This window comes from Dendrobates tinctorius, unplaced genomic scaffold (assembly GCF_039654945.1).
Source record: "Dendrobates tinctorius isolate UK_male_01 unplaced genomic scaffold, ASM3965494v1 ptg000074l, whole genome shotgun sequence".
NCBI lineage: Eukaryota > Metazoa > Chordata > Amphibia > Anura > Dendrobatidae > Dendrobates > Dendrobates tinctorius.
The window spans coordinates 12886215-12958303 of record NW_027361742.1 but is presented as its reverse complement, the minus strand read 5'-3'; positions in this window follow the sequence as shown (position 1 = coordinate 12958303).

The window sequence follows — 72089 nt, the reverse complement described above, 5'->3', positions numbered from 1 at the left end:
TATGGCCTGCCTCTGCTCGCACAGCCGCTCCACCATGTGCAGGGTGGAGTTCCACCTTGTTGCAATGTCGATAATGAGGCGGTGGTTGGGAAGGTGGAGCAATCGCTGCAGCTTCTGCATACGAACGGAGTGTACAGGCGACCGGCGGATGTGCGCGCACAGTCTTCGCACCTTATGGAGCAGGGCTGTTAACTCCGGATAATTTTTGAGGAAGCACTGCACCACCAGGTTCAAGGTTTGAGCCAAGCAAGGTATGTGGCTGAGTTTTGAAAGGGCTATGGCTGCCACAAAATTACGGCCGTTATCACTAACTACCTTGCCTGCCTCAAGATGTACACTGCCCAGCCATGACTCAGTTTGTCGCTTCAAGTACTCGGCCAGCACCTCGGCGGTGTGTCTGTCGCCCAAACACATCATCTGCAACACAGCCTGCTGACGCTTTCCACTAGCTGCTCGATAGGGGGACACCTCGTGTGCAACAGTGGCAGATGGAGTGCTCGTACGACTGCGCTCTGTGGACGAGCTTTCGCTTCTGGAGGAGGAGGGGGAGGGTGGAACGCCTACAGCCAACTGTTTCCTATACCGTGGGCTAGGCAGCACTGTCCCACCACCGCTGTCCCCTGTGAACCCTGCATCCACCACATTAACCCAGTGCGCAGTGATGGACACGTAACGGCCCTGGCCATGCCGACTGGACCATGCATCAGTTGTGAGGTGCACCTTTCCACTCACTGACTGCTTGAGTGCTTGGACAATGCGGTCTTTCACATGATGGTGGAGGGCTGGGATGGCTTTGCGAGAGAAGAAGTGGCGACTGGGTAGGTCATAGCGTGGTACTGCATAGGCCATGAGTTCGCGGAAAGCTGCGCTTTCCACCAACCGAAAGGGCATCATCTCAAACGAGATTAGTTTGGCAATGTGGGCGTTCAAACCCAGTGTACGCGGATGAGAGACTGAGTACTTTCTTGACCTACTCATAGTGTCTGGGAGGGTGAGCTGGACTTGAGAGCTGCATATGGTGGAAGTAGCGGTGGACAGGGCGGACTGAGAGAGGGTTGATGATGATGATGGAGTTGGTGTTCTTTCTGATGGCCTAGATTCAGTATTTCGTTGATATAACAGTGGGATTCCCTGACTGCTGTGGCCTTGCAACGACACCTCAACATTTGCTGCTGTGCTAACCGGTGGGCTTACAGTGGGAGAAACAATGTAGCGTTGTTGACTACCTTCATTGTGATCAGTTGCACATGTGGCACTTGAGGTTTGGTGTTGTGTCCACGCTTGCAAGTGCATGCTGGTTAAATGTCTAAGCATGCAACTGGTATTCAAATTTTTCAGATTTTTCCCTCGGCTAAAGGTCTTTGCGCACTTCTTACAGATAACCTTGGCCCGATCATGAGGATTTTGTTCAAAAAAGTGCCACACTGCACTCTTCCTACTTTGGCAGACATTTTGCGGCCTAGCACGCTGTGATGTTTTGACCCTCTGGACAAGCTGTCCAGCAACTCTTTTGATTTTTGGAACCTGTCTTTGGAGTGCTCCGGGCCTGCCAGATAACAGCTGCTGCGATGTTGATGTCTGCTGTGGATGCTCCTCATCTGAGCTATTGGAAGCAGCACCCTCTTCCCCCAATGGATGCCAATCTGGGTCAACAACTGGGTCATCCATCACCTCCTCTTCAATGTCATGTGCACCTTCCTCTGTGTCACCGTGTATGGTGGTATAGTGTGCGGGAAGGGGCACCTGAGTCTCATCAGGGTCAGAATCTGGCTCTGTACACTGCGAGGACAATGTAGTGCTCTAAGTGAATGTACCAGCAGAATCATCTATCAGCGGCTGTGCATCAGTGCACTCCATGTCAGATTCATCTTGGCCTGGGTAATTCACCATTTCACTTGATAATCCAGGCATGGTATGTGAAAACAGCTCCATGGAGTAATCAGTAGTATGGCCTGCGTCATCCTTCAATCTTGGTTGGGGTGAAGGACACAAGGAAAGGTGTGGTTCATGAACATGAGCCTCCAATGACGACTCAGTGCTTTTACTTTTTACAACTTCAGAAGAGGAGGCGATAGAGCTGGAGGCTGAGTCAGCAATGTAAGACAAAACTTTTTCCTGATGCTCTGACGTTAAAAGCGGTTTGTCATCTCCTAGAAAACTAAGCCTTCGAAGCCTTATGGAGCCAGATGATGACGCAGGCTCAACACCTCCTGCATTCGGTCCTATTTTGCTTTTGCCACTACCATCAGATCCACCACCAACACCATCATTACCAGCTGCCAACCCCCGCCCAATTCCACCGCCTCTTCCACCAGCCTTCCTCATTTTTGGTAGAAATGTAGACAAAATCCTACAAACTATATAGTAATGTAAAACAAGGTACAAGGTGTCTATAGGACAGGGGAGATTTAGATTTTCTGCAGACACTTGTGGACACTGGACACTTGGATTGTGTGAGGCCCGCTGAATATCACAGCGCTATGTCACCGGCTCGATGGCACAGGTGTGAAAAAAGTGACTACAGGATAAGGGAGATTTTGAATTTCTGCAGACACTTGTGGACACTGGACACTTGGATTGTGTGAGGCCCACTGAATATCACAGTGCTATGTCACAGGCTCAATGGCACAGGTGTGAAAAAAGTGACTACAGGATAAGGGAGATTTTGAATTTCTGCAGACACTTGTGGACACTGGACACTTGGATTGTGTGAGGCCCACGGAATATCACAGCGCTATGTCACAGGCTCGATGGCACAGGTATGAAAAAAGTGACTACAGGATAAGGGAGATTTTGAATTTCTGCAGACACTTGTGGACACTGGACACTTGGATTGTGTGAGGCCCACTGAATATCACAGCGCTATGTCACAGGCTCGATGGCACAGGTGTGAAAAAAGTGACTACAGGATAAGGGAGATTTTGAATTTCTGCAGACACTTGTGGACACTGGACACTTGGATTATGTGAGGCCCACTGAATATCACAGTGCTATGTCACAGGCTCAATGGCACAGGTGTGAAAAAAGTGACTACAGGATAAGGGAGATTTTGAATTTCTGGGAGATTTGGAATTTCTGCAGACACTTGTGGACACTGGACACTTGGATTGTGTGAGGCCCACTGAATATCACAGCGCTATGTCACAGGCTCGATGGCACAGGTGTGAAAAAAGTGACTACAGGATAAGGGAGATTTTGAATTTCTGCAGACACTTGTGGACACTGGACACTTGGATTGTGTGAGGCCCACTGAATATCACAGTGCTATGTCACAGGCTCGATGACACAGGTATGAAAAAAGTGACTACAGGATAAGGGAGATTTTGAATTTCTGGGAGATTTTGAATTTCTGCAGACACTTGTGGACACTGGACACTTGGATTGTGTGAGGCCCACTGAATATCACAGCGCTATGTCACAGGCTCGATGGCACAGGTGTGAAAAAAGTGACTACAGGATAAGGGAGATTTTGAATTTCTGCAGACACTTGTGGACACTGGACACTTGGATTGTGTGAGGCCCACTGAATATCACAGCGCTATGTCACAGGCTCGATGGCACAGGTGTGAAAAAAGTGACTACAGGATAAGGGAGATTTTGAATTTCTGCAGACATTTGTGGACACTGGACACTTGGATTGTGTGAGGCCCACTGAATATCACAGTGCTATGTCACAGGCTCGATGGCACAGGTGTGAAAAAAGTGACTACAGGATAAGGGAGATTTTGAATTTCTGCAGACACTTGTGGACACTGGACACTTGGATTGTGTGAGGCCCACTGAATATCACAGTGCTATGTCACAGTCTCGATGGCACAGGTGTGAAAAAAGTGACTACAGGATAAGGGAGATTTTGAATTTCTGCAGACACTTGTGGACACTGGACACTTGGATTGTGTGAGGCCCACTGAATATCACAGCGCTATGTCACAGGCTCGATGGCACAGGTGTGAAAAAAGTGACTACAGGATAAGGGAGATTTTGAATTTCTGGGAGATTTTGAATTTCTGCAGACACTTGTGGACACTGGACTCTTGGATTGTGTGAGGCCCACTGAATATCACAGCGCTATGTCACAGGCTCGATGGCACAGGTGTGAAAAAAGTGACTACAGGATAAGGGAGATTTTGAATTTCTGCAGACACTTGTGGACACTGGACACTTGGATTGTGTGAGGCCCACTGAATATCACAGTGCTATGTCACAGGCTCGATGGCACAGGTGTGAAAAAAGTGACTACAGGATAAGGGAGATTTTGAATTTCTGGGAGATTTTGAATTTCTGCAGACACTTGTGGACACTGGACACTTGGATTGTGTGAGGCCCACTGAATATCACAGCGCTATGTCACATGCTCGATGGCACAGGTGTGAAAAAAGTGACTACAGGATAAGGGAGATTTTGAATTTCTGCAGACACTTGTGGACACTGGACACTTGGATTGTGTGAGGCCCACTGAATATCACAGTGCTATGTCACAGGCTCGATGGCACAGGTGTGAAAAAAGTGACTACAGGATAAGGGAGATTTTGAATTTCTGGGAGATTTTGAATTTCTGCAGACACTTGTGGACACTGGACACTTGGATTGTGTGAGGCCCACTGAATATCACAGCGCTATGTCACATGCTCGATGGCACAGGTGTGAAAAAAGTGACTACAGGATAAGGGAGATTTTGAATTTCTGCAGACACTTGTGGACACTGGACACTTGGATTGTGTGAGGCCCACTGAATATCACAGCGCTATGTCACATGCTCGATGGCACAGGTGTGAAAAAAGTGACTACAGGATAAGGGAGATTTTGAATTTCTGCAGACACTTGTGGACACTGGACACTTTTGGATTGTGTGAGGCCCAATGAATATCAGAGCGCTATGTCACAGGCTCGATGCAGCAGGTGTGAAAAAAGTGACTACAGGATAATTGAGATTTTGAATTTCTGCAGACACTGGACACTTTTGGATTGTGTGAGGCCCAATGAATATCAGAGCGCTATGTCACAGGCTCGATGCAGCAGGTGTGAAAAAAGTGACTACAGGATAAGGGAGATTTTGAATTTCTGCAGACACTTGTGGACACTGGACACTTTTGGATTGTGTGAGGCCCACTGAATATCAGAGCGCTATGTCACAGGCTCGATGGCACAGGTGTGAAAAAAGTGAATTGTAGAATTGGGCAGAATAGGAATCTCCCTAGAGTGTAGGTCTGTAAGAACGGAACAAGTCCTCCACTTATCCTTCCACAGTGACACACAGATAGCTTCACTGTGGCTGTGATAACAGCCGTTACACGGTACTGTGTGAGGAGCGTACACCGCTGTATGGTGTGAATAAATGCACGCTCAGTACCTTAGCAGGACAAAAAAAAAATTGGGATTGCTTTTAAAAAAGCAGTTTGCAGAGCAGTGGGGAAACAGCAATGCAGCTGTCAGGAAGCCTTAGAAGGCAGCCTAACAACCAACACCGCTGATCCACCACAATATAGCCTCCCCTTGCACTGCACACACAGTGACTGGTGTGTTGCACAGGCAAAATCGCTAGCAGCAGAAGCAGTTTTTTTGTCTTCTTCCCTGCCTAACGCTCTCCCTACAGAATCAGCAACCTCTCCCTATGCTAAGATCGGCAGAAGTAATATGGCGGTCGGCGTGCACGCCCTTTTATAACCCCTGTGACGCGCACCAAAGCAAGCCAATCACTTGCATGCCCTTCTGAAAGATGGTGGCGACCCCTGCCTATGTCATCACGTTGCCCACAGTGTCCGTGGATCCTGATTGGCTGAAAAAGAACGCTAAACAAACTTTTGAAACGCGACTTTGGCGCGTAAGTCGCCGACCTCGTGGCCGACATCATCCTAGGGTCGGGTTTCGTTTCATGAAACCCGACTTTGCCAAAAGTCGGCGACTTTTGAAATTGTTCGACCCATTTCGCTCAACTCTATTATTGATGTATGAGATAAAAATATAAATTACGGTTACTTTTTACGCATACTTTTCTAATGTTTCATGATTGCTTCTCTTTGCAAATTTAAGGAGCACAAATTGGATGATTTTTTTTTACTTTGGCAAATTTGCTTATATCCTAGTGCGAGCAGGAGCTTATTTTTACAGAGAGGATGTCCTTCCTGGATGACTAAATTTGATATGAATATATATCAATCGATTTTATTGCATACTTAATTAAAAAATAGCTATTTTCAGACCTTCAGTGGAGGATGATGATCAAAACTCTAACATTGTAGTCTAACTTTATACAAAACAATGGGTAAAGAACAGTATTCTGATAAGAAAAGCTAGCTGTCATCACATCTATAATAATAAATGCCCTAAGCAGCTTCCGGTTGTAACAACTTCCGTCCAGTTGTAACCGGTGACGTCATCAGACGCTTGAAATTGTGCTTGGTTATTCAACATTTGAATGCTGCTGCTTTACTATAAAACCCCAATCCATGAAGCTCCCTCTGCACAGTTTTTGTGCTTTTGTTAATGTCAGAGAAAATGTGGAACTCTGTCTGCAAAAGTCGTCAAAAGTCTTCTAGCTCAGTATCTGAAAGGTGCAGCAGTGCTTGGCGACCATGCTCAGTAACTACCCGGTCTGCCACTTTGAGGCTGAATTGCTGTGGTTTCTTAATGCTTCCACATGAAAGATATGTTCCAACATATTTGTGCATATATAGTATGTGTCCTCCCTGCAGGCAAAAGCATTCTGCAATAAGCATCTGGTAGAGTATGTGATGCAAATTTAAGCGTTCTATAGATAATATGTGTAGGAGGAGGAGTCCCCGCTGTGTATCCGGGCCAGAACCAAGGGTGCCATCACTAAGGTTCCTAGGGAGACTGTTTCCGAGGGACACAATTGGGGGATGAACCACAGAGACTTCTAGAAAGGTGGGGGGAGGAGCTACTATAAAAGGGGCTGAGGACGCCAGCAGGAGTCAGTCGACGCAGCAGGAGAGGAGAAGAGATGAAGCTAGAGGGTGCCAGAGAGCCAGAGCGAGAGCCAGAACCAGAGCAAGGAGAGCAGAGCAGCGATGGGAGAGACTGAAGGGAGACTCACCGCTAACAGAAGGGAGATGGCACCGAGCTGTCCACCGGAGAGACACCACCCGGCTCCGCCCACAGGTGTGGCCTGTCCGCTGACTCCTGCGGCTGCCACTGCCCGACTCCACCCCACGGGTGCGATCCGACCACTCCCACCCGCCGCAGCCGCCCGACTCCAGCCTGCGGGTGCGGCCCAACCGCTCCCGCCCGTGGCAGCCGACGCCCGACTCCACCCCGTTGATGCGGCCCCTCCGCTGCCGCCCGCGGCCGCCACTCCACTACAGCCCGCTGGTGCGGCCTGTCTGCTGCCGCCTGCAGCCCCTGCAGCTCGGCTACGGCCCGAGGCAGCCTCCTACGCCATCCAGACCCTGGGCAATGCAGTCCCACCTCCGCCGGGAGGTGCGACGCTGAGGAACTCTTCAGGGGCCTGCTGTGCCCCCACTTCGCCAGCGCGTAAGAACACCAGAAGTCTTCGCCAAATCCTCATCGGCTGGGCCCAGCGGCTGATACACCGAAGCATCATCGATCATCGCTCTGCCGGACGTCAGAGAGGATAAGTGACACATTGTAGTTAACATTCTGGACCCGTAGTCGGCCATACCGCAGCCCTATAGTGACCGGTCTTTGCCGGGTTAGTCGTGTTTGTGTTACCAGTGTATTCTTGTGTTGATTCCTGCGAGGATAACTGCTGTTAACTTGTTTGATTGCTCGAGATAGCACCTATAGGCATATATATATATATATATATATAGAGAGAGAGATAGATATATAAAAGTTACATCTTAAAGTTCCTCCCGTCTCCCGCCTCGTCACTGCATTCTGCATCCATGCGATTGCTACATTTGTACAATATGAGTTTAAGAAAGAAAGGTCAATCTCCAGCTTAATTCTCCTAATTAATGCTGCTATTCAGACATAATATCATACAGAGGTTATTAATTAAAAAAAGTACATTACTACTGCGTATGTGTCTCAAAAATGTTATAATTAGAGTTGAGCGAAACGGGTCGAAAAAATTCAAAAGTCGCCGACTTTTGGCAAAGTCGGGTTTCATGAAACGAAACCCGACCCTAGGATGAGGTCGGCCACGAGGTCGGCGACTTACGCGCCAAAGTCGCGTTTCAAAAGTTTGTTTTGCGCTCTTTTTCAGCCAATCAGGATCCACGGACACTGTGGGCAACGTGATGACATAGGCACGGGTCACCACCATCTTTCAGAAGGGCATGCAAGTGATTGGCTTGCTTTGGTGGGCGTCACAGGGGGTATAAAAGGGCGTGCACGCCGACCGCCATCTTACTTCTGCCGATCTTAGTATAGGGAGAGGTTGCTGCTGATTCTGTAGGGAGAGCGTTAGGCAGGGAAGAAGACAAAAAATCTGCTTCTGCTGCTAGCGATTTTGCCTGTACAACACATCAGTCACTGTGTGTGCAGTGCAAGGGGAGGCTATATAGTGGTGTATCAGTGGTGTTGGTTGTTGGGCTGCCTTCTAAGGCTTCCTGACATTCCTGCATTGCTGTTTACCCACTGCTCCGCAAACTGCTTTTTAAAAGCAATCCCAATTTTTTTTTTTGTCCTGCTGAGAAGAAAAAAAAACTGCTTCTGCTGCTAGCAATTTGGCCTGCACAACACACCAGTCACTGTGTGTGCAGTGCAAGGGGAGGCTATATAGTGGTGTATCAGTGGTGTTGGTTGTCGGGCTGCCTTCTAAGGCTTCCTGACATTCCTGCATTGCTGTTTACCCACTGCTCCACAAACTGCTTTTTTAAAAGCAATCCAATCTCCCTTATCCTCTAGTCACTTTTGTCACAGCTGTGCCATCGAGCCTGTCACATAGCGCTCAGATATTCATTGGGCCTCACACAATCCAAAAGTGTCCAGTGTCCAAAAGTGTGTGAAGAGATTCAAAATCTCCCTTATCCTCTAGTCACTTTGGTCACAGCTGTGCCATCGAGCCTGTCACATAGCGCTCAGATGTCAGTGGGCCTCACACAATCCAAAAGTGTCCAGTGTCCAAAAGTGTGTGCAGAGATTCAAAATCTCCCTTATCCTCTAGTCACTTTGGTCACAGCTGTGCCATCGAGCCTGTCACATAGCGCTCAGATATCAGTGGGCATCACACAATCCAAAAGTGTCCATCCAGTGTCCAAAAGTGTGTGCAGAGATTCAAAATCTCCCTTATCCTCTAGTCACTTTGGTCACAGCTGTGCCATCGAGCCTGTCACATAGCGCTCAGATATCAGTGGGCCTCACACAATCCAAAAGTGTCCATCCAGTGTCCAAAAGTGTGTGCAGAGATTCAAAATCTCCCTTATCCTCTAGTCACTTTGGTCACAGCTGTGCCATCGAGCCTGTCACATAGCGCTCAGATATCAGTGGGCCTCACACAATCGAAAAGTGTCCAGTGTCCAAAAGTGTGTGCAGAGATTCAAAATCTCCCTTATCCTCTAGTCACTTTGGTCACAGCTGTGCCATCGAGCCTGTCACATAGCGCTCAGATATCAGTGGGCCTCACACAATCCAAAAGTGTCCAGTGTCCAAAAGTGTGTGCAGAGATTCAAAATCTCCCTTATCCTCTAGTCACTTTGGTCACAGCTGTGCCATCGAGCCTGTCACATAGTGCTCAGATATCAGTGGGCCTCACACAGTCCAAAAGTGTCCATCCAGTGTCCAAAAGTGTGCAGAGATTCAAAATCTCCCTTATCCTCTAGTCACTTTGGTCACAGCTGTGCCATCGAGCCTGTCACATAGCGCTCAGATATCAGTGGGCCTAACACAATCCAAAAGTGTCCAGTGTCCACAAGTGTCTGCAGAAATTCAAAATCTCCCCTGTCCTATAGACACCTTGTACCTTGTTTTACATTACTATATAGTTTGTTGGATTTTGTCTACATTTCTACCAAAAATGAGGAAGGCCGGTGGAAGAGGCCGTGGAATTGGGCGGGGGTTGGCAGCTGGTAATGATGGTGTTGGTGGTGGATCTGATGGTAGTGGCAAGAGCAAAATAGGACCGAATGCAGGAGGTGCTGACCCTGCGTCATCGTCTGGCTACATAAGGCCTCAAACGCTTAGTTTTCTAGGAGTTGGCAAACCGCTTTTAAAGCCAGAGCATCAGGAAAAAGTTTTGTCTTACATTGCTGACTCAGCCTCCAGCTCTATCGCCTCCTCTTCTTCAGTTGTAAAAAGTAAAAGCACTGAGTCGTCATTGGAGGCTCATGTTCATGAACCACACCTTTCCTTGTGTCCTTCACCCCAACCAAGATTGAAGGATGACGCAGGCCATACTACTGATTACTCCATGGAGCTGTTTTCACATACCATGCCTGGATTATCAAGTGAAATGGTGAATTACCCAGGCCAAGATGAATCTGACATGGAGTGCACTGATGCACAGCCGCTGATGGATGATTCTGCTGGTACATTCACTCAGAGCACTACATTGTCCTCGCAGTGTACAGAGCCAGATTCTGACCCTGATGAGACTCAGGTGCCCCTTCCCGCACACTATACCACCATACACGGTGACACAGAGGAAGGTGCACATGACATAGAAGAGGAGGTGATGGATGACCCAGTTGTTGACCCAGATTGGCATCCATTGGGGGAAGAGGGTGCTGCTTCCAATAGTTCAGATGAGGAGCATCCACAGCAGACATCGACATCGCAACAGCTGTTATCTGGCAGGCCCGAAGCACTCCAAAGACAGGTTCCAAACATCAAAAGAGTTGCTGGACAGCTTGTCCAGAGGGTCAAAAGATCACAGCGTGCTAGGCCGCAAAATGTCTGCCAAAGTAGGAAGAGTGCAGTGTGGCACTTTTTTGAACAAAATCCTCATGATCAGGCCAAGGTTATCTGTAAGAAGTGCGCAAAGACCTTTAGCCGAGGGAAAAATCTGAAAAATTTGAATACCAGTTGCATGCTTAGACATTTAACCAGCATGCACTTGCAAGCGTGGACACAACACCAAACCTCAAGTGCCACATGTGCAACTGATCACAACGAAGGTAGTCAGCAACGCTACATTGTTTCCCCCACTGTAAGCCCACCGGTTAGCACAGCAGCAAATGTTGAGGTGTCGTTGCAAGACCACAGTAGTCAGGGAATCCCACTGTTATATCAACGAAAGACTGATTCTAGGCCATCAGAAAGAACACCAACTCCATCACCATCATCAACCGTCTCTCAGTTCGCCCTGTCCACCGCTACTTCCACCATATGCAGCTCTCAAGTCCAGCTCACCCTCCCAGACACTATGAGTAGGTCAAGAAAGTACTCAGTCTCTCATCCGCGTACACTGGGTTTGAACACCCACATTGCCAAACTAATCTCGTTTGAGATGATGCCCTTTCGGTTGGTGGAAAGCACAGCTTTCCGCGAACTCATGGCCTATGCAGTACCACGCTATGACCTACCCAGTCACCACTTCTTCTCTCGCAAAGCCATCCCAGCCCTCCACCATCATGTGAAAGACCGCATTGTCCATGCACTCAAGCAGTCAGTGGGCGGAAAGGTGCACCTCACAACTGATGCATGGTCCAGTCGGCATGGCCAGGGCCGCTACGTGTCTATCACTGCGTACTGGGTTAATGTGGTGGATGCAGGGTCCACAGGGGACAGCGGTGGTGGGACAGTGCTGCCTAGCCCACGGTATAGGAAACAGTTGGCTGTAGGCGTTCGACCCTCCTCCTCCTCCTCCAGAAGCGAAAGCTCGTCCACAGAGCACAGTCGTACGAGCACTCCATCTGCAGCTGCCACTGTTGCACACGATGTGTCCCCCTATCGAGCAGCTAGTGGAAAGCGTCAGCAGGTTGTGTTGCAGATGATGTGTTTGGGTGACAGACACACCGCCGAGGTGCTGGCCGAGTACTTGAAGCGACAAACTGAGTCATGGCTGGGCAGTGTACATCTTGAGGCAGGCAAGGTAGTTAGTGATAACGGCCGTAATTTTGTGGCAGCCATAGCCCTTTCACAACTCAGCCACATACCTTGCTTGGCTCACACCTTGAACCTGGTGGTGCAGTGCTTCCTCAAAAATTATCCGGAGTTAACAGCCCTGCTCCAGAAGGTGCGAAGACTGTGCGGGCACATCCGCCGGTCGCCTGTACACTCCGTTCATATGCAGAAGCTGCAGCGATTGCTCCACCTTCCCAACCACCGCCTCATTATCGACATTGCAACAAGGTGGAACTCCACCCTGCACATGGTGGAGCGGCCGTGCGAGCAGAGGCAGGCCATAATGCATTTGTGGGAGGATACACGGCCAGGCACTTTGAGAGCAGACATGGAGTTGACAGGTGTGCAGTGGTCGAAGCTGAAAGACCTTTGTAAAGTCCTTCAGTGTTTTGAGGAATGCACACGGCTGGTAAGCGCAGACGACGCCATCCTAAGCATGAACATACCACTTATGCGTCTGCTCATGCAAACTTTGACGCACCTTAAGGAGCAGGCGTCTGCAGCCAATGTTGATGAGGAGGAAGAGGAGGAGGGAATCCTTGATGACATTCAGCCATTGTCTGCTCAGGGACCTCTCCTGGACGAGGTGGAGGAAGAAGAGGAGGAGGATGATGATGGGGATGATTACTTAGGGGAGGAGGATGCATCTCGTGGGGCAAGTGAAAATGTTGGAGTGGCAAGGTCTGGTACAGGGTTTGTGCGTGACTGGAGGGATGTGGATTTGCCAGAAAGTGCTCCTCCACCCAGCACTCGCAGTGCATCATTGACACCGGGAACATTGGCCCACATGTCAGATTATGCCTTGCGGATCCTAAAAAGGGACCCCCGCATTGCCAAAATGATGAACGATGACGACTACTGGTTGGCCAGCATCCTGGATCCACGCTATAAAGGCAAATTACAAAACATCATGCCACAGGAGAACCATGACCTAATATTGGCTAATAAACAAGCAACTCTGGTAAATCGGTTGCTTGAGGCATTCCCAGCACACAGCAGCGGTGATGGTTCTCACACGAGCCGTACGGGCCGGGGGCAGCTTGGCAGAGGTGTTCGTGGTGCACACAGCAGAAGTGGCGTTGGAGACAGGGGTTTCATGACAATGTTGTGGACTGATTTTTCAAATACCGCTCACACAACTGGTAATACTGCATCGATGGAAAGTGACAGGAGACAGCAGTTGTCAACTATGGTTACAAACTACTTTTCCTCCCATATCGATGTTCTCCCACACAGGTCATTCCCCTTTGACTATTGGGCCGCTAAACTGGACACCTGGCCTGAATTGGCCCAATATGCCTTACAGGAGCTCGCTTGCCCAGCTGCAAGTGTGCTATCGGAAAGAGTCTTCAGTGCAGCTGGATCAATCCTGACAGAAAAAAGGACACGTCTGTCAACCAAAAATGTGGATGATCTAACCTTCATTAAAATGAACCACGCATGGGTTTCCAAGGATTTTGTCCCACCTTCCCCTGATGACACATAGGGTGACAGAAAAATGGCTTGCTTTGGTCCACCTCTTCCTGGTACTTCACCTATTTCGCCTTTTGCATCAGCTGAATGTCCAACATCAACATATGCCACTTTCTAAAACTCCCTAACTGTGCTGCCCCCCCCCCCATGGCCGGGGTCACCACCTAGTGCACGACACCGTGCGAGTGCCGTTGCCCTGGAGAGGTGGGTAGGCCGACTCTTGGGCGCGGGCACTGGCACAGGGTCCCTCATAGTGCAATCAAGTGTCTCTGACGGTGGTGGTGCACACCCGCCGTCAGACACACCGCTGTACTATGAGGGGCCCAGTGCCAGTACCGACGCCCACGAGTGGGCCCCCCTTGCTTGGGCAGGGCCCCAGCATTTGCAATCTTTACCTCTCCCTGCTCCTCCGCTGTGTAATCTGGGCCGTCAAATCCATTCTGTGCCTGACACCGTCTGAGCCTGCCTCCTGATGTATAGACATATATTTTGAATGTGTACTCTATCCATACATGTTATCTGGGGATACGGTACCCTTTCTAACCTTTGTGCAATCACGTGCAATCCATACTGGGCCTATCACCGTCTGAGCCTGCCTCCTGAGACATATATTTTGAATGTGTACGCTATCCATACATGTTATCCGGGGATACGGTACCCTTTCTAACCTTTGTGCAATCAAGCGCAATCCATACTGGGCCTAACACCGTCTGAGCCTGCCTCCTGAGACATATATTTTGAATGCGTATGCTATCCATACATGTTATCTGGGGATACGGTACCCTTTCTAACCTTTGTGCAATTACGTGCAATCCATACTGGGCCTAACACCGTCTGAGCCTGCCTCCTGAGACATATATTTTGAATGTGTACGCTATCCATACATGTTATCCGGGGATACGGTACCCTTTCTAACCTTTGTGCAATCACGTGCAATCCATACTGGGCCTAACACCGTCTGAGCCTGCCTCCTGAGACATATATTTTGAATGTGTACGCTATCCATACATGTTATCCGGGGATACGGTACCCTTCCTAACCTTTGTGCAATCACGTGCAATCCATACTGGGCCTAACACCGTCTGAGCCTGCCTCCTGAGACATATATTTTGAATGTGTACGCTATCCATACATGTTATCTGGGGATACGGTACCCTTTCTAACCTTTGTGCAATCACGTGCAATCCATACTGGGCCTAACACCGTCTGAGCCTGCCTCCTGAGACATATATTTTGAATGTGTACGCTATCCATACATGTTATCTGGGGATACGGTACCCTTTCTAACCTTTGTGCAATCACGTGCAATCCATACTGGGCCTAACACCGTCTGAGCCTGCCTCCTGAGACATATATTTTGAATGTGTACGCTATCCATACATGTTATCTGGGGATACGGTACCCTTTCTAACCTTTGTGCAGTCACGTGCAATCCATACTGGGCCTAACACCGTCTGAGCCTGCCTCCTGAGACATATATTTTGAATGTGTACGCTATCCATACATGTTATCTGGGGATACGGTACCCTTTCTAACCTTTGTGCAATCACGTGCAATCCATACTGGGCCTAACACCGTCTGAGCCTGCCTCCTGAGACATATATTTTGAATGTGTACGCTATCCATACATGTTATCTGGGGATACGGTACCCTTTCTAACCTTTGTGCAATCACGTGCAATCCATACTGGGCCTAACACCGTCTGAGCCTGCCTCCTGAGACATATATTTTGAATGTGTACGCTATCCATACATGTTATCCGGGGATACGGTACCCTTTCTAACCTTTGTGCAATCGCGTGCAATCCATACTGGGCCTAACACCGTCTGAGCCTGCCTCCTGAGACATATATTTTGAATGTGTACGCTATCCATACATGTTATCCGGGGATACGGTACCCTTTCTAACCTTTGTGCAATCACGTGCAATCCATACTGGGCCTAACACCGTCTGAGCCTGCCTCCTGAGACATATATTTTGAATGTGTACGCTATCCATACATGTTATCTGGGGATACGGTACCCTTTCTAACCTTTGTGCAATCACGTGCAATCCATACTGGGCCTAACACCGTCTGAGCCTGCCTCCTGAGACATATATTTTGAATGTGTACGCTATCCATACATGTTATCTGGGGATACGGTACCCTTTCTAACCTTTGTGCAATCACGTGCAATCCATACTGGGCCTAACACCGTCTGAGCCTGCCTCCTGAGACATATATTTTGAATGTGTACGCTATCCATACATGTTATCTGGGGATACGGTACCCTTTCTAACCTTTGTGCAATCACGTGCAATCCATACTGGGCCTAACACCGTCTGAGCCTGCCTCCTGAGACATATATTTTGAATGTGTACGCTATCCATACATGTTATCCGGGGATACGGTACCCTTTCTAACCTTTGTGCAATCACGTGCAATCCATACTGGGCCTAACACCGTCTGAGCCTGCCTCCTGAGACATATATTTTGAATGTGTACGCTATCCATACATGTTATCTGGGGATACGGTACCCTTTCTAACCTTTGTGCAATCACGTGCAATCTATACTGGGCCTAACACCGTCTGAGCCTGCCTCCTGAGTCATATATTTTGAATGTGTACGCTATCCATACATGTTATCTGGGGATACGGTACCCTTTCTAACCTTTGTGCAATCACGTGCAATCCATACTGGGCCTAACACCGTCTGAGCCTGCCTCCTGATGTATAGACATATATTTTGAATGTGTACGCTATCCATACATGTTATCCGGGGATACGGTACCCTTTCTAACCTTTGTGCAATCACGTGCAATCCATACTGGGCCTAACACCGTCTGAGCCTGCCTCCTGAGACATATATTTTGAATGTGTACGCTATCCATACATGTTATCCGGGGATACGGTACCCTTTCTAACCTTTGTGCAATCACGTGCAATCCATACTGGGCCTAACACCGTCTGAGCCTGCCTCCTGAGACATATATTTTGAATGTGTACGCTATCCATACATGTTATCTGGGGATACGGTACTCTTTTTAACCTTTGTGCAATCACGTGTAATCCATACTGGGCGTGAGAACGGCTGGCGAGCTGTTAAGCAAGCTACAGCACCTGTGGTTTGCATACGTAAGTTTTTCATTTTTTCAGGAATGACGGTTAGGCCTAATTCCGGAACTGCGGTTGACCTGCACTTACTGGGAAATCATTGTTCGCGGGTAATAATTGTAATCAGTGATCCCCATCACTAACATTGTTCAGCGGGTTATCTGCACCTGTAAGCGACAAACGCTGGCCTTTTCAGTGTAGCGCACATGCAGCCACGGACATGTAAGGGCATGACACACCAGTTACTGGCCAATCTCATGTGCCAGAGCCTCACGTGTCCCTCTAGTAAGCCGGACTCGGACCGCGGGGCATGACGGAGTCTCGTTCGTTAACGAAATTAAGCTTGCAATGTGTGCATCTGTTCTGTAGCTGGCATGGTTGAGGTTTCCCAGGTGGAGTCGAATTTAACCGTAGGCTCCACTCCTGGTGGTGCCCTTCTGGACATTCCTTTAAGGTTCAGCTTTGCAACCATACTGCCCACGTAAAACAAACACTTTGCCTTCATGAACGCTGTTTGGAGGGTCATGACTCGTGGGAATAACGCCGCCCAATCAGTTAACCTGCTTGAGAGATCGTTCGTTGCTCCCAAGCATGACATCACACTCCCTAGGAAGAAGGTAATGCCACTGTGGCGACCGTACTCCTGGGGCCGACACAAGTGCAGTGATGCCCAGCCACTGCTCGATGAATCTGCTGGTACATTGACCCAGACCACTACATTCCCCTCGCACGCTACACGACCTGAATCTGACCCTGATGAAACTCAGGTTACCCTTCCCATATACAGTTCCATCTTACACGGTGACAAAGAGGAAGCTGCAGATGAAAGTGCAGGTTTGGCCCACCCACCATCAGACACACTACCATACTATCAGGGGCCCTGTGCCAGTGCCGTCGCCAACGAGTGGGCCCCCCCTGCTTGCCCAGGATCACAGCACTTGCAAAGTTGAAATACTGTGCAGTTAGATGGAAGATGGGGACGACGAGGAGTCCAGACAAGTACAGGGATTCCCTAGCGAGGAGACTTATTTGATTGTTTTCAATGTTGGGACAGCAATTTTTGGGGAGCACTATACTCTGGAGAATGATAGATGGGGCCCACCATACACTGGAACATTCCAAAGGTGGACATCAGACACTGGAGCAGCATTTACAGGGCCCATTATACACTAGAGCATTAGAAATGGGGCCCATTATGTTTGGAGCATTATTTGGGCCCATAAGACAGTGGAGCTTCATCCATGGGGACCAACATATACTGTAGCATTATGTGGAGCTCATCATATACTGTTTCAAACATTATATGGGACCAATGATTCTGTATGGAGAAATAGATGGGCCTCGTCATGAGATGTAAAAAGTGAGGTATTTTTCATTGTACTATACCGCTATTTCTCTGCCGTATCGGAGCATGATGAGTTGTGGTATGTGTTAAAGGGGCGCTCTTTCGCCCAGGGCACATGAAAACCTGGAGCCAGCCCTCCCCCCACAGTCTGTAGCCAAATAACCCCCATTTTTCAGTGCGTAACTTGTATTATGAAGTTAATTAAGGTTGACAAGCTTAAGTAAGAAGAATTGATGCTTTTGGCATTCAAATGGGCACTGTTGGTGTGTTTCCTGTCCTCCTCTCACTGCCGACTTTTATTCCCCATTGACTTACATTGGGTTTCGTGTTTCGGGACGACCCCGACTTTTCCCTATAATCGGACGATCTTGCTCGACCCGACTTTTGGAAAAGTCGGGTTTCACGAAACGAAACGCGACCCTAAAAAACCAAAAGTCGCTCAACTCTAGTTATAATGAACCAGAACACAGCATTTCCATAATATGAACATTGTCACACATCATTCAAAGTATCAGTTCAATATAAACATAATTTAAGCTTAGAATGAAGATATAGCCAAAGAGACCTTTGGGGGTCCTCCATACCTAGCTACAGGAGCAAATAGACTTCATGACTTCACTGAATATGACATTTACCAATTGCTTCACAGTTATTGCAGGAACTAAGGCTGTGTGCACCTTTCTTTACTGCATTGCAAAACAATGCAGTTTTCGTGGCTTATTTACACACATGTGTGTGTTAGGCATCGGGTTTCTCCCTCTGCACAGGAGAAATCCCGAGTCTTGCCTTCTGCGGTTTCCCATTCAGTCCCAGCCACAGAGGAGCCTGCTCAGCAAAGGTGTCGTTCCCAGTGCCTTGCTCAAGCTACTGCTGTCAGGTTGGTTGCTGCTGCCATCTCTGGCTCAGCTATAGCAGCCTGTACTAGCCAGCGGCGAGCAGCTCCTGGGGCTAAGCACCTTTTCCGCTCCACTGAGCATGCCCATGGCTCAACCTCCCATTGGATTTCAGGGGTCACATGCTCAAGTCCCATGCCTGTTCCGATTGGACCATCAGGAAGGTCCCGGAAAGACGCTGCTATAAAAGGTTTGCATGGCCGCTAGGCCATGCACTAGTATTGACTTTAATGGCTAAATCTGTGTGTGATGATGAATGCTTGTGACAGGTGAATAACTCATTATGACTCCCTCCATTGGTTGTGCATGAGATAGGGTTTGTAGAGTCAGAGTCAGCACCGAGTTGTGGCACTGCCTAGCGCTGCAGTGTTTCCAGCTCCTCACACATGCTAGCACCAGAGTGTGCCATTCAGCACAAGGCACCAGGCTATCGCATATACTGCAGTGTCTGTCAGAGTGGTGCCGTGCGCAGATAGTGCACTTTCCTGCTCTAAGCTAGGCTGGTTAGTGGCCGCCGCCAGGGCGGCGCTGTTTTCTCCAGTAACGGTTTACTTTAGTTCCGTTCTCCTGGCATCGCAGTTGCGGTGTTGCGTGCTAGTGAGTCAAGAAGGACTCTAACCCTTTGTCCTTGAGGCAGAGTCCTGAGACTCTACACTACCGCTCCCTTTGCCAAGTCCTATGGAGTTAAGAGGCTCCGGCATTTGTGCCAGCAACTCTGTGAAGTAACAGAGTTCGCTCCTGTTCACACTGGGTCAGTGGTTAACCCGCCGGTGTTCAGTTAGCACTCTGCCATTACTGAGCAGCAGTTTACCATCTCTGCATGGTGGACTCTGGCTTGCAATCGCACTTACTTATATTTTATATTTAGTGCGATCCGCAACCATAACAGTGTGTCTCACAAAATTAGTATATCATCAAAAAGCTAATTTATTTCAGTTCTTCAAAGTAAAAAGTGAAACTCATATTGTATAGATTCATTACAAACAGAGTGATCTATTTCAAGTGTTTATTCTGTTAATGTTGAGGATTATGGCTTACAGCCATTGAAAGCCCAAATGTCATTATCTCAGTAAATTAGAATACTTTATAACTAGAGTTGAGCGATACCAGCCGATACTTGAAAATATCGGATCGGAATGGATCGGCCGATCTTAAAAAAAAGTATCGGTATCGCCGATTCCGATACCGGGAACCAATGCAAGTCAATGGGGCCAAAATATCGGAATTAAAAAAAACCCTTTCTTTCCTTGTAGGTTAATTCTACATGAAGAAAAACAACTAAGAATAATGTAGAATGTATTGTGGGAGGTGGAGGAGACATTAAAGCCATAGAGGTTTAGCCCAATCAAATGGAATAGCAGGAATTAAACTTTTTTTTTAAAGATGTTAGGAGTTACAAAGATATTGACTATGTTAGCCTCATTTATATTTTGCCAGACATGTATGTCTTCTTCTTCTTTCTTCTTTCTTCTTCTTTCTTATTTTTCTTCCTTTTTTTACCTTCTTCTTCTTCTTCTTCTTATTCCTTTTTTTACATTCTTCTTCTTCCTTTTTTTACATTCTTCTTCTTATTCCTTTTTTTACATTCTTCTTCTTCTTCCTTTTTTAAATTCTTCTACTTCCTTTTTTTACATTCTTCTTCTTCTTCTTCCTTTTCTTACATTCTTCATATTCTTCTTATTCAACAATTATTATTCTACATATTCAACTTCTTCATCTTCTTCCTATTCTTCTTCATCATATTCTTGTTTGTGTCAGGCATTCCTGTAGTTGTTATCTAGAAAAGTTAGAAGTTTACACCTTCCGTTCTGCCGGTCACAAAAGATTTACAACAGGATTTGTCCGCGTTCAGTTTGGCCTGCAGCAGCAGGCCTTTTCCAGGGGCACCACAAGGAGGAACGGACTCACCCCCATACACTGCTTAGTCTTCTTCTGCTTATAAATAAGATAATATCATTTGCTCAGAGTATTAATCTTATGCTTAATGTTCTTCTGCTTTGTTTTTTTTATGCTTCTTTGTCTTCTCTCTCTTGTTGTTCTGCATCTTGGTGGTTGTCTTCCTGTTCTTTGTCCTCTTGAACCAGCTGACGGTACTGGCACCCGGAGGGGCAGCAGAAGGAACAAGAGCCAATGGCACTACCGAGGACCAGCTGACGGTGCTGGAACCCGGTTACTAAGCAGGAGGTACCTGTGCTACAAAGCACTACCAAGGACCAGCAGACGTTGCCGGAACTCGGATACCGAGATGGAGGCACCTAGGCCAAAGGCTCTGACGAGAACCAGCTGACGGTGCTGGAACCCGGAGGGGTAGCATAAGCTGCAAGAGCAAATGGAAATAGCGAGGACCAGCTGACAGTGCTGGCACCCGGAGGGGCAGCAGAAGGAATAAGAGCCAATGGCACAACCGAGGACCAGCTGACGGTGCTGGAACCCGGTTACTAAGCAGGAGGTACCTGTGCTACAAAGCACTACCAAGGACCAGCAGACGTTGCCGGAACTCGGATACCGAGATGGAGGCACCTAGGCCAAAGGCTCTGACAAGAACCAGCTGATGGTGCTGGAACCCGGAGGGGTAGCATAAGCTGCAAGAGCAAATGGAAATAGCGAGGACCAGGTGACAGTGCTGGCACCCGGAGGGGCAGCAGAAGGAATAAGAGCCAATGGCACAACCGAGGACCAGCTGACGGTGCTGGAACCCGGTTACTAAGCAGGAGGTACCTGTGCTACAAAGCACTACCAAGGACCAGCAGACGTTGCCGGAACTCGGATACCGAGATGGAGGCACCTAGGCCAAAGGCTCTGACGAGAACCAGCTGACGGTGCTGGAACCCGGAGGGGTATCAGAAGTTACCCCTGAAAAGCAAAGTTGGCATGCTGCAAGCTGGCCGCAGTTACCGAATCACACAGTCCTACGGTGGGTGCTTGTCCTACTGGCACTATGGAACAAGCCTTTCTTACCAGAACCCGCAGTCCACATAGGAAGCACCTAAACTGCTGGCACCCTAGCCTTGGCTAACCCAACCGCAACACGACATGGCAACTTGGGGTGGCAAACTGACATTGGCACTTCCCGGAAACAGCAGGCAGGGCTGGAACCAAGCTGGGCAGGAGGGAGTACCCATGCCAAAGTCAGTTATGAGCAGCAACTGGCGATGTTGGAGCCCAGGACAAGCACTTAGCAGGCTGAGGCCTGATGTGCTGTCAATTGGGAGGCAGCAGGACAGATTGCCATCAAAACAGCAGGGGAACAGCTGACGTTACTGAACCCCACAAACACAGGAGCTAGTGTTTTACTCTGTGAAGACGGCACTTCCGAGCAACAACTGGCTGTGTTGAAGCCCAGGGACAAGCACGGAGCAGGCTGAGGCTGCATTGAAGAAATTTTAAGATCGGTTGTAGACTACTAATTTGAACCAAGCTCCACTTAGGCCTGTGGCTTCACTGATTTTCGTATTTCCCCTGTCCTCCAACCCCGCCAGTTACAGCTCCGAAGTGGCGTCGGCACAATCCACACTTGTTCCTGTGTTACAGGTGTTCAGTCCGGTCAGTTAATCCCCTGATGTGTGTCCGGCAATGTCGCCTGCTCTGTCCACATTCCCATTATGGGAATGTGGACAGAGCAGGCGACATTGCCGGACACACATCAGGGGATTAACTGACCGGACTGAACACCTGTAACACAGGAACAAGTGTGGATTGTGCCGACGCCACTTCGGAGCTGTAACTGGCGGGGTTGGAGGACAGGGGAAATACGAGAGACAGTGGAGCCACAGGCCTAATTGGAGCACGGTTAAAAATCAGTAGTGGTACGACTGTGTAGGCAGCAGGAGACTTTGCCATCCACACAGCAGGGGATCAGCTGACATTACTGAACCCCACTGAGACACGGAGCAAGTATCTCTTTCCGTGTGGACGGCACTTCCGAACTACAACTGGCTGTGTTGAAGCCCAGGAAATAGGAGGGTGTAGGCAGAGGCCTACTGTATTTTGAATGAGGTGACAGCAGGAGAGACTGCCATCCACACAGCAGGGGATCAGCTGACATTACTGAACCCCACTGAGACACGGGAGCAAGTATCTCTTTCCGTGTGGACGGCACTTCCGAACTACAACTGGCTGTGTTGAAGCCCAGGAAATAGGAGGGTGTAGGCAGAGGCCTACTGTATTTTGAATGAGGTGACAGCAGGAGAGACTGCCATCCACACAGCAGGGGATCAGCTGACGTTACTGAACCCCACTGAGACACGGGAGCAAGTATCTCTTTCCGTGTGGACGGCACTTCCGAACTACAACTGGCTGTGTTGAAGCCCAGGAAATAGGAGGGTGTAGGCAGAGGCCTACTGTATTTTGAATGAGGTGACAGCAGGAGAGACTGCCATCCACACAGCAGGGGATCAGCTGACGTTACTGAACCCCACTGAGACACGGGAGCAAGTATCTCTTTCCGTGTGGACGGCACTTCCGAACTACAACTGGCTGTGTTGAAGCCCAGGAAATAGGAGGGTGTAGGCAGAGGCCTACTGTCTTTGTAATGCGGAGACAGCAGGAGAGACTGCCATCTCCACAGCAGGGGATCAGCTGGCAATGATGAACCCCACTAACACTTGAACAAATGTGTTTGGCTCTGTGGAGACGACACTTCTGAACACCAACTGACGCTGTTGGAGCCCAGGATTAGGCGAGGAGCAGGCTGGGGCCTACTGGATTTTGGCAGGTGAAGGCAGCAGGAGACTTGCCATCTCCACAGCAGGGGATCAGCTGGCAATGATGAACCCCACTAACACTTGAACAAATGTGTTTGGCTCTGTGGAGACGACACTTCTGAACACCAACTGACGCTGTTGGAGCCCAGGATTAGGCGAGGAGCAGGCTGGGGCCTACTGGATTTTGGCAGGTGAAGGAAGCAGGAGACTTGCCATCTCCACAGCAGGGGATCAGCTGGCAATGATGAACCCCACTAACACTTGAACAAATGTGTTTGGCTCTGTGGAGACGACACTTCTGAACACCAACTGACGCTGTTGGAGCCCAGGATTAGGCGAGGAGCAGGCTGGGGCCTACTGGATTTTGGCAGGTGAAGGCAGCAGGAGACTTGCCATCTCCACAGCAGGGGAACAGCTGGCAGTGCTGAACCCCACTAACACTCTAACGAATGTGTTTGGCTCTGTGGAGACGACACTTCTGAACACCAACTGACGCTGTTGGAGCCCAGGATTAGGCGAGGAGCAGGCTGGGGCCTACTGGATTTTGGCAGGTGAAGGCAGCAGGAGACTTGCCATCTCCACAGCAGGGGAACAGCTGGCAGTGCTGAACCCCACTAACACTCTAACGAATGTGTTTGGCTCTGTGGAGACGACACTTCTGAACACCAACTGACGCTGTTGGAGCCCAGGATTAGGCGAGGAGCAGGCTGGGGCCTACTGGATTTTGGCAGGTGAAGGCAGCAGGAGACTTGCCATCTCCACAGCAGGGGAACAGCTGGCAGTGCTGAACCCCACTAACACTCTAACGAATGTGTTTGGCTCTGTGGAGACGACACTTCTGAACACCAACTGACGCTGTTGGAGCCCAGGATTAGGCGAGGAGCAGGCTGGGGCCTACTGGATTTTGGCAGGTGAAGGCAGCAGGAGACTTGCCATCTCCACAGCAGGGGAACAGCTGGCAGTGCTGAACCCCACTAACACTCTAACGAATGTGTTTGGCTCTGTGGAGACGACACTTCTGAACACCAACTGACGCTGTTGGAGCCCAGGATTAGGCGAGGAGCAGGCTGTGGCCTACTGGATTTTGGCAGGTGAAGGCAGCAGGAGACTTGCCATCTCCACAGCAGGGGAACAGCTGGCAGTGCTGAACCCCACTAACACTCTAACGAATGTGTTTGGCTCTGTGGAGACGACACTTCTGAACACCAACTGACGCTGTTGGAGCCCAGGATTAGGCGAGGAGCAGGCTGGGGCCTACTGGATTTTGGCAGGTGAAGGCAGCAGGAGACTTGCCATCTCCACAGCAGGGGAACAGCTGGCAGTGCTGAACCCCACTAACACTCTAACGAATGTGTTTGGCTCTGTGGAGACGACACTTCTGAACACCAACTGACGCTGTTGGAGCCCAGGATTAGGCGAGGAGCAGGCTGGGGCCTACTGGATTTTGGCAGGTGAAGGCAGCAGGAGACTTGCCATCTCCACAGCAGGGGAACAGCTGGCAGTGCTGAACCCCACTAACACTCTAACGAATGTGTTTGGCTCTGTGGAGACGACACTTCTGAACACCAACTGACGCTGTTGGAGCCCAGGATTAGGCGAGGAGCAGGCTGGGGCCTACTGGATTTTGGCAGGTGAAGGCAGCAGGAGACTTGCCATCTCCACAGCAGGGGAACAGCTGGCAGTGCTGAACCCCACTAACACTCTAACGAATGTGTTTGGCTCTGTGGAGACGACACTTCTGAACACCAACTGACGCTGTTGGAGCCCAGGATTAGGCGAGGAGCAGGCTGGGGCCTACTGGATTTTGGCAGGTGAAGGCAGCAGGAGACTTGCCATCTCCACAGCAGGGGATCAGCTGGCAATGATGAACCCCACTAACACTTGAACAAATGTGTTTGGCTCTGTGGAGACGACACTTCTGAACACCAACTGACGCTGTTGGAGCCCAGGATTAGGCGAGGAGCAGGCTGGGGCCTACTGGATTTTGGCAGGTGAAGGAAGCAGGAGACTTGCCATCTCCACAGCAGGGGATCAGCTGGCAATGATGAACCCCACTAACACTTGAACAAATGTGTTTGGCTCTGTGGAGACGACACTTCTGAACACCAACTGACGCTGTTGGAGCCCAGGATTAGGCGAGGAGCAGGCTGGGGCCTACTGGATTTTGGCAGGTGAAGGCAGCAGGAGACTTGCCATCTCCACAGCAGGGGAACAGCTGGCAGTGCTGAACCCCACTAACACTCTAACGAATGTGTTTGGCTCTGTGGAGACGACACTTCTGAACACCAACTGACGCTGTTGGAGCCCAGGATTAGGCGAGGAGCAGGCTGGGGCCTACTGGATTTTGGCAGGTGAAGGCAGCAGGAGACTTGCCATCTCCACAGCAGGGGAACAGCTGGCAGTGCTGAACCCCACTAACACTCTAACGAATGTGTTTGGCTCTGTGGAGACGACACTTCTGAACACCAACTGACGCTGTTGGAGCCCAGGATTAGGCGAGGAGCAGGCTGGGGCCTACTGGATTTTGGCAGGTGAAGGCAGCAGGAGACTTGCCATCTCCACAGCAGGGGAACAGCTGGCAGTGCTGAACCCCACTAACACTCTAACGAATGTGTTTGGCTCTGTGGAGACGACACTTCTGAACACCAACTGACGCTGTTGGAGCCCAGGATTAGGCGAGGAGCAGGCTGGGGCCTACTGGATTTTGGCAGGTGAAGGCAGCAGGAGACTTGCCATCTCCACAGCAGGGGAACAGCTGGCAGTGCTGAACCCCACTAACACTCTAACGAATGTGTTTGGCTCTGTGGAGACGACACTTCTGAACACCAACTGACGCTGTTGGAGCCCAGGATTAGGCGAGGAGCAGGCTGTGGCCTACTGGATTTTGGCAGGTGAAGGCAGCAGGAGACTTGCCATCTCCACAGCAGGGGAACAGCTGGCAGTGCTGAACCCCACTAACACTCTAACGAATGTGTTTGGCTCTGTGGAGACGACACTTCTGAACACCAACTGACGCTGTTGGAGCCCAGGATTAGGCGAGGAGCAGGCTGGGGCCTACTGGATTTTGGCAGGTGAAGGCAGCAGGAGACTTGCCATCTCCACAGCAGGGGAACAGCTGGCAGTGCTGAACCCCACTAACACTCTAACGAATGTGTTTGGCTCTGTGGAGACGACACTTCTGAACACCAACTGACGCTGTTGGAGCCCAGGATTAGGCGAGGAGCAGGCTGGGGCCTACTGGATTTTGGCAGGTGAAGGCAGCAGGAGACTTGCCATCTCCACAGCAGGGGAACAGCTGGCAGTGCTGAACCCCACTAACACTCTAACGAATGTGTTTGGCTCTGTGGAGACGACACTTCTGAACACCAACTGACGCTGTTGGAGCCCAGGATTAGGCGAGGAGCAGGCTGGGGCCTACTGGATTTTGGCAGGTGAAGGCAGCAGGAGACTTGCCATCTCCACAGCAGGGGAACAGCTGGCAGTGCTGAACCCCACTAACACTCTAACGAATGTGTTTGGCTCTGTGGAGACGACACTTCTGAACACCAACTGACACTGTTGGAGCCCAGGATTACGCATGCCGCATGCAGAGGCCAATGGGCAGCGGTTTTTATGGAGGTTGTGGACTACTACTGATTCTAACCATGCTCCACTTAGGCCTCTGGATCCACTGTCTCTACTATTTACCCTGGCCTCCAACCCCGCCAGCTACATCTCTGAAGTGGCGTCAGCACAATCTACACTTGTTCCTGTGTTACTGGTGCTCAGTCCCGTCAGTTGATCCCCTGATGTTTGTCCGGCAAGTTCGCCAACTCTGTCCTCATTCCCACTACTGGTTATGGGAATGTGGACAGAGCAGGAGACCTTGCCGGACACACATCAGGGGATAAACTGATGGGACTGAGCCACAGGAACACAGGAACAAGTGTAGATTGTGCTGACGCCACTTCAGAGATGTAGATGGCGGGGTTGGAGGTCAGGGGAAATAGTAGAGACAGTGGAGCCAGAGACCTAAGTTGGGCACGGTTAAAAATCAGTAGTGGTTTGAATGTTGATGGAGCTGGTGACTTTGCCATCCACACAGCAGGGGATCAGCTGGCATTACTGAACCCCACTAACACAGGAGCTAGTGTGTTTCTCTGTGCAGACGACACATCTGAGCGACAACTGGCTGTGTTGAAGCAAAGGGATTATAGTTCAGGTGGTAGAAAAATGAACACACCAGCAGACCTGGATACAGTTGCCAACCACTAATTTAGTCTGTAAGAGGAATGGCAAAGTCTTTGGAGATCCAGGCCTTGTTCATTTTCAGAAAAGTCAGCCGGTCAACATTATCGGAAGATAGTCGCGTGCGACGGTCTGTTAGTACACCACCTGCGGCACTAAAGACACGTTCCGATAATACACTGGCAGCAGGGCAAGCCAGCACCTCCAATGCATACTGGCTAAGCTCTGGCCATGTATCCAGCTTAGAGACCCAAAACTTGAAGGGGGAAGAGCCATCTGGGAGTACAGCGACAGGGCAAGACATGTAGTCTGACACCATCTGACGGAAGCGTTGCCTCCTGCTGACTCGAGGCGTCGCTGATGGTGTAGACAATTGTGGTGGACACACAAAACTTTGCCACATTTGGGCCATAGTGGTCTTGCCTTGTGCTGCGGCGCTGCCTCTGCTCCCTCTTTGTGCAGAGTTTCCTCCACTGCCTCGACGCACAGAGCTGCTTTGTAAAGCACTAGCAACAATGCTGTCGGGTGGAATGGAAAACATTATGGACTGCACCAGTGACTCTTCGTACTCCCGCATTTTACGCTCCCGGTTCAACGTTGGTATGAGCCTTTGTACGCTGTCCCGGTAGCGAGGATCTAGGAGGGTGTACACCCAATAATCAGCCGAGACGAGAATGTGGGCGATGTGGCGGTCGTTTCTCAGGCACTGCAGCATGAAATCAACCATGTGCTGCAGACTCCCAACTGCCAAAGAACCGCTGTCCCCTGTTTGAGGCGTGACCTCGGCCTGCTCTGCATCACCCCACCCTCGCTGTACATACTGAGTAGAGGTTTGTGTACCTCCCTCCTCTGGAGAGATGTCTTCCTCCTCCATCGACTCCTCCTCATCCTCCTCACAAAGTGTCCCCTGCCTAGGCCTTTGTGAGGAAACACGTAGCGCAGACTGTCCAGAAGCAGATGGCATTTGGGACTCCTCATCCTCCACCTCTTCTGAAACCTCATCCCTTAGTGCTTGCAGTGTTTGTTGAAGCAGGCAGATAAGGGGGACAGTCATGCTGACTAGTGCATCATCTGCACTCGCCATCCGCGTGGATTCATCGAAGGCACGCAAAACGAGGCAGATGTCCTTCATAGAGGCCCACTCAATGGTGCTGAAGTGTGAACGGCGCACAGTGCGACTTGTTTGCGCCTGATGCAGCTGGTACTCCATGACTGCTGCCTGCTGCTCACACAACCGCTCCAAAATATGTAACGTTGAATTCCACCGGGTGGGTAGGTCACATATGATGCGATGTTCCGGAAGGACAAATCGCCGCTGCAGAGCAGCGAGGCACGATCTTGCCGTGCTGGAACGTCGCAAGTGAGCGCACTCTATGCGGACCTTGTGCAACAGTGCAGCAAGATCCGGATAGTCCCTCAGAAAGCTCTGCACGACCAAGTTAAGAACATGTGCCAGACATGGGATGTGTGTGAGGTTGCCTAGGCCAAGAGCTGCCACCAGATTTCGGCCATTGTCACACACTACCAAGCCCGGCTGGAGATTCGCTGGCCCAAACCACACATCGCTCTCCAGCTTGATAGCATTCCAGAGCTCCTGCGCTGTGTGGCTTCGATTCCCCAAAGAAATTAATTTGAGTACAGCCTGTTGACGTTTGGCCACGGCTGTGCTCATATCGGTCGTAACAGGCTCCTGCTCTGCTGTTTCTGAGGAACTTGAGTAGGAGGAGGAGTCTATGTGTACAGACTGGAGTCCTGCAATCCGTGGCGTTGGAAGAACACGTACAGCGCCACTCTCCAGATCCGTACCCGGCTCCACAACATTGACCCAGTGGGCAGTGAGGGAAAGGTATCGTCCCTGTCCATGGTTACTGGTCCACGCATTGGTGGTCAGGTGGACCTTGCTACTAACGGCGTTTAGTAGCGCATGTTTTATTTTGCCCTCAACATGTTTCTGCAGGGCAGGGACGGCTCGCCTGCTGAAATAAAAGCGGCTGGGCATGTTGTATTGGGGGACTGCCAATGCCATTAAGTCCCGGAAGGTGTCAGTGTCCACCAGCCTGAATGACAGCATTTCAACTGCCAGAAGTTTGGCAATGCCAGCATTCAGAGACTGTGCTCGGGGATGGTTTGCCGAGTAAGGGCGCCTTTTATCCCATGCCTGTGCTACCGATGGCTGTGATGGATGGGAACGTGCTGCTATGGGTGTAATCTGACAGGGTCTCCGGACAACAGTGGCAGAGGTTCTTCCTTGGCGATCCTGTGAGGAAGCCGAACCAGCAGTGTGTGAGCTGGAGGAAGAGGGCCCAACACGAACTGAAGAGGTGGTAGGTGGTGCTGTACGTTGGCCTACGTCTTCAGGGTGTCTCTGCAACTCCAACTCGTGCTTGGTGCGCACATGTTTCCACATATTTGTGGTATTGAGGTTGCTGACATTTCTCCCTCTTTTGACTCTCTGATGACACAGCTTGCATTTGACAAAGCAAATGTCATCTGCAACTGTGTCAAAAAAGGACCACGCACTGCAACTCTTGTGAGCGCCCGGTTTGCCTTTGGAAGGAGGAATGCTCCTAACGGGTGCCGAAGTGGAGGGTACAGGCAACCAAGTCTTCCCCCTCCCTCTGCCTCCTGTTTTGGCCGGTAGGGGAATCTCTTCCTCCGAGCTGCTCCCACCACCTTCCTGTTGCTCACGCCATGATGGGTCAAGGACCTCATCATCTTCCCTCCCCTCTTCAAACAGCTGCTTCTCCGGGGTTGTCTCACCAGCACCGTACGCACCAGAAAGTGGCAACTGAGTCTCGTCATCATCTGATGCGTACTGAGGTGTGCTGACCATAGGCACTGGCCCACTCGCCTCTTCAGATTCAGAGGGACAAAGAAGTTGCGCATCACTGCATACTCCCTCTTCTTCACATTCAGGAATGCTGCTTGGCTGGCCCCCTCTTTCCAAGCCAACAGATTCCGAGAACAGAAGTAGAGACTGTGATGGCTCCTGTCCATGTCTCTCTGACTGCCTGGGCACTTTGGCAGGTGGTGAAGAGACAGATGGTTGCTCTTCGGTGCTCTGACCCTGAGAGGATGCGGAAGTAATTGAAGTCGATGTGTTAGCTGCCATCCATCCGACAACGGCTTCAATTTGTTCCTCCCGCAGCAGTGGGGTACGTTGAGGTCCTACAAAGCTGCGCATAAAGGACTGTTGCCTGCTAAAACTGGGGGATGCTGATCCACTGGTGCCCGCAGCAGGCCCAGAATCCCCACGTCCTCTACCTGTAGAATCCCCACGTCCTCTCCCTGCAGAATCCCCACGTCCTCTCCCTGCTGAAACTCCACGCCCACGCCCACGCCCACGCGCCTTACTCCCTGCCTTCTTCATCTTGCAAGACTGCTTAAGATAGGCAAAAAAGTACAAAGGGGGGCCTTAGTGTGCTTATTCCTGAACAGCTGGTTACAGGTACAAGAAACACTAATTTTATGAAGTGTGTGTGTGGACTAAACTTTAATAGGAGCTGATGTGGCCTACACAAGTTCCAAATGTAATGTTTGGTGAACTTTTTTTGTGGTTTCTTTTTTGGAAACAAACTCAAAGTATGTGAACAAAGAATTGAAACTGATAGTATCACCAACTTTTTGGAGCTATTACAATGCAGGCAGGTAACCTACAATGCAAAAGATGAGGCTCCAAAAAAATTGGGTAATACTAATCTGGCTGCGCCGGCAGGGCACAAGCCAGAAAAAAAGGCTCCTCTATCTACTCCTATATAGTGTTTGCAACCAACCAATGTTGATGGATACGGATGGATGCACACTAATAGGAGAAGAAAAAATGAGCTGCACTCAAAGACAAATATGTGTGAGGCAGTGACGCACGTTGAGCGTCCTACAACCAGACGTAGCTGCAGGACACTCTACTCAGCGTGAGCTGCACTCACACACAGTCAGAGGCCTCTCAGACAGCCGTCAACAGTGCAGCTAAGTGGGCACTGGCACTGACAGGCTGCAGAAAGGCTCCGCTGTGTACTCCTATATAGTGTTTGCAACCACCGTAGATGGAGACGGATGGATGCACACTAATAGAAGAAAAAATGAGCTGCACTCAAATAAAAATATGTGTGAGGCACTGACGCACGCTGAGCGTCCTACAGCCAGACGTAGCTGCAGGACACACTACTCAGCGTGAGCTGCACTCACACACAGTCAGAGACCTCTCAGACAGCCGTGAACAGTGCAGCAAAGTGGACACTAGCACTGAAAGGCTGCAGAAAGGCTCCGCTGTCTACTACTAGTGTTTGCAACCAACGTATATGGATACGGATGGAAGCACACTAGATTGAAATTATGTAAAAAATGCAGCTCAAAAAATAAAAGATGTATGAGGCAGCAGTGATCACACTGGGTGGCCTACAGCCTGACGTGGCTGCAGGACCCACTCCACAGCGTGAGCTGCACTCACACAGCCCTTGCAGACAGCTGTGAACACTGCTGCTAGGGCAAAGAAGGCTACAGTGGTGGTTTATGTAGCCTGGGTAAAGCACTAGATGTTTGGTGGAATCGCTATTTCTAACTGTCCCTCACAGTCTTCTACAGCAGCCTGTCCCTAACTGAATTCACAGCAGAGTGACCAGAAATGGCGGCTGCGGTGGCTTTTATAGTGCATCATGACATCATTTCGGAAGCCAATCACAGCCATGCCAATAGTTAAGATGCCTACATGCCTAACAGGATGTGCCCACAATTCGGAGGATTCCCATTGGCTTAATCAAAGCAAGCAGGCTCATAGCATGATGGGAACTTCCTATTCCGATTCCGATTCCGGAATCCGATATGACAAAAGTATCGGAACTAAGTATCGGAATTCCGATACCGCTAATATCGGCCGATACCCGATACTTGCGGTATCGGAATGCTCAACACTATTTATAACACCAGCTTGAAAAAATGATTTTAAAATTCGAAATGTTGGCCTACTGAAATGTATGTTCAGTTAATGCACTCAGTACTTGGTCGGGGCGCTTGTTGAATCAATTACTGCATCAATGCGGCGTGACATGGAGGCAATCAGCCTGTGGCACTGCTGAGGTGTTATGGAAGCCCAGGTTGCTTTGATAACAGCTTTCAGCTCATCTGAATTGTTAGGTCTGGTGTCTCTCATCTTTCTCTTGACAATACTCCATAGATTCTCTAGGGTCAGGTGAGTTTGGTGGCCAATCAAGCACAGTGATACTGTTATTTTTAAATCACATACTGGTACTTTTGGCCATGTGGACAGGTGCCAAGTCCTGCTGGAAAATGGAATTTCCATCTCCAAAAAGCTTGTCGGCAGAGGGAAGCATGAAGTGCTTCAAAATCTCCTGGTAGACAACTGCACTGACTTTGGTTTTGGTAAAACACAGTGGACCTACACCAGCCTATGACATGGCTCCCCAAACCATCACTGATATCAGTGCTAGGGGCCATTACAGTGCATAGAGCGGTCTGTAGGGGACCATTATACTATGTATAGAAGGGGCTGTGGTGGACCACAATACTATGTATGGGAATCTAAAGGCCATCATTCTATGTATAAGGATTATGGAGACATCATACTATTAGGGCTATGAGATCATCACACCTTGTATTCTTTGAGGCCATCATACTGTGTATTGAGGCTTTGGAGTAATCATACTGTGTAAAGCAATTGGGATATACAGTTGTGGCCAAAAGTATTGACACCCCTGCAATTCTGTCAGATAATATTCAGTTTCTTCCTGAGAATGATTGCAAACACAAATTCTTTGGTATTATTATCTTCATGTAATTTGTCTTAAATGAAAAAACACAAAAGAGAATGAAGCAAAAAGCAAAACATTGATCATTTCACACAAAACTCCAAAAATGGGCCAGACAAAAGTATTGGCACCCTCAGCCTAATACTTGGTTGCACAACCTTTAGCCAAAATAACTGCGACCAACCGCTTCCGGTAACCATCAATGAGTTTCTTACAATGCTCTGCTGGAATTTTAGACCATTCTTCTTTGGCAAACTGCTCCAGGTCCCTGATATTTGAAAGGTGCCTTTTCCAAACTGCCGTTTTTAGATCTCTCCACAGGTGTTCTATGGGATTCAGGTCTGGACTCATTGCTGGCCACCTTAGAAGTCTCCAGTGCTTTCTCTCAAACCATTTTCTAGTGCTTTTTGAAGTGTGTTTTGGGTCATTGTCCTGCTGGAAGACCCATGACCTCTGAGGGAGACCCAGCTTTCTCACACTGGGCCCTACATTATGCTGCAAAATTTGTTGATAGTCTTCAGACTTCATAATGCCATGCACACGGTCAAGCAGTCCAGTGCCAGAGGCAGCAAAGCAACCCCAAAACATCAGGGAACCTCTGCCATGTTTGATTGTAGGGACCATGTTCTTTTCTTTGAATGCCTCTTTTTTTCTCCTGTAAACTCTATGTTGATGCCTTTGCCCAAAAAGCTTTACTTTTGTCTCATCTGACCAGAGAACATTCTTCCAAAACGTTTTAGGCTTTTTCAGGTAAGTTTTGGCAAGCTCCAGCCTGGCTTTTTTATGTCTCGGGGTAAGAAGTGGGGTCTTCTTGGGTCTCCTACCATACTGTCCCTTTTCATTCTTATGCCGATGGATAGTACGGGTTGATACTGTTGTACCCTCGGACTTCAGGGCAGCTTGAACTTGTTTGGATGTTAGTCGAGCTTCTTTATCCAACATCCGCACAATCTCGCGTTGAAATCTCTTGTCAATTTTTCTTTTCCGTCCACATCTAGGGAGGTTAGCCACAGTGCCATGGGCTTTAAACTTCCTGATGACACTGCGCACGGTAGACACAGGAACATTCAGGTCACAATTTGGTTTCTCAAGTCCTCAGACAGTTCTTTGGTCTTCTTTCTTTTCTCCATGCTCAATGTGGTACACACAAGGACACAGGACAGAGCTTGAGTCAACTTTAATCCATGTCAACTGGTTGCAAGTGCGATTTAGTTATTGCCAACACCTGTTAGGTGCCACAGGTAAGTTACAGGTGCTGTTAATTACACAAATTAGAGAAGCATCACATGATTTTTTGAACAGTGCCAATACTTTTGTCCACCCTCTTTTTTATGTTTGGTGTGGAATTATATCCAATTTTGCTTTAAGGCAATTCTTTTTGTCTTTTTTCATTTAAGACAAATTAAATGAAGATGATAATACCAAAGAATTTGTGTTTGCAATCATTTTCAGGAAGAAACTGAGTATTATCTGACAGAATTGCAGGGGTGTCAATACTTTTGGCCACAACTGTATGCCTTCATTTTGCATATAGGGTGGTATTTGACATCATACTGTGCATAGGGAATATGTTTTATTTTAATGTACATACTGGGTTTATGGGGCATCATACTATATAATTCAGGTAACTGGCCATCACATTGCATACAGAGGCTATGGGTCATAATGCCATGTATTAGGGGGCTGTGGAGGCCATCATGCTGTGTATGAGGGGCTACAAAACATCATACCATGTATAGGGGCAATGGAGCTATTATACCTTGCATAGGAGTGAATGGACCATTGTACTGGGCCATCACATAGGAGGCAATGACAATGGGTAGAGGGGCTAAATGGGCATCATACTATATGCGGTGACAAGCAAAATGGTGACAGTGTTTTGAACTTTTGACATTCAGGTTCTAGATCTCTCCATCCACTACTGCTTCAAATGAGAAGCTGACATCATTTTATAGACAATCATCTTGGCTATCTCACACATAAATTTGACTTCCAAACATTTTGCATATGATTAGTTATGCAGATTCTTGCCATGTCACTGCATTGTTACTGTTTTGCTCCTGGTGGTGGAAAAACATTTTTCTTCCTGTTCACTACAAATTACAACTAGTAGTGAGTTGACCCCTGGATGTTCGGGTCTGGCAGGTTTGGCTGAAAATCTAAAAAAAAGTTTGGTTTTAGTAACAAAATGGTACCTGAACCCATACCTCATTCATATGAATGAGGGGGCCCGAACTTCCATTGTTTCCCACACAGGCTCTGATCAGCATGAAGATTATGACTTCTGGTCAGAGTGTAGTGGTTCCCACCCTGTCAGATGACAGTATAAGCCAGCAGCTGTGACCGGCAGGTACAATGTTTACCACCGGTAACAGGCATCAGCTGATGAGAGACTACTATTCCCATCACTCTACACCTGCTGTCATTGATAACAGTGTGAGCAGGCCTGCTGATGTGAGTATTCATCAGCCGGCACCTGTCCACTATAAATAAATTAAATATACAGTATGATGTGTGGTCTGTCCTACCATATGCAGCCCTCAACTGTCAACTTTATCAGGACTGGTTATCAGGAATAGAGGGGTCCCCATGCGATTCTTTAAATTACTTAAATAATTTTAGAAAAACTGCATGGGTTCCCCTATTTTTGTCAACTAGCCAAGTTAAAGTGGACAGCTGGAAGCTGGTATTCTCTGACTGGTAAGGAGTCATGGATATTTCCCCCCAGCCTTAAAATAGCAGCCCGCAGCTGCTGCATAAAAGACACATTTATTAAATGTGTCAATTCTGGCGCCTTGTCAGGCTCTTCCCACTTGCCCTGTAGTGGTGGAAAATGGAGTAATGGTTGTAGTGTTGATGTCAGCTGTTTTATGGCCGCTGACATCAAGCCCACAGGTTAGTAAAGGAGAGACATTTATAAAATGCCTGTCCATTATTAACCTCAAAGTATGAATGTAAAAAAGACACAGCCAGAATAAAATCCTTTATTTGAAAAAAGACACCGACTCCTTTATTTTACATAAAAATAAAAAGCCCAATGATACTCACTTTTCAGCCATTTCATTGAAGCCCTTGTCCTCTATAAAAACAGAAAATAATAAACAACAAGATACTCACATTAAGCCCATTCCATTTATGCCCTTTTCCCCTGTAAAAAAGGAAATGATAAACATTCATATCCCTCACCTGTCAAACTGCATTATGTGAATGACATGACATGTGGAACAATATAAAATTAATCTATTTATTCAAAAGCCAAGAGGTGGATGTCCAGTCAAAATATCAGAGTCAACAAGTGAACTCATCACAAAGTCCATCAGTTCTGGTGCTACAAACACGGCAGTGAAGGTGGCTTGTATGCTTCATAAGAGTGAGATCACAGACATCCATACAAATACCATGCAATTCACATTGCATAAATCTGGAATGGTGGCCTGAAACAAAGTGAAGAAGCCTTGACCTCAATATTGTAATAAGAAGCGTTGGCTCAAGTTTGCAAAAAAAGTATGAAAAGTGAACAGTAAAAGATTGAAAACAGGTGATTTGGAGTGATGTGATGTATTAGCTGGACCATACAATACAAGCACTTTTTACGATTCACCTTTCGGGTTTCCCTTATTTCCTAGTAGAGTGTAAGCTTGTGATTTGCCTCTTACATTTCCCATTCACATTTGTGTGTTTTTCATAAATGCGAATTTCCTGAATGCCTTTGTTAAACCGCTTCTTCGTTCTTTTGCTATACCTATATTAATATGTATATATGCATTATTATGCATTGTAATATATTTATATTTTTATTTTGTTGTGATTTTGGTCTCCATCCTATCTCTCAGAGGGTCTTTTCCACCTTGTTTTTACTAATTATCTTGTTTTTTGTCTGTCTCTGTTTTAGCTGTTGGCAAGTACTCTCTTTATTTGTATCTATTGGCTCTGCCTCCTGGGACTACCTTGCTCATTATGAATTTCATGATACTTCTCCTGTTGTTCCCTTAAAAGTAATGGATTCTTCTTATTTTAATTGTATCATCTTGATGTCATCCACAATCGCATTATTATAATTATTATAATATGACTATTGTCATTGTCATATTTTTACACTCCTGTTTTCTACTTGAAACATAAAATGTACTTTTCTCCTCACTTTGCACTTCATTCCTTTCTCTTTCCTTTTTATTCAGCTTGATTGGTTTTCTGACCACTTCTCACCTTGTCACTTTATGTATGCATCCAATTGTGTGTATGGGTCTATGGATGAGCGATAAGCTTCTTTAATAATTAGTATCTTTCTCCCCTTTAAAGGCCTTTTCCATGATCTTCAAGAAAATGGCCGCCGCTAGTGCGCAAGCGCGCCTTGACCCTAGTGTGTCTCTGTTCTTGGTGGCTATCTGTGATTGTTGTGTGTGCATGTCATATGACATCACTGGACGGGTTTCCGCCCACATGTGCATATTGCATTGATGGCCATGGGGGAGGTGAAGCCGGGGGCTCCAGGAAGCGTGTGCTGTGATTTAGCTGCATTTCCAGTATTAGTTTTCTTTAAACCTGTGAGACTTGGCATTTCTTAACCCCTTTTGAGAAAGCTGGACCGTGATACGAGCATCAAGGGTCTGCTGGGCAAGCTGGGTGAGCCATCCCTCTATATATGGGTAAGCTTGAATGATTGACCGCAAGAGTGGGAGCTAATATGGGGCACTGTTTTTTTGGCACTTTTGTATGTTGTTAACTCTCCTCAGCTACTTGAGTATTATAGTATAATAGCTATTATCTATATTCAGCTTTCCTAGGATGTTATTATGCCCTTCCCCTTTTTGCACCAGCCTACCTTCATGTCTCTTCCATTGTATCCTACCTGTATGGTTATATTAATATTTTTTGAGCTATATGTAATTCTGATATAATAAATTATAGAATGATAGAATCGTAGAGTTGGAAGGGACCTCCTGGGCCATCCGGTCCAACCCCCTGCTCAAAGCAGCATTCGCTAAATCATCCCAGACAGATGTCTGTCCAGCCTCTATTTGAAGACTTCTATTGAAGGAGAATTCACCACCTCTCATGGCAGCTTGTTCCACTCATTGATCACTCTAACTGTCAAAATGTTTTTTCTAATATCTAATCTGTGTCTCCTCCCATTCAGTTTCATCCCATTGCTTCTAGTCTTTCCTGGTGCAAATGAGAATAAAGATGATCCTTCTACAATGTGACAGCCCTTGAGATATTTGTAGACAGCTATTAAGTCTCCTCTCAATCTTCTCTTCTGCAAGCTAAACATTCCCAAATCCTGCAATCTTTCCTCATAAGACTGGGTTTGCAGACCGGTCACCATTCTGGTCGCTCTTTTCTGAACTTGCTCCAGTTTGCTGATGTCTTTTTTAAAATGTGGCGCTCAAAACTGGACACAGTATTCCAGCTGAGGTCTGACCAAAGAGGAGTAGAAGGCAATAATGACTTCACGTGATCTAGACTGTATGCTTCTGTTAATACATCCTAGAATTGCATTTGCCTTTTTTGCTGCTGCATCACACTGTTGACTCATATTCAGTCTGTGATCAATTAGTATACCCAAGTCTTTTTCACATGTGCTGTTGCTTAGGCCTATTCCTCCCATTTTGTATATGCTTTTTTCATTTTTATTGCCAAGATGTAGTACTTTGCATTTTTCCCTGTTAAAAACCATTCTGTTAGTTGCTGCCCACTGTTCCAGTTTATTTATATCTTTTTGAATCCTCTCTCTTTCTTCTCTAGTATAAGCTATCCCTCCTAGCTTTGTGTCATCAGCAAATTTAATCAGTTTACCCTCAATTCCTTCATCTAAATCGTTGATAAAGATGTTGAACAATACAGGGCCCAGGACAGAGCCCTGTGGTACCCCACTTGAGACATTCTTCCAACTGGATGTGCAGCCATTTATGACCAGTCTTTGGTTCCGATCACTAAGCCAGTTATGAATCCACCTAACAGTTGCCTTGTCCATTCCATACTTAGCCATTTTTTCAATAAGAATTGTGTGAGATACTTTGTCAAATGCTTTGCTGAAGTCAAGATATACTATATCTACAGCATTTCCTTGATCCACCCAATCAGTGATTCTGTCATAGAAGGAAATTAAGTTAGTCTGACATGGCTTATTAGTTACAAACCCATGCTGACTCTGTTTAATCACTTCATTCTTGTCCAGGTACTTACATACATGTTGTTTAATAGTTTGTTCAAAGATCTTTCCTGGTATAGAAGTCAAACTCACCGGCCTATAGTTCCCTGGGTTCACCTTCTTCCCCTTTTTGAAGATAGGAACAACATTTGCTCTTCTCCAGTCTTCTGGGACTTTTACTGTTCTCCAAGAATTTTCAAAGATTATGGAGAGGGGTTCAAAAATTTCTTCTGTTATCTCCTTCAGAACTCTGGGGTGTAATTCATCTGGACCTGGAGACTTGAATTCATTTAGGTTAGCTAAGTGTTTCCTCACTAACTTTCTGTTTATAGATATTCTGGCTTCTTCTATTCCCTTAATAGGACAGTGAAGAACCGTTGATGTTACATTTCCTTTCTGAGAAAAAACAGATGCAAAATAGGAATTTAAAAGTTCGGCCTTCTCAACATCCTGTCTTCCCATTTCATCATTTTCATCCAGTAAAAATCCTATAGCATCACTGACTTTTCTTTTACTTTTGACATATCCCCAAAATCCTTTATTATTGCTTTTGACATCTCTTGCAAGCCTCAATTCATTGTCAGCTTTAGTAATTTGATTTGTGCCCTGCAATTTCTGCAGACAGCATTATATTCTTCTTTAGATATGCCTCCCTCTTTCCATTTTATAAACATTTCTTTCTTCCTTTTTAGCATGTGCTTAAGTTCTGTGTTCATCCATCCTGGCTTCCTTAAACGCTTCCTATTCTTCCCTCTTTTCGGAATTGTTAACGATTGTGCTTTGAGAATTTCATTTTTCAAGATTTCCCATCCTTCCAGGACATTTTTGTCCTTAAGGATATCCATTCATTGGATCCCTCCAATTCTCTTTCTGAATCCCTTAAAATCTGCCTTTCTGAAATCTAACCTTGACGTCTGAGTCTTCACAGGTCTTCCTCCTCTAGTTATCCAAAATTCTAAAATAGCATGGTCGCTACCTCCTAGGGTCCCAGCCACTTTTACCTCCTCAACCATTTCCTCCCTGTTTATAAGAATTAGATCCAAGGTAGCAGTTCCCCTTGTTTTCTCCCCTACCTTTTGGAAGATAAAGTTGTCAGCAAGAGAGGATAAGAATTTATTTGTACTATTATTTATTTATTCGTACTATCATGTGGTGTGGGATTTTTCTACTCCATATTTTTGTTTTCTATTACTTCATGGTAGTTAGTCTTGATATAATTACTGTATGAGGTAAAATGGAGGACATTACTATACAGAGATACAGAGACCAATTGGGGCTCACTATTACAGTAATGGGGTCAGAATTGAGAAAACTATTAGTCTACAAGGAGGACATCTATAATAATAAATGCCCTAACCAGCTTCCGGTTGTAACAACTTCCGTCCAGTTGTAACCGGTGACGTCACCACACACACACGCACGTTAACCCTCAACACACCACACCGCCTCAACACACACTCCTCTCACCTTTCACCTCCACTCATGTCCACTCACTCTTTCACTCCACATACGTTCCTTTCTCTCACTCCGTTTCTCATACTCACACCGTCATCGTCGCTGCCCCGACATCTTCCTCCGCCGCCATGATCCAGGATCCAGACGTTCTCCAGGCCGCCGACATCGGGATCCAAAAAGATGGCGTCGGCGAAATCTCGCGAGATTACGCCGACGCCATTTTGGATCCCGATGTCGCCCATGCCAGCGACATGTTGTTGCGGCGACGCCATCTTGAATATCGCGGGACTTCACGAAATCCAAGATGGCGTCCCGCAAGAACATGTCGGCGGCCTGGAGAACGTCTGGATCCTGGATCGCGGCGGCGGAGGAAGATGTCGGGGCAGCGACGATGACGGTGTGAGTATGAGAAACGGAGTGAGAGAAAGGAACGTATGTGGAGTGAAAGAGTGAGTGGACATGAGTGGAGGTGAAAGGTGAGAGGAGTGTGTGTTGAGGCGGTGTGGTGTGTTGAGGGTTAACATGGCAAGAGGTGTGAGGCTGTGTGCACACGCTGCGGATTTTGTTGCAGTTCCGCAGCGGTTTTGGCTGCTGCGGACCCGCAGCAGTTTTTGCTGCGGTGTACAGTACCATGATTCCCTATGGGAATCAAAAACCGCAGTGCAGACGGTGCGGAATTTTCCGCGCGGATTATCTGCGGTTTTCAATCCGCAGAAAGAATTGACATGTCAATTCTTTCTGCGGATTCTCCTGCGGTTTGCCATCTCCTCTATTGAGGAGATGAAAAACCGCAGGGCAAAACCGCAGAGCAATCCGCAGGTAAAACCGCAGGTCTTTTGACCTGCGGTTTCACCTGCGGATTTTACAAAATCCGCGCGGATGAATCCGCACCTAATCCGCAGCGTGTGCACACAGCCTTAACGACGTCGGCGAAATCTCGCGAGATTTCGCCGACGCCATCTTGCATTCGTGAAATTGCGTCATTTACCTCACGCCGACTTGCTGTGCGGACGCTTGGCATTGCCTGTACCACCATAACTACTGCTGCCTTGGTCCTATGCCTGTTTACTGCCGGTGTCTAATTACAGGGCCAATTTGCCTATACTGCCATAACTATTGCTACCTTGCTACTCTGCCGGTGTTTAATTACAGGGCTCATTTGCCTCTACCGCCATAACTACTGCTGCCTTGCTCCTCTGCCGGTGTCTAATTACAGGGCTAATTTGCCTATACCGCCATAACTACTGCTGCCTTGCTCCTCTGCCGGTGTCTAATTACAGGGCCAATTTGCCTATACCGCCATAACTACTGCTGCATTGCTCCTCTGCCGGTGTCTAATTACAGGGCTAATTTGCCTATACCGCCATAACTACTGCTGCCTTGCTCCTCTGCCGGTGTCTAATTACAGGGCCAATTTGCCTATACCGCCATAACTACTGCTGCCTTGCTCCTCTGCCGGTGTCTAATTACAGGGCTAATTTGCCTCTACCGCCATAACTACTGCTGCTTTGCTCCTCTGCCGGTGTCTAATTACAGGGCTAATTTGCCTCTACCGCCATAACTACTGCTGCATTGCTCCTCTGCCGGTGTCTAATTACAGGGCCAATTTGCCTATACCGCCATAACTACTGCTGCCTTGCTCCTCTGCCGGTGTCTAATTACAGGGCTAATTTGCCTCTACCGCCATAACTACTGCTGCATTGCTCCTCTGCCGGTGTCTAATTACAGGATCAATTTGCCTCTACCGCCATAACTACTGCTGCCTTGCTCCACTGCCGGTGTCTAATTACAGGGCTAATTTGCCTCTACCGCCATAACTACTGCTGCCTTGCTCCTCTGCTGGTGTCTAATTACAGGATCAATTTGCCTCTACCGCCATAACTACTGCTGCCTTGCTCCTCTGCCGGTGTCTAATTACAGGATCAATTTGCCTCTACCGCCATAACTACTGCTGCCTTGCTCCTCTGACTGTTCACTGCCTGTGTCTAATTACAGGTCCAATTTGCCTCTACCGCCATAACTACTGCTGCCTTGCTCCTCTGCCGGTGTCTAATTACAGGGCCAATTTGCCTCTACCGCCATAACTACTGCTGCCTTGCTCCTCTGCCGGTGTCTAATTACAGGGCCAATTTGCCTCTACCGCCATAACTACTGCTGCCTTGCTCCTCTGCCGGTGTCTAACTACAGGGCCAATTTGCCACTACCACTTCATAACTACTGCTGGGCAATTACAGGGTCAATTAGTATCTGTTTACTCTACAATACTCCAGGACGCCTTCTTCACTGCCAGATAACTGCCAAATAGACTCCTTTACCTGTGCCAACATGAGTCATAACAAAAAGTATGCCAATGCCAGTGAAAGGAAAGCAGCTTTAGCACTATGACAAAAACAACGCCGTGCTAATGAGACTCCTGAGGAAAAACACCATCGCCTTGAGAAGATTAAGGCTTATAAACGCCGTCGCCTCACACACGAATCCCCTAACTCTAAATCCATAAGATTGGCTGAAGAAGCCTCTGCACGCCGTCACTGCCGACAACAGACGGCCTCTTCCTCATCATTATTATTAGACTCACAACAGGATGCTTCCACATCAGCATGTGGAACAATTTACTGCTACACTTCATCCCATATACCGTTCACTGACATAACTAATCAGCAATCTGTTTCTGCCCTATCAATACCACCATTCAATACCGATGCACAGTATGCCAATGCCAGTGAAAGGAAAGCAGCTTTAGCACTACGACAAAAACAACGCCGTGCTAATGAGACTCCTGAGGAAAAACAGCATCGACTTGACAAGATTAAGGCTTATAAACGCCGTCGTCTCACACACGAATCCCCTAACTCTAAATCTATTACATTGGCTGAAGAAGCCTCTACACGCCATCACCGCCAACAACAGACGGCTTCTTCCTCATCATCTATAATAATAAATGCCCTAAGCAGCTTCCGGTTGTAACAACTTCCTTCCAGTTGTAACCGGTGACGTCACCACACACATGCACATGTTAACCCTCAACACACCACACCGCCTCAACACACACTCCTCTCACCTTTCACCTCCACTCACGTCCACTCACTCTTTCACTCCACATACGTTCCTTTCTCTCACTCCGTTTCTCATACTCACACCGTCATCGTCGCTGCCCCGACATCTTCCTCCGCCGCCGCGATCCTGGATCCAGACGTTCTCCAGGCCGCCGACATGTTCTTGCGGCGACGCCATCTTGGATTTCGTGAAATCACGCGAGATTCAAGATGGCGTCGCCGCAAGAACATGTCGCTGGCGTGGACGACTCGGGATCCAAAAAGATGGCGTCGGCGAAATCTCGCGAGATTACGCCGACGCCATTTTGGATCCCGATGTCGTCCACGCCAGCGACATGTTCTTGCGGCGACGCCATTTTGGATCGGCGAAATCCCACGATAGTCAAGATGGCGTCGCCGCAAGAACATGTCGCCGGCGAGGACGACGTCGGGATCCAAAATGGCGTCGGCGAAAACTTGCGAGATTTCGCCGACGCCATTTTGGATCCCGACGTCGTCCACGCCGGCGACATGTTCTTCCGGCGACGCTATCTTGACTATCGCGGGATTTCACGATACTCAAGATGGCGTCGCCGCAAGAACATGTCGCCGGCGTGGACAACGTCTGGATCCAGGATGGCGCTGGCGGAAGAAGATGTCGGGGATCGTGGAGCAGCGGCAATGACGGCGTGAGTATGAGAGACGGAGTGAGAGAAGGGGTCGTATGTGGAGTGAAACAGTGAGTGGAGATGGTGAAAGGTGAGAGGAGTGTGTGTTGACGAGTGTGTGTGTTGAGGGTTAACATGGCAAGAGGTGTGATGCTATCGCATCTTCCCGATGCGATAGCATCGGGCCATAATCTAGTTAATAATATTTCCCATTGTGGCCAATATATTCTCAATTTAGTAACACACAATATGGGATGTTCTAACTGTTTTGAGGCAAAATAGATGCATGATATTACAGTATGGGGGCAGAAATGTATGTTCTACCTGCTTTGTTGCCACTTGGCAGAAGGTAGTACTGGTATTTAAGCACAAAGACAGATATTACTACTGTATGGGGGCATAAATAAGAATTTTACTATTGTGCAGTGGGCACAAATGGGGGCATATGCATTGATAATATATAAGTGCAACAGAGGGGGACATTTCTTCTTGACATTAAGAAAGACATCACTACTATGATATATTTTATTTTTGCTGATAGTGTTGTTATGAGAGGAACAAAATGGTACTACTATACCTACAGGACATCAGAGTGGTGCTCTTTTATACTTCATCTGACATAGTGTTAAAGTGTGGGGAAAGTGTGGAAGGGGATGTAGAAGTGATTAATCATAGATATATACAGTACATATGTTACTTTCTGAAAAAAATGAGTCTTAGCTGTAAGAACTCAAAATGTTCAGGGTTGGATGAAGAAGCAAAGTGAAATTCAATTAAAGGCATTACCAGTAAGTCATGGCATTTACACATATATGATCTACCGAACACCTTTGTATCAGTGTCACTTGGGGTAATAATAGCATTAATACTGAGATTTTTAATAGTGATAATTATTGTGCTACTATTCAGTTACTATGTGGTAGTGTTATGTGGTCCTGTTATGGTGTGGAGATATTTAAAGGCATATTGGTCTTGCTTTGGTAGATTTTCTTCAGTTACAGTTATGGACGGTGGTTACATTGAGAGTCCAAGTGGTAGTAGTATATGGTCATTTTGTGATTGCATGTATTCCCTGTATGTGATTTATAACCAGTATATTAATTGTGATGTGACTTGTTCTGTAACAATATGGTGATATTTGTTATTTGGCAACTGTATGTCTATTATTTGGAAGTATTACTTAGAAAATGTACGTGCAGTTCATAGTATGTTTTCTTGTCATTTGTTTTCTATGAGATTCCCATATTTTATAAGTAGTATTTTCTTGTTCATTGAGGGAGGTAGGGTTTGGAGTGAACACATATGTCGTATTTTGAACGCTATAAGAGCCCATACACCTGAATAACATACTGGTGGGAGCCCAGGTCCAAATTTTGCATAGGGGCTCATTGGACTCTAGTTACACCACCATTTGTAGCTTTAGCTATACCATAAAAAGAACAGATATTAAAGAGTAGGCTTTAGAAGTGGGACCTTGATGTTATATATTCTAAACTAATATAGAGATAAGGAAGCCAGCCGAATGAATGATGACAGATGCAAGTAGATCTGTAAAATCAATCAAATGTCTGAAACAGTTAGTATCTAAAGTGACACAGTTTAAAGCTTGCTGTGAAAGTTTAATATGCTCAGGAATGTACTGTACACCGTTAAGCTTTTAAATGTCACTAATATTCTGCACAGTTCTGTCAAAAATATACATTTTAAACTCCTAGGGTAGAGTTTGGTAAGTTTGAAAGAAATTTGGATTTGCGGTAAGTAAAATCACAGTAGGAATTCAGGAAATGGAATGTCTGGAAAAAAGTAAAAATAAAAACAAATATTGCATTCTGTTTATTTGCACTGATTTAAAATTTACCTTGAAAAGTTAAATAAACCAAATAATCCTATTAATTAAAATAGGTTTACAAATGTATTTTCACCCCAAATTTTACTAATTATATCTTCTGTAATGTTGGACAATAAAAGATTAAGATTTGTTAAGTTTCTTTTTTAATTGTTCATTAATTTAATTTTTCATTTCAAATGCAATGTTATAAGCATCAAAATATAACCCAAATCCATCTGAATCATGGCACAAATGCATATACATAAATTGCAAATAGTTAGTGCACTTTCTCATTGTGTTCTGGGTTCCCGCTAGGGCATACATCCAAAGTCCCCCCAAAACTGGGTCCGACAGCGCCAATAGAGTGTAATGATGATGAGATCTGACGTGCAATTTCTTCAGGAGTGTACGGCGTCAGGAGGCAGACACTCATATGCATAATACTACCTCTGAGTGTCTGCCTCCTGTAGTCGTTCACTCACCAAAATGTTGCACGTCAGAGCGCACGTTCTTTCTGCTGTCACCATTACAGTCCATTGGTCCCACCAGCACATACGTCCGGACTATGTTTTGTGGGGAATTTTGGACTTATAATTCCAGAGCACATAAAGCTGTTAAGCTGAACTCGGATTTGCTAATATTTCTACGTTGGCTTAAAATCCATGTACTGCTCGTCTGGGAATTTAAAGATGCAAGCATCACCTTCAGAGAGAAAAACTACTTGAACTCTAGTGCCTTATAGCAATCCTAAAAGTTATTATTGATCCTTTAACTACTTCACCCTTGGGCCATTTTCCGCTTTTCATTTTCTTTTTTCCTCCCCTTCTTTCAAGAGCCATAACCTTTAAAAGTTTCCATCAATGTAGCTGTATGAGGGCTTGATTTTTATGGGAGGAGTTGTACTTTTCAATGACACAATTTTTTTACCAAATTATCATACTGGAAAATGGGAGCAAAAATTTCACAATAACTTCAGCTAGTAACATCAGCCCTCAGCCGCCCCAGAAATTTAGCATCCATTAGACGCACCAAATCGGGCCTTAGCCTCGGCTCTTCCCACTTACTCTGGTGCGATGGTGAGCAGGATAATGGTTTTGGGGACGACGTCAGAAGTGTAATCTTTTCTGACATCAAGCCTAGGGGTTAGTAATGAAGAGATGTTTAAAAGACACCCCATTAGTAACCCTGTAGTCAGAAACAATAGACATACACTGAGAGAAAAGTCATTTAATTGTAAAAAGCACTGCATGATGCTCTTTTAACCATTTATTATTTTTAAGAAAAAAAAAAATCGAAATTGGTCTGCCGTAAATCTATCCCATATCTCATGATGATCCTCAACTCTGCGATATCCTGAGGCTGTCCTGAGCGGAGATATGAGAAATGTTCCCGCAAACCACAGCCATTGGAACACAGTGAGAGTATCATGAGAACCTGGCTGCTTTGATGAGCGGAGATGTCAATAAGGTTGCTGAAGGTTGGAGTCAGCAGTTCTCACAGTAACCTCTGTGTGAGCTGGCCAGCTCTGAACTTTGCTAACCTTCCTGATGTCACCGCTTGTAGCGTGAGAAGGTGCATCTATCTATTGATGCATGTAATGGATGTGCCATTTGTGGGGTGGTTGAGGGCTGGTGTTATTAGTTTTGGAGGGGGGCCAATATCCATGGCCCCTTCCCTGCCTATTCATATCAGCCCTCATCTGTCTGTTTAGCCCCTAATCATCTTTTTGGGATGGTCTCCCTTTTAAAAAAAACAGAAAAGGCTAGACAAACAGCGTAAGCTCTAAGTTGTTATCAATAAACTTGGAAGATCCATGGATATTGGCCCCTTCCCAGAATAATAATACCAGTCCCAGCTGTCACTTTCCCTCATTATTAAATATAAGGGAAATCCCACATAATTTCCAAATTAAATAAAAAAAAATTTGAAAAAAAAATTGTACACCAAGTTGTAGACTAAATTACATATGAAAAGACAATAAAACTTCCCAAGTTTCTGGGCCAAGTCATCACCGCTTTAACCCTACTTAGCTATTTTAAGTTCCCCTTTCTCAAACTCTTTCAACAATTTAAATATCAAAAATATTATTGCCTAATTCAGATGTGCTTGATCATTACATTTAATTGCCTTTTTGTATAAGGTGGAAAAGAAAACAAAAATCAGATTGCGCAAAACACACTTTTTATTTAGAAAGGTAAAAAATGAAAAACATAAAGAAAGGCATATTTATGTCATACTCCAAAACATGAAAAAATTAAAATAAACATTAAACCAAGAAAAAAAAATAAAAATGAGATCAAACGCCAAACAAAAATTACAAATTATAATAAAAACGTGCAGAACTGTAATATAGACCTGGACTGGGTGTTGGAAAGGTGACAAACCAGTAAGAGGAGTAGAGACATAAGGGGTTAGTGAGGGAAGTGGACTAAAGGGGGAAAATACACCATGGTCCAGAGGATTGGATAGGTATGGCTGGTCTGGCCTAAAGAAAACACCCTCCTGCTGTGGTTCCTTTAGATTCAGTGACTGAGATGGCATCTCAGAGGCCAAATCAAGAGTCCCAGATATTTGTGTGGCCTCATTTTTTTTCTTTTGCCCTTCATGACAAGAAAACAAGATTGATCATTGCAGGAAAAATGGTGTTGAGGGGGTTGTTGACTGAAGTGATGCTGGCATTGGTGGTGGCTGCCAAGTTGGTGACACTGGAGGTACTGGTGGCTGCCATGATTCTGGCACTGCAGGTGGCTACCAAGATGGCATCACTGGAGGTGGTGATGACTGTCGTGATATTGGCACTTAAGTTGTAGGCTGCCGCGATGGTGTGCGCGCTGACTGGTATTCTTCATGCTCCAACATCCGATTTTTGTTGTCCTCAGAAAATTGCCATTTTCTAGGTATTCAAAAATAACTATTGTGGAGCTTAGTGGATTGGCAGCAGCTAACACAATTTGGAGGGCAACCTTGGTCCACAGCCTCAATATGCTTGAAATATTGGGATAGGCTAAGACAAAAAACCTCCTTCTCATTTTCACTCACAGTTATTTCAACATTGCTTACGCAAGAGATGGGGGGCCCTACTTTGGCGGTAGCGTCGCTAGGTCATTGTTGCTTGGGGGGAGGTTTCGCAGGGCTATGGTGTGCTAGTACTCTCCACAAGCCCTCTTCTTCCTGGCCCCCAGCTCCAGCTTCCACTTATGGTTCCTCTCCGGCCTCCAGCACCTTCGAGCTGAAGATATTTACCTTTTGGTGCATTCAGATCTGTAAGGTCAGAGATGACAGATAAAAAAAGCATATTTAATATGCAAAATCGTAATAAAACCATTACAACATATAAGCTAAAAAATGTAGCCACTTACAGACAAACATTTTGGCCTAGGGACAAAGACTGGAGCCTGCCATTGTATAGATATGGCCTTTTTTAAGACACACGCCTCATCTCTTGCTGCACTGTTGGTGCTTGCGGAGGAACTGGTCCCAGCAGATCCACCAACGTCTTATCCTTACACCCACTGTAAAGTAAAGTGGAAGAGATTATATACAGTTTATACAGGTAAAGGATGCTGTATGCAATAACATGTATATTGTGTATTATAAGGTGACTGCTAGTATGGGGGTTATTTTTCTTTAAGACTTTTTTGCGTTTATGCTGACTTTCAAATTTTTCACTTTTGATGGGGATATTTCTTTAAAAATATACACAATGTTTTGGCTTCAATAGTTTGCTGTATTTGACCTAACCTACAAAATAACACATATTTAGACAATCCTAATGTACTGCTTATATTTGCTACACTAATTTATTAAATCTTGATACTGTTTTGGGCTGCCTTCAAAGTTTACATTTAGTTGGCAGCAAATATAGATCCAAGCCACCTGCTGGCAACTCTTGTCCCCATAGCCATCATCTTGGCTGTCCCACAATTCTGGCCTTTGCTTATCCATAACCAGCATTATTTCGACATTCATGGTGTGAGCCATGATGTTGGTTTTCATGGAGGTGTGCTTTTTTCCACTTTAAAACATCCCTTGTCCCAAATGTTGAGATTCCCGGGCTGAGCTATTGAAAGTTCATGTTTTTATTTAACATAGTTGGATATTATACGGGCACTATATGGATGGCATATGCATGGTCTGTGTGCCATGTGATTTTTTTTCTCACATCCTTGACTTGCATTGGTCTCATCCAATATGCACAGCCACTCGCAGCACACTGCGATTTTTTTCTCAGTCCAATTCGAGCTAAGAAAAAAATTGAAGATGAGCACTGAATCAGTGAATAACATTAGTAAGAGTGCAATCCAATTTTTTATCGGATTGCACTCTTCCAAGTTAAATGCAGATGAGTGTAAGCCCTTAGAGGTTCTCTAAATAATAGTGAAACTGATAAGCTCATTTTATTATAACAAAAACTAATGCTAGAATGCGCAATGTGCCATTGAGGAGTCAAGCCTCCACTTCACTTAATTTCCATGTTATTTCAGTGGAATAGTTGATTTTCTGATTCCAAGCAATTCTCTTCCAGAATTAAGCCACTTTGGAATCAAGGCTAATAATTTCAAAGATAAACTTTACTTCATCATCACAGTCAGTTCCCATTAAATGTTTGACATCTAGAAAGTTTAAGCCTTAGGCTATGTGCACACGATGCAGATTTGTTGCTTTTCTACAGCGTTTTTTTCCACGTGGAAATGCTCCAAAAACACTTTAAGATCAGAGAGATTCCAGTTTACAAAAATAAATGTGTAATTACTGTAGAACTTAATTAATAGAATATTGAGATGATAGCAGGCATATTACACAGGAAATACATCCGCTGTCATTATCAGAGATGCAAGCATTTTGGTTTTCTGTGATGGCACTATATGGTAACACTACAGTTGCCTGACAGCATACTTAATCACTTCATTCTTCCTCTTACTTTCCTTGCTTACTATGGCCCACCATAAGTGCATTGACTTGGTAAGATCAATGTGTTATGTTGCCAAGGGTGCATTATCACAGGCAACCACCAGAAGGCGACCGCAGCTCTCCTCCAAGGGAGTAGAGGTGCAACGACATGCCACCGCTGAGAGAGACAGTAGAAGACTCAAGCTAGACAGGTCATTAACAGCCGAGAGCGCGGTGCCAGAGACAGGAGATGGAGAGCTGAGTCAGAGAATGAGCCAGTGTGTCAAAAGCCAGTCATGGAGCGTGGTATCCAAGACAAGAGACCAGAGGTGAAGTCAGAGTGCAAGCCTGTAAGTCAAGGCCGAACGGGGAGCGTGGTATCAGAGATGGAAAGCAGGAGGCATGGTCTAGAGTTCAAGCAAATTCATACACTGTAGGGAAACCACCAGACAAACGCTAAGTCAAGGCTAGGGAATGGGTGAGGTTCAAATACGGGAAGTTAGAGGCAGAAGGATCACTAGGGTATAATGGGTCAGCTGCTCAAGTCAAAGATCAAAACTATCACAGACAAAGGCTGCCAGCAATGGCACCAATAAGTAGCCACCCCAAACTCAAAGAGAGGCAGGAAAGGTTAACCCTGCAATGACCAGGCCGACCAAGGAAAACAGAAAGTTAATCCCGGCCTGGATGATGACAGTACCCTCTCAATGGGGGGTCACAGGATCCTCAGGCTTCCCTGGATACCGAGTGTGAAAGGCCCAGACCAATCGATCTGCATGGACCGACCGTGCCAGAACCCAGGACCATAACCCCTCCAATGGACCAGATATTGGAGTGAACAACGGAACATGTGGGAATCCACAATCTATTCCACTTCAAACTCACTCTGACCTTCCACCGAAACAGGTGGTGGAGGAGATGGAAACTCCCCCAAGGAAGACCCCCAACGGTTTAAAAAGTGCTTTATGGAACAAGTTAGGGATCCACAGAGACAGGGAAGGTGCAAACAAAAGGCCACACGATGACCACCTCCAAGATCTCAAAAGGGCCAATGAACTTGGGCCCCAAGTTAGCAGAAGGAACTTTAAGCTTAATATTTTTGATGGACAACCAAACTTTATCTCCCACCCAAAATACTGGGTTAAGCAAAGAATTTATACCTAACCTTAGCCTTCCCAATGTTCCTCTGAACCTCCTGCCACACCTCCCCCAATCACCAAACCATTAAATGAGCTCCAGGATACCGCAAATCAAGTTGGGAAAATTCCCCAAAATGAGAGTGAAGCCCGTGGACTGATTAATGTAATTATTAAAGGCAAATTCCACCATCGGCAAATAGGAACATCAATCCTCCTGCCGAGCAGTGACCAGACATCCCAAAGTCTGTTCTAGGGACTGATTGGTCCTCTCCATCTGACAATTAGTCTCAGGGTGGTATGCCAAAGAAAAGGTCAAACGGATACCCAACATTTTACAAAAAGCCCTCCAGAACTTGGACACAAACTGCACCCCCTGTCTGAAACCACACACAAATGCACATCATGCAGCCACACCACATGCTCCACAAACAATCTAGCCAGCATCTCTGCATTAGGCAGTCCTGTCGGCAGTACAAAATGCGCCAGCTTACTAAATCTGTCCACAACCACCCAAATGACCATTTTCCCATTAGAAGGAGGAAAATTGGTGACAAAATCCATGGACAAATGAGTCTATGGTCTATCAGGAATTAGCAATGGCACCAATTCCCTGGACGGTCGATTATGGGAGTTTTTTGCACGAGCACATACCTCACAGGAAGACACGAACTTCACCACATCCAAGGCCAATGAAGACCACCAAAACAACCTAGAGATAGCTCTACAGGTAGCCAAGATCCCAGGATGACCACTCAGGGCTTAGTCATGAAACTCCAGGAGTATCCTGAGACACAACTGAATAGGCACAAAAAGTTTATTAACAGGCAGAGACGGAGGGGCCAGGGACTGAGCCTCACGCACCTCCTGCTCCAATACTGAAGAAACCCACTACCCACTACCACATCGTGCTGAAGAATGGAGGAAGGAGGTTCAGGGGACGATACTGGGTCCAGACTACGAGACAAGGCATCAGCCTTGATATTTCTAGAACCGGGCCGAAAGGTAATATAGAACTGAAACCGTGAGAATAAAAGTGACCGTCTCGCCTGTCTCGGTGATAACTTTTTAGCAGACTCGAAGTAAGCCAGATTTTTGTGGTCTGTAATCACAGTGATATGATGGATTGCCCCCTCCAAAAGATGCCTCCATTCTTCAAACTCCAACTTAATGACTAGCAACTCCCTATTGCCCACTTCATAGTACCATTCCACAGCAGAGAATTTCTTCGAAAAGAAAGCACAAGGTCTTAAATTGGTATAAGTGGCCGGTCCCTGAGACAATACTGCCCCCACCCCCACCTCCAAATTGTCAACTTCCACAATAAATCACTCTGACAGATCTGGTTGAATTAATACAGGGGCGGACGCTAAACATTTTTTCAATGTAGAAAATGCCGTTACGGCTGAAGCTAGCCAATTCTTGGTATCCAAACTTATTTGAGTCAAGTCAGTGAGAGGTTTAGCAATCTGTGAAAACCCCCTTCTAAATTTCCTGTAATAGTTTGTGAACCCCAAGAAGCGCTGAAGGCCTTTTAGATCTCTGGGTTGCACCCAGTCCACAATGGCCTATACCTTTTTGGGGTCCATACGAAACCCTTCAGCCAACAAGATAAACCCCTGAAAAGACAAATCCTGGACTAAAAACAAACATTTCTCAGGTTTTGCAAAGAGACAGTTCTCCCAGAGTCTTTGGAGTAACACACGAAGATGAGCTATGTGGACCTGCTTCTCCACAGAATCCACCAGACAGAATATCATCAAGATACACTACCATGAACTGTCCAATAAAGTCAGCAAAGACATGATTAATGAAATTTTGGAAAACAGCCGGTGCATTAGTCAGACCAAAAGGCATAAGCCCCTCAGAGGTGAGGAACGCAGTTTTCCACTCATCCCCCTCCCGTATGCGGATAAGATAGTATGCCCCTCGGAGATCTAATTTAGAAAACCACTTAGCCCCAGCCAATTGGTTGTATAAATCAGGGATAAGTGGGTTAGGGTATGTGTTCCTCACCGTGATCTTATTTAACTCGCGGAGATCGAGGCATGGACACAAACCACCATCTTTCTTTGTTACAATAAAGAACCCAGCCGCCATAAGGGACACAGAGAGGCGAATGTGCCCTTTATAAAGATTCTCAGAGATGTATTCTTTCATGGTGGTTCGCTCAGGACTAAATAAATTGTATTAACGGGCCTTGGGCAATTTAGCATCAGGAACAAGATCTATAGCATACTCTAATGGGCGGTGTGGTGGTTAAACCTCAGCCTCCTTTTTGGAGAACACTTCTGCAAAGTCTTTCCTGTACTCTGCAATACCCTCCAGACTGTCAGATGATAGTGACATAGAAGCAAAACAACCCTCCGAACATTTATGTCCCCACTTCACATTATCCCTGGACCCCCAGTCAATTACCGGATTATGAAGCTGCAACCAAGGAAAGCCTAACACCAGGCCAGCAGGGAGATTATCCAGGACAAAACATGAAATACGCTCTTGGTGAAGGGTCCCCACTTGAAGGTGAACTCTTCAGAGATGAAATTAACACCGCCCTTGGTGAGAGGTGTAGAGTCATTGACCACAATTTTAATGGGAGTCCCCAACCTAACTGTCCCTAACTTACAGCTTGCCACCAATTTAGAGTTAATTATGTTCTACAAAGGCTGAAGTGAGAGTGAAGCAGTTCTCAACACCAAGTTCCACTTTTAACAGTACTTTAAGGAATGAGGAAAAAGGTACCTGTGAGTCTGGGCTACCTCCTCGGTAGTTACCCAGACTTAGGCGTTTCCCGACACCTTGGGAGTAGGAGGACAGGAGGAACAGTCCTTGTTCCAATGTCCTGGAGCACCACAGTAAAAGCAAAGTTTGCTTTCCCGTCGATGTCTCCTCCACTTTTCCTTGAAGGTGATGGCCCCTACTTCCATAGGTTCAGCAGTTTGTGAGGGTTCCAGGCTTAACTGGAAGGACAGGAGGCTCCCGTTGCACGACTCCCCTCTCTCGTAACCTCCGATCCATGCAGACAGCCTGAGTCATGGCTTCTTTCAGAGAGCTGGGAGGAGGATGAAGAGCCAGAGCATCTTTTATATGGTCAGACAGTCCCCTCTGGAACTGACACCTGAGTACTTAGTCATTCCAGGGCACCTCTGGGGACCAACGCCGAAACTCCAAACAGTACCATTTGGCAGAGCGCTTTCCTTGAGATAGACCCATAATAGTGTCCTCTGCCAATCTGACTCGGTCCGGTTTGTCATAGATGAGGCCCAGAGCCTCAAAGAACATATCCACAGACATTCTCTCAGTGGCAGTTGGTGGGTAAGGAAAATGCCCAAGACTGCAGACTCTCTCTCAGTAAAGATATAACTATCCGCACCGGCTCATTCTCATCCCCTGAAGATTGGGGTCTAAGGGAAATCAATAGTTTGCAAATCTCTCTGAACATGCAGAACTTATCCTTCTCACTAGAGAAGGTGTCAGGGAGTTTCACAGAAGGTTCAGGAGAGTGCAGAGACACGTCAGTCACCTCACCAGACTTAATGACAGAGGAAGTCCCCCGGGCTATGTTAACTGTCTCGGCAACCTCCCTCTGTACCTGCTTCTGAGAAGTAGCCAAACCCCTGTACTCCACGTATAATTCCTGCATGATCTGAGCAGGTTGGTCACTTAGTCCGCCAGAGTACGGAGCGGATCCATACCACCACACACAGTGAGGGAGAAAAAAAGGAATCCTCCAAAATTATAAGGGTCAGTGATAATGACGTGTTGCCAAGGGTGCAGTACCACAGACAACCACCAGAGGGCTACCGCAGCTCACCTCCAGGGGAGAAGAGGTGCAGTGATGGGCACGACCACGGGGAGACAGTAAAAGAGTCAAGCTAGCTGGGTCATTAACAGCCGAGAGCGCGGTGCCAGAGACAGGAGACAGAGAGCTGAGTCAGAGAATGAGCCAGTGAGTCAATAGCTGGTCGAGGAGCGCGGTATCCAAGATGAGAGACAGGAGGAGGAGTCAAAGTACAAGCCAGTAAGTCGAAGCCGAACAGGGAGGGTGGAATCAGAGACGGAAAACAGGAGATCAAGTTGGTATACACTGTTGGGAAACCACCATACAAACGCTAAGTCAGGGATAGGGAACAGGTCAGGTACAAACACGGGAAGTCAGAGGCAGAAGGATCACTAGGGTATAACGAGTCAGATGCTCAAGTCAAATACCAAAACTATTACTGAAAAAGACTACCAGCAATGGCACCAATAAGTAGCCGCCTCAAACTCAAAGAGAGGCAGGAAAAGTTAACCCCGCCATGACCAGGAGAGAGAAGGAAAAGCAGAAAGTAAACCACGGCCTGGATCATGACAACATGTCTGTTCACTGAAACTTACAGAATCCAGGTTACACTTTCCTCTGTACCATCATTTTGTTGTCTCAGGGTGTTCACTAAGACACAGAAATACTTATCCAGAGTCCTGGTGCAATATCCAGGTCCCATTCTAGCTCATTATAGGAATTCTTCCTTTGCCGTTCATATCAATCCAATCTGTCCCTCTTGATACAGAATATTTTGTGCTTTCACTACTTTTCTATGTTCTTGAGAAAAAAGAAAAGGGAAAACTGAATGGTAAATATTTAGAGTGAATATTGAATTCACACTCAGCAGATTTGTCACAGAAATTTCTACAACCATGCTTTTTTCAGAAAAACCTCATCAGATCTATAGATTGCCAGCCACAGAAATATATGCAGGTTTTCAGCACCTATTAGGTTAATTAGGTTACTTGCGTTTTTTTCCAGTGCATTTTTGAGCGTATTTTTTGCATGCAATTTTTCTTTATCACATTTTTGTTGCTAAGGTTGTTGACTCTTTTTGGTATATCATGCTGTAACCCCTTTCCTACATTAGACTTACTATTCCGTCCATGTGACCTGGGACCTAAGTCCCAAGGAAGGAATAGTACGTCTATCACGATCAGCTGCGTTCACGGGGGGAGCGCAGCTGATCGCGGCCTCTCAGCTGATTATCACAGCTGACACCCGGCTCAAACATGATCGCAGTGTACTGGCGGCATAGGAGAGAAGCGCGCAGGGAGGGGACTCCCTCCGTGCTTCCCTGAGACCCCCGCAGCAGCGCGATGTGCAGCGCTGCTATGTTGGCCTCCTTCCATGCAGGTCCCCGGATCCCATATGGTGGCGGGGACCTTCGGGGGCCTGCAGGGAGCTGGCTTCCTCATGCCTGCAAAGCGCCGGCATGAGGAAGCCTCCAGCACTGCCTGTGACAGATCGCTGATCTGTCACAGCGATCTGTGCTGTGACAGATCAGTGATCTGTCACATGACAGTGATGTCCCCACTGGGACAATGTAATAAAGTTAAAAAAAGTGTAAAAATAATTTATAAAAAATCGCTAAATAAATTTATAAAAAAAAAAATTCCCTAATAAATTCATTTTTTGAAAATAAAAACAAAACAATAAAAGTACACATATTTGGTATCGCCGCGTCCGTAACGACCCGACCTATAAAACTGTCCCACTAGTTAACCCCTTTATTGAACCCCTTAAAAAATAAATATAAAAAACGAAGTAAAAAATAATGTTTTATCATCATACTGCTGAACAAAAAGTGCAATAACGCGCGATCAAAAAGATGGATATAAATAACCATGATACTGATGAAAACATCATCTTGTCCCGTAAAAACGAGCCACCATCCAGTGTCATCAGTGAAAAAGTAAAAAAGTTATAGCTCACAGAATAAAGCGATGCAAAAATAATTATTTTTTATATAAAATTGTTTTCATTGCATAAAAGCGCCAAAACATAAAAAAAGACATAAATGAGGTATCGCTGTAACCGTACTAACCCGAAGAATAAAACTGCTTTATCAATTTTACCGCACGCAGAACGGTGTAAACGCACCCCTCAAAATAAATTCATGAAACGCTGGTTTTTGTTCATTCTGCGTCCCAAAAATTGGAATAAAAAGCGATCAAAAAATGCCACATGCCCAAAAATGGTACCAATCAAAACGTCAACTCGTTCCGCAAAAATTAAGGCCTCACATAACTCAGTGGGTCAAAATATGGAAAAATTATAGGTCTCAAAATGTGGTAATGCATAAACTATTTTTACAATAAAAAGCGTCTTAAACATGCGACAGCTGCCAAATATAAAAACCAGCTATAAATAGTAAATCAAACCCCCCGTTATCACCCCCTTAGTTAGGGAAAAATAATAAAATTAAAAAAATGTATTTATTTCCATTTTCTCATTAGGGCTAGGGTTAGGGCTAGGGTTAGGGATAGAGCTTGGGTTAGGGCTAGAGTTAGGGTTAGAGCTAGGGGTAGGGTTAGGGGTGTGTTGGGGTTAGGGTTGGAGTTAGAATTGGGGGGTTTCCACTGTTTTGGCACATCAGGGGCTTTCCAAACGCGACATGGCGTCCGATCTCAATTCCAGCCAAAAAAGTCAAATGGCGCTGCTTCCCTTCCGAGCTCTGCCATGCATCCAAATAGTGGTTTACCCGCACATATGGGGTATCAACGTACTCAGGACAAATTGCACAATAACTTTTGGGGTCCTGTTACTCTTGGGAAAATAAAAATTGGGGGTGAATAGATCATTTTTGTGGAAAAAATATGATTTTCTAATTGTACGACTGTACATTATAAACTTCTGTGAAGCCCTTGGGGGTTCAAAGTGCTCACCACATATCTAGATAAGTTCCTTTGGGGGTCTAGTTTCCAAAATGGGGTCACTTGTGGGGGGTTTCCACTGTTTAGGCACATCAGGAGCTCTCCAAACGTGACATGGCGTCTGATCTGAATTCCAGCCAATTTTGCAGTGAGAAAGTCAAACGGCGCTCCTTCCCTTCTGAACTCTGCCATGCGCCCAATCAGTGGTTCCTCCCCACATATCAGGTATCGGCGTATTCAGGACAAATTGAACAATAACTTTTCCAGTCCAATTTCTCCTGTTACCCTTGGTAAAATAAAAAATTGAACCTGAAGTCATTTTTTTTGTGAAAAAAGTTAAATGTTCATTTTTTTTAAACATTCAAAAATTCCTGTGAAGCACCTGAAGAGTTAATAAACTTCTTGAATCTTGTTTTGAGCACCTTGAGGGCTGCAGTTTTCAGAATGGTGTCACTTTTGGGTATTTTCTATCATATAGACCCCTCAAAGTGACTTCAAATGTGATGTGGTCCCTAAAAATAAAATGGTGTTGTAAAAATGAGAAATTGCTGGTCAAATTTTAACCCTTATAACTTCCTAACGAAAAAAAATTTGGTTCCCAAATTATACTGATGTAAAGTAAACATGTGGAAAATGTTACTTATTAAGTTTTTTGTGTGCCATATCTCTGTGATTTAAGAGCATAAAAATTCAAATCTGGAAAATTGCGAAATGTTCAAAATTTTCACCAAATTTCCGTTTTTTTCACAAATAAACGTACGAATGAAATTTTACCACTAACATGAAGTACAATATGTCACGAGAAAACATTGTCATCATCACCAGGATCCATGGAAGAGTTCCAGAGTTATTACCTCATAAAGGGACAGTGGTCAGAATTGTAAAAATTGGCCCAGGCATTAACATGCAAACCACCTTTGGGAGTAAAGGGGTTAAATAAGGTAGCTTTGTGTTTGATAATTTGTGGTATTTGGCTGTAACAAAACTGTATTGATTAGAACAAGCACAGAACAGCATAGAGATAGCTAACATTTTTATACTTGGAGACACACCTCTAACAGAAGATTTTATTAAGAAAAAAAGGCACATGATGTCTCATAAAATATAAATTGTTGAATTTAAGAATTAAACCATGTAATAAATAGTACAAATACAGAAACAGAGAAATCCTATGGAGGACCACATAAAATATGATTTACTGTAGCTGTCAATTGTTATATTTAATAGGAATGTTTTTTTTCCTAAAGGAGAACTGACAGATCCTCTATATTCTACACCATACAAGAAAACTGACAAATCCTCTATCCATACACTACAACACACGAGAGGTGACAGATCTTCCATATACCACACCACACAGGAGAGCTGACAGATCCTCTATATACTACACCACATCGGGGAGCTGACAGATCCTTTATATACTACACCACACAGGAGAGCTGACAGATCCTCTATATACTACACCACACATGAGAGCTGACAGATCCCCTATATACTGCACCACACAGGAGAGCTGACAGAACCTCTATGTACTATATCACACAGGAGAGCTGACAGATCCTCTATATACTATATCACACAGGAGAGCTGATAGATCCTTTATATACTGCACGACACAGGAGAGCTGACAGATCCTCTATATACTACACCAAAGAGGAGAGCTGATAGATACATTATATACTACACCAAACTGGAGAGCTGACATATCCTCTATATACTACACCATACAGGAAAGCTGACACATTCTCTATATAATACACCAAACAGGAGAGCTGACAGATCCTCTATATAATACACCACATGGGAGAGATGACAGATCCTCTATATACTGTTAGGCGTCGTATTTCTGCCTTTACTCTGCAGGGATCCAGACCCTCACATTCTGCAGTCTCCTGCTATTTATCTACTGCAGAGGAGATTGCCTTGCAGAAAATCTTTCCTGAGGCTAAGTCCTTCTGTCCTCCTACTGAGCATGCTCATGGGATAATCTCCCATTGGAGATCTGGAGTCATGTGCTCAGGTCCTGCTCCAGATCTCATTGGTCCATCTCAGAGATCTGGAAGCTTGCAGAAGGTCCCGGCTGCTGTAAAAGGCGCGCATGGTTGTTCCGCCATGCGCTAGTATAGACTTACTTGCTGTTGTGTGTATGAGGACGGATGTATGATTCTGGTGAATGACTCATTATAAAATCCCTTCCCTCTGATATTACGTATGTGGTTAGGGACTGAGTTAGTATCAGCGCCAGTGCTCCTCTGCTGCAACATTCACAGCTGCTAGCGTCCGACATTGCGCTTGCGCCTTAGCCTTGTCCTTTGGCGGCAGTGTCCACGCCGCTCTGCAGTAGCAGCCCTTTTGCGTCCGCAGTTGCGACGCTCCACACACGGTAGGTCTAGACGGACGTTGTGCCGCCGTCTTGGGCTACTCCTGTGACCTGATACCGTGTGTGCGTTTTTACTGAGTACTGTGACCTCAACAGGCTCAGTCTTTTGTGTTTGTACTTATTTGGCATCTCTGTGAATTAACTGAGATTGCTCTGCGCACCTGGGTGAAGTTTAACCCTGTGCGCATTTCCGCCATATTGCTCCTGCCACCACTTAGCAGCGGTTATATCACCTACTGCACGGTGGACCCCGAGCGGCAAATGCACTTTGTTATTATTTTTATTTAGTGCGTTCCGCCGTTCCTAACATATACTACACCACACAGGAGAGCCGACAGATCCTTTATATACTACACCACACAGGAGAGCTGACATATTCTCTATATACTACACCACATAGGAGAGCTGACAGATCCTCTGCATACTACACCAAACAGGAGAGCTGACAGATCCTCTATATACTACACCACACAGGAGAGCTGACAGATCCTCTATATAATGTACTACACCACACAGGAGAGCTGACAGATCCTCTATATACTACACCACACAGGAGAGCCAATAAAAAACAAATCTGAACTGAGAAAGTAAGTTAATGTGTATGCACAATGTAAGTGCATATTAACACATGACCATTAACCAGAGAAAACAAAAAGCAAAAAACCCAAATATCCTGAACTAAAAAGTAAAAAATATACTACAAATAATGCATAAAGGTAGTAATAATAATAAGGGTATTTAGTAAACATAATTTTGATCAAAATAATGCATAAGCCATCCCGCCATTGTGCATTCAGTGCATATATGGGTGTGACCGCCCTTTTTCTGAGCTGGGAAAGCCATCCAGTCTGGCCTAAGCTGTTACTAGTGGTTCAGCCGCTCGATCCTTATTCACATTCACGTCACTTGGCAAGTGAAAAGGTTTTAAATACTAGAGTAGGGACTGTCCCACAAGGGTTGCCGTGACATGGCGGGATGGCTTGTGCATTATTTTGATCAAAATTATGTTTACTAAATACCCTTATTATTATTACTACCTTTATGCATTATTTGCAGCATATTTTTTACTTTTTAGTTCAGGATATTTGTGTTTTTTGCTTTTTGTTTTCACACAGGAGAGCCGACAGATCCTCTATATACTACACCACACAGGAGAGCTGACAGATCCTTCATATACTACACCACACAGGAGAGCTGACAGATCCTCTATATACTACACCACACAGGAGAGCCGACAGATCCTCTATATACTACACCACACAGGAGAGCTGACAGATCCTTCATATACTACACCACACAGGAGAGCTGACAGATCCTCTATATACTATACCACACAGGAGAGCTGACAGATCCTCTATATACTACACCACACAGGAGAGCCGACAGATCCTCTATATACTACACCACACAGGAGAGCTGATAGATCCTCTATACACTACATCACACAGGAGAGCTGACAGATCCTCTATATACTACACCAAACTGGAGAGCTGACAGATCCCCCTATACACTACACCACACAGGAGAGCTGACAGATCCTCTATATTCTACACCACACAGGAGAGCTGACAGATTATCTATATACTACACCATACAAGAGAACTGACAGATCCTCTATATACTACACCACACAGGAGAGCTGACAGATCCTCTATATACTACACCCCACAGGAGAGATGACAGATCCTCTATAAACTACACCACACAGGAGAGATGACAGATTTTCTATATGCTACACAACACAGGAGAGCTGACAGATCATCTATATACTACACCACACAGGAGAGCTGACACATCCTCTATATAGTACATGACACAGGACACATCTTCTATATTCTGCACCACAAGGGACACATTATATACTGCATCACACAGAACATATCCACTATATACTATGTGAGCAGGTTATGGGATGCAGTGACGGACAGGAGGTAGAGCAAGGGTTAACAGATTTTTTAACAGAGATATACTCCACACAGGGAGACGCTGGGTTAAGCAGGGGATATGGGAGGTAGTATTAGCATGATATGGGTGAAAGGTGAGTTATAAGGTAAAGCAACTGTTCATGAAAGGGTTAGCTTATTAGTCCACCGGCTTCCTGGCTGCAGAGTCTTGGGTTCCAACAGTGGCTCCCACGTACGTGGAGCAAGATGACTCTGAAGTTGTCCTGAAGAAGTTGGGAGTCCGTTTCCCGATGATGGCCGTGAGGCCTTGCTATCCTAAGTGGGGTCCTGGATCCACAATTCTTCGTATGTGATGCAGCGCAGTGTGATACCACCGGAGCGTGACTCAGCTTAGCGGTGTATGCAGGTGAGGAATCACACATTTCTAGATGAGTCACCTGGTCTTTCTTAGGTGACACGCCTGCAGTAATCAACGGCCCAGAGTGTATGAAACTTTCAGTCACGGGAAACAATGGGCACACAGCAGATTGCTCTACAGGGACTATGCCGCGTGGGCCTGCTCTACCACGATGCTCAAAAGACAGAGCACAAACCTTCCCCTGCTGCACGCTCTGTCTTCCCGCCAAGTCTCCTCTCCCTTTCCCATGAATAGCGCCTTTTATCAAAGTCACACCCCCTGATGTCAAGTGCAAAGGTTGGTCCAGGTCGGAAAGCTTTCCCCCGGGCAACAATGGTGATAGCCTCAACAGTTCAGGAACCAGCGCAAGAGAGGTACCCCTGGTCCGGTCTATCTTCTTAAATATTACACCAAACAGGGCACATCCTCTATATACTGCACCACACGGGACACATTTTCTATATATTATATAGTCTATATATTCCTATGGGTCCCCTCCTCCATGGTGTCACTTAATTTCCTTTGTGCCTGCTCAGAGAGGGGCAAAGGGATGCACAGTAAAATAGAGGTGATTTACACAATGGGGACGTTAGCCCACAGAAAAATTCAGGTGAAACACTGGAGGAAGGGGGCCCACAGGGAATTAAAAAGGTCATGTGGGCCCCTCCCCTGTGTCACCTTTAGATTGCATGGGGGCCCCTTCCCTAATTGGCTCAGTGGCTGGTAAACTAGTAAGGCAGCAGGCATCATATATTTTATGTACTTACATTTGCACTGCAGCCATCAACGTTGTCCCTCTACACAATATTGCTGTGCTGCTTGGGCAGGACAGCCAACCAATCACAGCACAGCTCCTTGCCTTAGCTGTGCTGTGAGCTCACACAAAAAAAACTAATGCTGATTGGCTGTATTGCAGCCAATCAGCTTTAGACAATAGATGACGATGTCCAGAGTGTTGTAGAAGAGGAGGAAACAGGTGACTGTGGTTTGCAGATCATCTGTTACCTGTGCGTTCAAACTCTCAGGCTCAGCCTCACGCAGTCACCTGTGCTTGTCACTATTCAGGGTGAAGCAAGGGTCGGCATGCACCGCTCTCCATAGAAGCCAGCACTTGTGCAGCTTATTGCTATTAGATTGCAGGGTAGGCATGGCCGAACTAATGAAGGAGGCAGGAGTTGGGGCTGGGGGTGGGCCCGGGCCCCCTGGAGAATCCTCCGATGTCCCGGTGTGCCAGACCGACCCTGATCTAGCATATGATAAAGCAGCTTGTCACGACTCCAGGCCATAAGTACTGCCAACTAGTCATGCTTTCAGAATTTCCTTCGTGTTTCACAGAGAGGAATAATTATTGTTAATGATTTAGAACTTGTCACAGGTGTTCTCTCTATGGGATATCCTCAAATCTCAAATCATAAATGTCATGCCATAGAGCTTACTCTATTTTCACAAAGTAAATAAAAGACCGCCTATGCTATTTACATTGCGATATTGGTGTAGTGTGCCTTGCGTATTCCCTTTAGGAACACTACATATGTACAGTAACTGAATATTCAATGTAGTTAAAAAAAACGTTGAAACTTTTAAACTGTTAACAGAAAATTAGCTCTTGTTAGGCTTCTAATTGCTAATATGGGTTAATTTTAAAGAAAGGAAAATTATATTTGTCTTACTCATAAAGTATGTAATTTTCTCAAACTGAGTAATCCCATTAACTTCAACAAGACATTTAATTGCTATTTGTCAAAATGCCAGCAGTAATTAGAGTTACAGATATCTAAAATGTTATGCTGCTCTTTATAATCAGTAAGACATGACTCAGGAGAAGAAGCAATTTGAATATTTACTTACTTTTTACTAAGAATATTAAAGAACATGATGTTTTCAGCAAATTAAGTAAACTCCTGAACAATGTTCCACCAAGGAATTCTGTTAGTTGACTTTAGTGCAATTTTACTGTAGAACATGAACCAGGAGAAAATATTCCACAATGACACAATTTGTAAATATATAACCAATGCTTCAGATGAAGTTGCAGAAGAATGTCTGCTTCCGCGTTTAAGTCCTACCATTCCCTATCCAGAGAGCTTTATGAGCACCAATTGGCATCTCCTTTCTCAGCAAAGTCGGATAGCTATGAGCACCGCCCAGCGGTCGGCGCTCATAGTAAGTGGGCATTTCTGCTACATACAGTAGGACTACAGTCCTGCTCTGTGTAGCACAAGTGTAGCACAAGTGATCAGTGAAATCACAGCTTCTAGTCTCCCATAGAGACTATTGAAGCAAGAATAAAGTAAAAAAAGTTTTAAAAAATATTACAAAAATATGAAAGTTTAAATCACCCCCCATTTGCCCCATTCAAAATAAAACAGTAAAAAAAAAAATCAAATATACACATATTTGGTATCGCCGCATTCAGAATCGCCCGATCTATCAATATGTAAGGGGGTGAGATATAATATCCTTCTTGCTTTGCCTTTGATTTGTTAATGTTTACATATTGCTAATATTGGTAATGTATATGTTGAATGCTTGCGGTACTGCTACATAAGAAGATGTATTACTGCTCACATTACTGGTACTGCCACATTTGTATATGTGTTACCATGCTCTTGAGACTGTGTTCCTTAATGTTATACTGTATATATTGTAAAGTAATGTACTGTTGTGAGTTCATTTTCCCCTTCACTACTGAGGCCCGAGGAACTCCCTCTTCTGGTGAAGAAAGGTAGCGAGCCTGATTGTCAAACACCTGGGGCTGATGATGATGACTGGCTGAGTGGAGTTAATGACTGGATATAAGGCTGCTGACGCCCTTCTGGCCTGCGGCTGATTTCTCTGTGGACTTCTAGGAAACCAGTCTGATTCCTGCTCATCTAAAGCTAAGATTTCTGCTTTGCCTTTTTGCATTAGTGTTTTGTTTTCCTTGCTTTTCTGGATTCTGCCGTTCCCTGCTGGGGTGAGCTGAATCTCCTTTTGCCTGTTGCTCTGTCTTCAGAATATTCCTGAGTACTGACATAGCTTTTTTGAAGCCTAGCGTCTTCAGGGCCTATTTTACTGTCAGTTTGTTGGCTCTTATTTTCATAGGGTTTTTCATGGATTGCAGACAGCAGCCTTCCTGTCCTTTCCTATCTAAGCTAGCGTGGGCCCCATCTTTGCTCAGTCTATCTTTCTGTCTGTGTTTTGTTCTTTCTTCTTGCTTCACCGTCATTATATGTGGGGGGCTGCCTTTTACTTTGGGGTCTGCTCTGGGGCAGTTTAGATTTCCCTTTCTGTCTTTAGGCTATGTAGTCCTCCGGCTGTGATCGAGGGGCCTAGGGCATCGTAGGAGCCCCCCACGGCTACTGCTAGTTGTGTTGATAGGTTCAGGGGTCTGCAATCCGATAGCTGCCAACTTCTCTGGTTTTCTGGACTTAGCTAGCATTACTATTTTTGCCTCCTATGGTGACTCAATCATAACAGAATCACCCGCCATACCGCAGATTCTAGGGTACTCATTAGCAGGAAAGAATTGTATAAAAAAAAAGAAAAAAAAAAAGTGTGTATATTTTTTCCTCTATATCTCTGAGGCCGTAGGGGGAATTTCTTTTTTTCTCTCAATGGAGATAAAGCAATTGTCTGATCGTGTGGAGCACCTCGCTGCGGAAGTGCGGGGAATTTCCGCCTACCTTGCTCATTCACATGCTGCTGAACCAAAGATTCCTACACCTGATGTATTTTTTGGGGATCGGTCTAAATTTTTGAATTTCAAAAATAATTGTAAATTATTTTTTGCCTTGAAGCCTAACTCGTCAGGGAGCTCCGTGCAGCAGGTTAAAATTTTCATCTCTTTGCTGCGTGGCGATCCCCAGGATTGGGCGTTTTCTTTGAAACCAGATGATCCTATTCTGACTAATGTGAACGCATTTTTTCAGGCCTTGGGGTTGTTGTATGACGAACCTAATGCCATTGATCAGGCTGAAAAGACCCTGCTGGCATTGAACCAGGGTCGTGATTCTGCAGAGTTGTACTGTCAAAAGTTCCGAAAGTGGGCGGTACTTACTACCTGGAATGATAGTGCCTTGGCTGCTCTCTTTCGGAAGGGGTTGTTAGAAGCAGTAAAAGATACTATGGTGGGATTTCCTGTTCCCTCTGGTCTTGACGATTCTATGTCTTTAGCCATTCAGGTTGATCGGCGTTTACGCGAACGTAGAGCTGCACGAGAGGTGTTGCCACCTGTTGAACAGATGTCTGAACCTATGCAATTGTGAGTTTTTTCCAGAGAGCAGCGTCAGGAGTTCAGAAGGCGTAATAAGTTGTGTTTTTTCTGTGGAGATGCCTCGCATATTATTTCTGTCTGTCCTAAACGCGAGAAACGCTTTGCACACACGTTTTCTGTTGGTGGTGTTCAACCTAAGTTTCTTCTGGCTATTACTCTGATCTGCTCCCTGTCCACATTTTCCGCCAAGGCTTTTGTGGATTCGGGAGCAGCTCTAAATCTAATGGACTTGGATTTTGCTAAACGTTGTGGATTTCCGATGACACCTCTGCAGACGCCTTTCCCTTTGAGGGGGATTGATGCTACTCCCTTGGCTAAAAATAAACCTCAGTTTTGGACCAAGGTGGTAATGCGGGTCGCCCCAGACCATCAAGAAAATTGCAGGTTTTTGGTGTTACATAATCTGCATGATACTATTGTTCTGGGGTTTCCCTGGTTACAAATTCATAATCCAGTTTTGGAATGGAAATCTGTGTCTGTGGTGAGTTTGGGTTGTCGGTGTGCCTTTAGTGAGGCTCCGGTGTTTTCCACCTCTCCTCAGTCGCATGATGTTCCTGATTATTTGGCGGACTTTTATGATGTATTTAGTGAGAATGAGTCTGCGTCTCTGCCTCCTCATAGGAGTTATGACTGTGCAATTGAACTGAGCCCGGGGTGTAAATTTCCCATGGGTCGGCTCTTCAATTTATCTGTACCCGAGCACGAGGCTATGCGATCCTATATTAAGGAGGCGTTGGAGAAGGGTCATATTAGACCATCCTCGTCACCCTTAGGTGCCGGTTTTTTTTTTGTAGCCAAAAAGGATGGATCATTAAGACCTTGTATTAATTATCGTGCTCTCAACAAAATTACTGTTAAATATCAGTATCCGTTACCCCTGATTTCTGATCTATTCTCCAGAGTTAAAGGTGCTTGCTGGTTTACCAAGCTTGACCTCAGGGGGGCATATAATCTTATTCGCATTAAGCATGGGGATGAATGGAAGACGGCGTTTAATACTCCGGAGGGACATTTTGAGTACCTGGTGATGCCTTTTGGGCTCACTAATGCCCCTTCTGTCTTCCAGTGCTTCATAAATGATATTTTCCGAGATTTTGTCGATAAATTTTTGATTATCTATCTGGATGATATTTTGATCTTCTCCAAGGATTGGGATTCTCATGTGGAACATATTCGGACTGTGTTCCGGATCTTGAGGGAGAATTCCCTGTATGTCAAAGGATCTAAATGCCTTTTTGGAGTACAGAGGATTTCTTTTTTGGGATTTATTTTGTCCCCGTCAACTATTGAAATGGACCCGGCCAAGGTACAGGCCATTTACGATTGGGTTCAGCCCACTTCTTTGAAGGCCCTCCAGAAGTTTTTGGATTTTGCTAATTTTTATCGGAAATTTATAGCAAAATTTTCTAGTATTGCCAAGCCATTGACTGATTTGACTAAGGCTAATTTCACACTTGCTTTTTTTTGCAGCGCATTTTTCCCGCAAAAAAACGCATTGAAAAAACGCATACAAACGCATACAAATGCTGCGTTTTTTTCAAGCATTTTTATGAGCATGCATGAAAAAACGCAGCGTTTTTATGCATTTGTATGCGTTTTTAGTGCTTTTTTACCGCGTTTGCGTTTTTTTCCAACATTAGGTGGCCCCTCACACTAACCCAAACCATGACTTTACTAACCCTAACCCTAACCCTGACCCTAACCCTAACCCTGACCCTAACCCTAACCCTAACCCTGACCCTAACCCTGACCCTAAACCTAACCATAACCCTAACCCTGACCCTAACCCTAACCCTGACCCTAACCCTAACCCTGACCCTAACCCTAACCCTAACCCTGACCCTAACCCTAACCCTGACCCTAACCCTAAACCCTAGCTAACCCTAACCCTAGCCCTAAAACCCCTTAACTAACTCTAACTCTAACCCAAACCCCTAAATTCCATTGTCCAACTAATGGTAAAAAAAAAACGCATGCGCAAAAAAACGCATACATAAGCATGCCAATGCACACATATGCGCACCCATAGACTTATAATGGGTGTCTTGCTGTAAAAAAACGCATTGCGTGCGCATGCGTTTTTTTGAGGCAAGTCGGACGCTCAAAAAATGCAACAGGATGCATTTTGTGCGCCCGAGCGCATACCGCAAAAAAACGCATGCGCGGAAAAACGCATACAAACGCATGTGTATGCGCACATAAGCGCATCCCATGCAAAGTATAGGAAAAAAAATTGCATGCGTTTTTTAGCGCTAAAATCCCGCAAAAAAAAACGCAAGTGTGAAACCAGCCTAAGAAGGGTGCTGATGTGTTAAATTGGTCTCCGGAGGCTGTTTCTTCCTTTCAGGAGCTGAAGCGAAGATTCACCTCCGCCCTGGTTTTGCGGCAACCTGATGTCTCACTTCCGTTCCAGGTAGAGGTGGATGCTTCTGAGATTGGTGCAGGAGCTGTTTTGTCCCAAAAGGATCCTGTAACATCTAAAATGAATCCCTGTGCTTTCTTTTCCCGAAAGTTCTCTCCATCTGAACGTAACTATGATGTGGGGAATCGGGAACTGTTAGCCATGAAATGGGCATTTGAGGAGTGGAGACATTGGTTGGAGGGAGCCAAGCATCAAGTCGTGGTCCTCACTGACCACAAGAATTTGATTTACCTAGAGTCAGCTAAGCGCTTGAACCCTAGACAGGCTAGGTGGGCCTTGTTTTTTACACGTTTTGATTTTGTGGTTTCTTTTCTTCCTGGAACTAAGAATGTCAAGGCTGACGCCCTCTCTAGGAGCTTCTTTGCTGATTCTCCTGTGGTGACCAAGCCTGCTACCATCTTAGGCAAAGGGGTAGTTCTTTCTGCCATCTCACCCGATTTGAGACGTGCTCTGGAAGAGTTCCAGGAGGACAAACCTGAGCGTTGTCCCAGTGGAAAGTTGTATGTTCCTGACCAGTGGAAGAAGAGAGTGATGTCTGAAGTTCATTGCTCTGCTTTGGCTGGTCATCCAGGTATTTTTGGTACTAGAGATCTGGTGAGTCGGTCTTTTTGGTGGCCCTCCTTGTCTCGTGATGTCAGGAATTTTGTGCAGTCCTGTGGGACGTGCTCCCGGTCTAAATCGTGTTCTCGCTCTAGTGGGTTGTTGATGCCTTTGCCTGTCCCCAAGAGGCCATGGACCCATATTTCAATGGATTTCATCTCTGATATGCCTGCCTCTCAAAGGATGACTGTTATTTGGGTGATTTGTGATAGGTTCTCTAAGATGGTTCATCTTGTACCACTCCCTAAGTTGCCGTCTTCCTCTGAATTGGTGCCCCTGTTTTTACAACAGGTGGTTCGCTTGCACGGGATTCCTGAGAACATTGTATCTGACAGAGGTGTCACGGTCAACGTGTGTCTGGACACAGTGGTTACCGCAAGGCGAACCCATAACACACGTTACCCTGGATACAGTGCCTCCAGTGGCGAATTTAAATAATAAGGGGGAACCTGGGAAACATTAACAGTGGTGGGCCCTGCGATAGGGAATGGGGACATGGAGACCTCCTGCACTCCCCTGAGCCAGTGTCCCTGCACTCCTCACATTCCCTATACAGGCTCCGCACCTGTCGCCGCACGCGAACCTTAAACCCATGCTCGCCCTTACCCAAACCCTCACTAGGGAATCGGTCGGTGCGGAGACTAATCCTACCACTGCACTAGAGACACAAAAGGAAAGAAGACAATACAGGGGAAGCACCACTTAGCTTGATGCTCTGTGCTTATGCTCCTGCAACAGAGCCCCACCACCTGCGTGCATCTTCTCCTCCACCCAGATCCATCACCATCCTGGATCCTACAC